This window comes from Labeo rohita, unplaced genomic scaffold, assembly GCF_022985175.1.
Source record: "Labeo rohita strain BAU-BD-2019 unplaced genomic scaffold, IGBB_LRoh.1.0 scaffold_418, whole genome shotgun sequence".
Classification (NCBI taxonomy): domain Eukaryota; kingdom Metazoa; phylum Chordata; class Actinopteri; order Cypriniformes; family Cyprinidae; genus Labeo; species Labeo rohita.
The window spans coordinates 1-65,995 of NW_026129336.1; the positions used below are offsets into that span (position 1 = coordinate 1).

At 39.3% G+C, this 65,995-nt stretch overlaps 1 protein-coding gene and 1 long non-coding RNA gene across 6 annotated transcripts; both read left to right on the plus strand.

The window, feature by feature from the left end:
• The first annotated feature begins 20,273 nt into the window (after window positions 1-20,273).
• Window positions 20,274-22,647, plus strand: LOC127160662 (uncharacterized). Its single transcript, XR_007826812.1, has 3 exons — window positions 20,274-20,417; window positions 21,264-21,365; window positions 22,513-22,647. It is a non-coding gene; the product is annotated as an uncharacterized LOC127160662 (long non-coding RNA).
• Window positions 22,648-39,671: 17,024 nt separating this feature from the next.
• LOC127160661 (uncharacterized) lies at window positions 39,672-44,215 on the plus strand. 5 transcript variants are annotated; one of them, XM_051103318.1, is made up of 5 exons: window positions 39,672-39,804; window positions 40,593-40,668; window positions 40,861-40,949; window positions 41,026-41,088; window positions 41,194-44,215. In XM_051103318.1, the coding sequence occupies exon 5, from the start codon at window positions 41,287-41,289 to the stop codon at window positions 42,634-42,636; it is 1,350 nt and encodes a 449-aa protein (XP_050959275.1). In that variant the 5' UTR covers window positions 39,672-39,804; window positions 40,593-40,668; window positions 40,861-40,949; window positions 41,026-41,088; window positions 41,194-41,286; the 3' UTR covers window positions 42,637-44,215. The 5 variants fall into 5 exon arrangements, with proteins under 5 accessions (XP_050959275.1, XP_050959278.1, XP_050959273.1 ...); XM_051103321.1 differs by having other exon boundaries at window positions 41,198-44,215; XM_051103316.1 differs by lacking the exon at window positions 40,861-40,949.
• Window positions 44,216-65,995: the final 21,780 nt, after the last annotated feature.

Genomic DNA, 65,995 nt, shown 5'->3' on the forward strand with positions numbered 1-65,995 from the left:
ACAACACAAACATCAAAGTCTCTTGATTGATTGTCCATACGTTATGTGTGGAATAGCATTAAATTTAGGGTTTTAATCACTGAAAATGATCACAGTCATTATTAATGCAGGACACAATCAATCAAGAGACTTTGATGTTTGTGTTGTTTGTTGTTGTTTTTTTGTTTGTTTGTTTTTGACGACTTTTGTATCTTGTGTTTGAATCTTGATGAGTGTCTAAATAGAGGTTTACTGCCTATAAAACAAGTGTATGCAGTCTGCTAAAATCATTTGATATCTCTCTGTGAAGAATAGACATTTTTTTTATGTATTTGATTTTTCTTTTAAAGATTTTAATCATGCACAAACATTCCTTACTCATTTTTAAAGCACATTAAAAAAAATCAAGTGTATTAATTAATCCTTCCTATCTTTGCAGTATTGAATCATGTATATCATCAATGTGACGTGTGCAGAGATTCAGACTGTTGGTGGGTTTGAGTTCAAACTTCCCTCTGGTTTACTGAATCAAACACTCAAAGGAGACTGTGATCAGAGCTGGTACTCAAAGGTGAGTGTGTTTCTGTCCTCAAACTACAACATTATTCACTCACACTTACCCAATCTGATGGTTTTTTTATTTATTCAGGACGGGCCTATAGCAGATCCACGCAATCCACGCAGACTGATTGATCCTGCTATTTCTCTCTCATCTGATCGTCTTGTCACGTCTCGCTGTGTGAATCTGAATCATGAGATCATCTGTGATACTTCAATAATGTAATGATTTCTCTCTCAACACATTATTCATAATTAATTAATAATGGGGCAGTCATGGCCTAATGCTTAGAGAGTCTGGCTCGTAAAACAAAGGTCGCTGGTTTGATTCCCACACCAGCAGGAATTGAAGGTGGGGATTGTGAATAAACAAATGTGCTCTCTCCACCTTCAATACCATGACTGAAGTGCCCTTGAGCAAGGCACTGAACCCCCAATTGCTCCCCGGGTGCTGGAGCAATGGCTGCCCACTGCTCCGGGTGTGTGTTCACAGTAGGGCTGCACGATTAAACGAAAAAAAAAATGCGATCTCGATTCATACATAAATGCGATCTAATTTCTAAATGACAGCGATTCACTTCCGTGTATTTCCCTGCATTCAGACCTTGCTGCATTCGCGCGTTATTGGTCACACTCACACAATAACAAAACACTATTAATATACCAATCAATCATACATCTCAATCACGTCTCTCCTTCTCCCTCATTGGCCACGTTCCGCTGTCACTCACATGACTAACAAGGCGGCAGACCTAAACTGAGTCAGTTTGCTTCCTGGAATTGTAGCAGTAAGAGGGGGAAAAAAATTAACCCCAGTGTGGAAAATCCTGGTGACGACGGTGAGAGTGAGCATGTACCCATAGAGAAGATGTATTTATTATCTCGATGTGGCGCGGACACGCCTGGAAAACCGAGAGCATCACACCACATCACTTCTGTTATTATGAGCGCAGCTGCCGCGCACCTACATTTGAAATAACCAACTTGAGGATGCAAAAGACGCGATATGTGAACGGCTCCATCATGCGATTCAGTGTCAAACACTCGTGGTATATAATTATAGTATTTATTCATGATTAAGCTGTAGCAAATCCATAAATTTATACCTAATGTTTTTAGACTACCGTTTTTCATACAAATAGGCTACCTCAGGGGTGCTCAACCCTGTTCCTGGAGATCTACCTTCCTGCAGAGTTCAGCTCCAACCCTGATCAAACACACCTGAACCAGCTCATTAGGATCTGAAGGAGCACTTGATAATTACAGACAGGTGTGTTTGATCAGGGTTGAAACTAAACTCTGCAGGAAAGTCGATCTCCAGGAACAGGGTTGAGCACCGCTGCTCTACCTATAAAACCATGTAGTTATATCTTTACCATGTTATTGAGGTACCATTATGTGTGGTTTTAACTGTTTATCATAATTTAAAATGTATGCTTGCTACTACTATAATAATAATAATAATAATAAATTTAACCATATAAAACAGAGGTTGCTACAATTTTTACAGATGTTACTGATTGATAATGAACAAAAATTTACCTCTGCATCCTCAAACTTCTATGAAATGTGTATTTCTAAGAGACAAAAAAGTGACTTATTTATTATTATTATTATTATTATTATTATTATTATTATTATTAATAATAATAATAATAATAATAATATTAATATTAATATTATCATCATTATACAAACCTATGGTCTGCTTTATTTTATTATTGGTTGATTTATTGTTAATGTTCGTGTATGTTCCAAAAAAATTTAATTGCTTTTATTCACTTTAAGGGGTCTAATATAAAAAAGAGACTATTTTTTGTTACTCTAGCACTTTATAGTACTAAATGTCCTGTTTTTTTTGTTTGTTTGTTTTTGTTTTTTTGTACTTGAGTGCAGTAAATTTTGGTTGAAAAATGAGAATCGTGTAAGAGAATCAATTCCCATGGGGAAAAATCACGATCCACATTTTAGCAAGAATCGTGCAGCCCTAGTTCACAGTGTGTTTGTGTGTTCACTTCTCACTGCTGTGTGTGTGTGCACTCGTGATGGGTTAAATGCAGAGGACCAATTTCGACTATGGGTCACCATAGTTGACAATACATTGTCACTTAAATCCTTCATGAACACTATAAATGCTGAACTAATGCTTTTTTCCTTCATTTCAGTTCATCTGTGACTGCATTCAGAGGTGAGAGAAACACTTCAGTAAAACACATCAGTGTGTCCTGATTGAGATCAAACTCTGTGTTGAACTGAATCTTCTGTGAATCTTCAAGTGAATCATGATGATTGTGTTTGTGTTTTTCAGTGAGGAATCAAACTGCAGTGACTCCAAACTCAGGTGAGTTTCAGCTGATAAACGTCTGATTATTCACTAATAAAACACTGCACATCTGATTCACACTCAACACACTTTCAATCTTTTCTCTCATATTGACTCATCATTGTGTTTGTAAAGATGATCTGAATGAAGTGACTCCAGATCTCCAGCACTCAGGTAAACACCTGTGCTTCTGCATTTCAATATGTATTATTTTTATTGATCATTTGCTTTCATCAGTTTATGTATTCAGTCATCCAGTTTAATGTATTGTCTCTTGTATAGATCAGCTGTGGTGGATTTTGTCTCTTCTCATTGTCATTGTTCTTCTGGGTTTGATCTGTGTCTTGCTGTGTAAAAGGATCCTCAGGTGATTTGAGGTTGATCTCTCCTAACACGATTCTTCAGTTTTTACATATTATATTGTAGTTCACAAGAGCTCATCACAAATCACATTTTCATTCATTTTTTGATATTTAACCAATTATTATGTTAATTTGATCTCAACTTTAAAATCTCTCTGAATAAACAGGTAATATACAATAACAAGTGTCGGTCTGTTTTCAGGTGTTTTCAGAGGAAATCACAGACCATCTGTCAGCAACAGGATGATGATGAACAGGTGAGTTAATTAAATGACAAGTGAACTGATTTATAGAATCACATGAACATTTAAGAGCTGAATCAGACAGATGATGTTGTAAACGATTGAATCTGCATCTGCTGTCGTGTGACTGAACCTGTTTTCTACAGGGATCTGGTGTCGCTCTGATCTGATGCTCCAGGAATCGGTTCAGTGAATCATTTCAGTGTTCAGATGATGGTCACCATCTGATGGTTTGAATCAACATCACGACTCATTTTATGTCATATTTACCTCAGGAAAGACATTCAATGACCATAAACTGGAAAAATCATTTTTATTAATGCACTCCATCACGTTTTCTGGGAGCTTTGTGTCCCCATGTAAAACCCTCTGAGGAAAACCTGGGTGTTATTTTTGATTCTGCCCTCAAATGTGATAGACACTGTATACTAATACTGTAGTTAAAGTTTTGTCCAATTAAGATTGTTGTCTAAAGCTAAGAGTTTTTTTAACATTTGCAGAGTTTGAGAGCGATTTGGCATCCATTTCATCTAGACTTGACTATTGTAAAGCTCTTTATACCAGAATGAGTCAGTCCAATATTATTCATCTACAGATTATTGAAAATGCAGCCGCCAGACGTTTGACTGGCACTCTGAGATAATATATTACAGTGTTTGCACTGGCTGCTGATTTCAAAAATTCTGCTTTTTCTTTTTAAAGTTCTGAATGGATTCGCTCCAAAATAAATCACAAGTACTATTATTAATAAACAATTATTAAGGGTAATAACAAAGATTTCTGATGAGATCTAAACTTAAGTCGAGGGGTGACCGAGTCTGAATTGAAATCCAAGTTAAAAACTTACCTTTTCTCTCTGGCTTATTTGATTTTTAAAGTTGAATTTCTAGGCATTTGAACTCCTTATATTATGGCTTTTGCTGTCTTTTTATTCTGTCTGTCTATTTTTTTAATTACTTTTTTTGTCCAGCACAATGGTCAAATATTGTTGTTTTTATTTGTGCTATAGAAATAAAATTGGATTTGATTTAACAGAAAGAACAAAGCAAAAAGCCGTTTTATGTTTTGTTGTTGTTGTTGTTGTTGTTGTTGTTGTTGTTGTTGTTTTTTAAAAACAGTATGTCATTTTTTCTTTATCTAGGTCCATGTATATGAATATTGTTGGCTCTGTGATGAACTGCTTGATATTTCCTTCTGAAACTGATTAAACGTCTTCTGGAAAAGTAAATGAGGCCACTGTTCATGTTTCAGTGTTGTATATTCACTAGTTTCCTGTGACTTGTATTACTCTGAAACACTGGAAAATCTTTTGAAAAGCGTCTCAGTGCAGTGAAAGTCAGTGGGTTGCGCTTAAGAAATCACACAGGTGTGAAGAACGTGAATCTGAACTATTCTGTGAATTTGAGTTCTTGGAGGTCAAAGGGGAAAATCTGTTCAGTTTGGCAGAACAGCTCACTGCAGTTTCTTATTCTCATATTATGACTTAAAACCTGCACATAGCACATGTGTGCGTGCTTAAATAGTCTATATCTTATTTTTAATCACAGAAATGTGATAATTAGAGGAGTTATTTGTTACATTCACAGTCATTTGAATAAAAAGACACATGAAAAGGAAAAACATAAAAACTCTTACGAATGTCCAACACAACTGAACGTCAAACACTAACAGCTGTTTCCCTTTTCTCATAAAGACATGATGTGATACAGAAAGTCGACATTTACTCTCGTGATCCAGCGCTGTAAGTGATGTCACTTAAAGGGGTGATGAACTAAGAAACCAATGATCCCTTGATCTGTTGACATGACAAAAACATGCTGTACATTTCAGAACTCTAAACTTTCCACCAAATGTGTGCCATTTGCTTCCAAAACTCCTCCAAAAAATACATTTTCTATCTTTTTTAAGAGTGAATGTAGTAATTCACATATTTGACTATTCAAAATCTGTACTGGTGAATCTCAGGAAACTTTATTTATTTTTTTTTTTTGCATCATGCATTTTTCTGTCCTGTTACCAAAAAGCATGTTTAAAAATACGTCAACAAATTCCTTCATTTTCCCCTCAGGCAGGTGTTTATTTAAAGAAATTATTGGTTTCATGGTAAAAGAATCTGAAAAATCAGTGTTTATCTACAGAAGGTGTATTTTTCTAAAGTACACAAACTATTCTTTTTTTTTATTTATTTATTTATTTATTTATTTTCATTTTAAACCTCAAACTTATTCATTTTCTATGATGCAATTTATTAAACAATGGGATAAACGAACCAAACTTAATTAAACAAAATGGTGGTTTAACTTAATAAAAATAAATAAAGTGGTCCGTGTGTTTCTGTCCGCTCTCCAGCAGATGTCTTTCTCTCACTACACTGACTCACACACTACACAGATTCCACAGGTCACCACACACCACACTTCTCATGCTGCATTTCACTGACTGTGTTCACACCTGCAGACAATTACACTCACTATAAAGATCAGCCTCAAACAGCCATTCAGTGCTGAGTGTTTGTTTATCTCTTGTGTCTGGTGTAGCAGCAGTACAGAGTCACTCTGAGTTTCTAGTCTTGTTTAATCTAGACCTACTCATAATACTCAGTACTTTATTTAGAGACGTTTTTAAATCTCCCTGTCAAACTGGCTGAGGAGGAGGACTTGAGATGATTTTTAGAAATGCACTGCAATGCAAACTGTTATCCACCTCAAACTTGATTTGTTTTAAGGCACAGTTAATCCAACTGGACTCTGTGAGACATGTTTTGATCATTTTAATGTATCGACCACCAGCAACCAATAACAAATCTGAATTTCTGACTAAATATGATTATATTTTAATGCTGGGTGATTTTAACATTCATGTTTGTTGAGGTGCTAAAGCCTTTTTATGTCCTCTCTGAACTTTGTGCAAAGGCTCCACTCACTGCCTCAGTCACACTTTAGATCTAGTGTTGACCTATAGTTTGTCTATGGCTGATATTGAGACATGTAACGCTCCTCTTTCTGATCATATGGCTGTACTGTTCTCATCTCTGTTGTCTTCTCCACCATGTACCACATCAACTCAAGAGTCCAGTAATGACTTCTCTGAAATGTACTTGGAGACTCACCAACCTCTTACTTTAGATCCTGTCAGTTCTGACATACATGTCGAGGATCAGGTGCATTTCTTTAATAATAGGTGCTCTAATATTTTAGACCTTATTGTGCCACGTAAGCTTATTATTTTAAAGCAAAAATCACAGCCATGGATGAACAGTGATATTTGGGCGCTCAGACAGCAGTGTCATCAGTGTGAATGAAGGTGGAAGAAAAATGGGCTTCAAGTGTCCTGTGAAATCCTGAGGGACTCGTCACACACATTTCAAAAGGCTGCTAAGGCGAAACACTTATCAGACATCATTGCTAAAACTCCTCATTGCTCCAGAACACTATTCTCAGCTGCTGATTTAGTGTTAAATCCCCCAGTGCAGATATTGTATAGTGTTAAGGCTCAGTTACAGTAAGCCCTGTTTAAGGTCCGGTTTTATCCAATATTCAGTGGAGTGAATTTAAAATGAGTCTCTGTACAGACATGCAGAGAAATCATCTTAAAATTAAAATCCCCTTTTTTTCCCCTCACAATGTCACGGTTTGTTAAACAAACATTTGAGGTTATTGGTTCAGATTTAGTGACCATTGTCGTGTATCACGTTCAATACGGGTGATGTCATCACGTACAAGATGGCAGAGAGAACAGTAAAGTGAAGTACACAAATGGTCTGTCTCGTGTCTGATTAAATTCAGCGTCTTTAGCTCGAGTAAGCAAAGACACAACAATGGCGACGAGGACAGTTAGTAGATGTTAGAAACTTAAATTTGAGAGAGAGAAAGTTTAACCTCGAAGGATGGACCCCACCGCAACAGTGCCGAAATTCGACTGTTACAATGATCTGGCAACTTTGGGACCACGCTGGACAAGATGGCTGTCGGCGTTTGAATTGTTCACGGACGGAAAAGAATTACTGTTGGGACAAAATGCAAATGATGCCACTAAACAACGGAGAAGAGCACTACTGCTTCATCACGCTGGCACGGACGTGCAGGATATATTTTCGACGCTGGAAAACACCGGGACTGTAACAGAATACGACGCGGCGGTGGCTGCTCTGAACGCTTACTTCGTTCCCCGAGTTACCGCATTGGCAAGACAATCCTTTTATCAAATCACACAAAATATAGGTGAGATTGTAGAACGATTTGTCACACGACTCAGACAAGCTGCTAAAGACTGTGGTTTCGGTGTGGACAGAGATAACCAGCTGCGTGATGCTGTTTTAAGCAAATGTGCTTCGGATTACGTAAAGAGAAAATTACATTTACATTTATTCATTTAGCAGACAGTGTGAACGTGTGGAGTTACAAATGTCTGCAATGCATATCAGTCAGCCTGGAAATGGGAAAGAAGCAGTACATCGAGTTGTAAAGAAAAGAGGAAACTACAATTTAAAAAAAAAGTCACAAGACATTCAGGAGAAAAAAATGAGAAACTGTGTTACAGATGCGGACGACAGGATCATTTTGCCAAAGACCCAACATGTCCAGCAAGAGGCCAACAATGCCGAAAATGCAAAGGTATTAACCATTTTGCCAAAATGTGTAAAACCAAAAATGTGACAAGGCAGACAACTAAATATGTTGGTGGAGAAACAAGCAAAGCTTATGAAGATCAATATGCATTTGTGGTGAAAGACTGTAACTCAAACAGATACACATTTACTGTTGGTGGAGTTAACTTAGCCATGTTGATTGATTCTGGGGCCACAAGCAATATTTTAGATGAAGAGATATGGGAGACACTAAAAAGCAAAAGAATTGCATGCCATTCATAAAATCCATAAAAGGAGCCTTCACATTTAAAGTAAAATGCGGGAAACGTAGCACAGAGGCTAAATTTGTGGTAATTAAAGGAAAAGGAGAGTCCCTATTGGGTAAAGAGACAGCCACTAAACTTGGAGCACTGAGAATTGGGCTTAACATAGCCACAATCAGTGATATGGCAAACCAAATTCAGGAACAGTACCCAGTTCTGTTTAGAGGAGTTGGAAAACTCAACACCAAACAGATTGGTTTATACATTGATGAGACTGTGACTCCAATAGCTCAACCAATACTCTGAATTCCATTCCATCTGAGAGAAGCAGTAGAACGAAAAATTCAGCAGCTTCTACAATTGGACATCATTGAACCAGTGACTACTGCCACCCTATGGGTGAACCTGGTAGTGATTGTTCCAAAGACTGACAAAGATATTAGACTATGTTTGGATACGAGGCAAGCAAATAAAGCAATAATCCGGGGCCGATATCCAATTCCGACTGTAGACGAGCTCCTGCAGAACATGAATGGCTCCTCAGTCTTCAGCAAACTTGATCTTAAGTGGGGATACCACCAACTAGAGCTTACCCCACAGTCCAGAGGTATCACCACATTTGCTGTGCACAACGGTACATACCGATACAAGAGACTGGTTTTCGGAGTATCATCGGCCAGTGAACAGTATCAGCATGAAGTTGGTTCAGCCCTCGCAGGAATTGAGGGAGTGGAGAATATATCAGACCATATTATCATACATGCTCCTACGAAAGAGATACATGACCAGAGACTACATGCAGTCCTACAGAGGCTTGCGAATTGCGGTTTGACTCTAAATGGAGAAAAGTGTCAATACAACATGAATAAGCTGGTGTTCATGGGAATGCTGCTCTCAGAAAAAGGGATCGGTCCCACGACTGAAAGGGTTCAGGCTGTGGTCAATGCGAGAGAACGAGAGACTGCGTCAGAAGTACGAAGTTTCCTGGGATTAGTGGGATATAGCAGCCGTTCGTTTTATCCCACAATTTGCGTCCGTTACTGAACCACTAAGGAGACTGACAAAGAAAGACACTCCATTCAAGTTTGGTCCTGAGCAGAGACTAGCATCCCAAACGTTAAAGCAAAAGCTGGCTGAAGCAGGAACTCTCGCTTGCTTTGACAAAAAGGCACTGACTAAGATTATTGCAGATGCCAGCAACCAGATACCAGAACCACTGAGAATGACACAGTTACCTGAAATGCCTTGGCAGGATCTAGCCACTGATTTACTAGGCCCACTGCCAACTGGAGAATCCATAATGGTGGTAGTTGACTACTACAGTCGCTATTATGAATATGGAATACTCAAGTCCACCACAGCCGATAAAGTCATTGATTGTCTGGAAGAGATTTTTAGTCATCATGGACTACCGTGCACCATCAGATCAGACTGTGGTCCACAGTTTATGTCTACCCAGTTCCAGCAATTTTGTGAGACCAACGGTATCCAGCATGTGAAGACCACACCCAGGTGGGCACAGGCTAACGGTGAGGTAGAAAGGCAGAACGCATCAATACTGAAGCGCATACGGATCGCTCAGGCAGAAGGTTTAGACTGGAGAAAGGAACTCCATAAATATGTGGCAATGTACAGAGCTATTGACCACAACACTACAGGGAAGAGTCCTGCAGAGCTACTTTTCAATCGGAAAATCAGAGGAAAGCTGCATGACTTTACCATGCCACGCAACGATCAAGAGATAAGGGATCGTGATGCTGAGCAAAAAGGGAAAAACAAGTTGTATGCTGATCACCACCGTGGTGCAAAATACTCACAGCTAGAAGTGGGAGATCAAGTCTTGGTGAGACAGGAAAAGACAGACAAACTGACAACCGCATTCAACCCTGTCCCATTCACTGTTGTGTCCAGAAAAGGAAATTCCGTGACAATTGAAGACCCAAGTGGAACCCAATATAAAAGGAATACCACATTCATGAAGAAATTCTTTAGTGAGAACACTAGGGACATTCCAGTGGAAAACAAAACCGAAATGGAGACGGAACAAACCGAACTTGTGCTGGACAAAAATGAGAAACTGATGTCTGACAAAAAGCCAAATCAGAGGGCACCACTAGATGGTGATATAACACCACAAACAAGACCAAAGAGACAAATTAAATTACCTGAGAAGCTCAAAGACTTAATTGTTGAGTGACGTTGCTAAAGAAATGCCATGTGTTGGAATGGTGTAATACAAACATTCTTATGTTCATAAAGCATGTTTAATGGGTTATCGGATATATATATATATATATACATAGACATGTATATGTTCAGGGGTTAAGAAGGCCTTTTCTCATTTTTAGGTTTGTTTAACGACACTTTGAAATGTCATGTTGAGTAAGAGGATAGAACATGTTCACAATGCATCCTTGATAGTTCTAGAATACGTTTAATTCTAAGTAGGGGGGAGATGTCATGTATCACGTTCAATACGGGGGATGGCATCAGTAAGCAAAGACACAACAACCATTATAAACCGTTGTCTTCTAACATCGATTGTACCGGACTGTTGTAAATTAGCGTCTGTATTACCTATCTGTAAGAAGCCTTCACTTGATCCTGCAATTCACTCAAATTTTAGACCAATTTCCAATCTCCTATTTCTACTGAAAATTTTAAGAAACAATAGTACTTTTGCAACTGCAGAACTATTTGAGTATTAGTGGTATTTCTGACATTTTTCAGTCTGGTTTTAAAAGTTTGCACAGCACAGAGTCTGTCCTTCTGAAGGCTTTTAATGATATTTTAATTCCTACTGATGAGGGCAATATTATGGCTATAGACCTTTGTTAGACCTTAACTCAGCATTTGATTTTGTTGACCAGTGTTTCCTGTTGCCTGGTTTGGAGCACTGCATTGGCTTTAGTGGCACTGTTTCCATCTTTTCTGAATAACAGAAGATTTTCAGTCAGTATTGGTAAGTATATTCCTCTTCTGTAGTGAATTCTACATGTGGTGTTCCCCAGGGATCAACCTTGGCACAGATACTGTTTTCACTGTATATGTTACCATAGGATCTAGATTTATGTGATTTGGTGTATCGTATCATTGCTACGCTCTACATCACTTAAATGTGATAATTCTGCTGTAAATCAGTTAACAGTCTCCTTGAACTGAAAACGTGGCTTACAAATGATTTTCTACATCTACTATATATGAGTATAGGACTGAGATTCAGGATAAAATGATCAAATACATATAATATAGGCACATGGAGTACATGCTAATTTAATGAGGATACTCAGCAAATTATAGTGATTCACCAACGATTTGTATCTTTAAAATAAACAAGTAACATCTAAGAAATAATTGAGGGTAATAGGACAGTATATTTATATTGACGCTCACAGTCACCATTACAATATCATCAAATATACACAAAAGAAAATGAGATCACGTGTTTTCAGTCATTTCATTGCCTTCAGAAGATCCAGATGTTGTAGATTGGTTTTCCAGAGGGGGAACTTTGTTAGAATAACGGGACTGAGTGAAAACCAGGGACGCGGGGTCTATAATGTGCATTGTATCTGATATATTATAGATTTATTTTGAAAAAAAAAAAGGTATTTAAAGCACAGATGGGATATGGAGATCAGGGTTAAGTTGGGTTAGGGTTAAGTTGTACAGTCCCAGACCCTAAGTCTGGGACTGTACAACATTACTGAAATAAAACACACTATTAAAATGTGTCTGTAATTGTGTTTATGGCACAGTGAATGAAGTTTGTCAGTGCTGATGTGTGTTGATGTTCGCTGAGTGTCCGACAGGAGGCGCCAGATGTGCAGTGTCAAACTCCCACTGATCACCTTTAATCTCCGCTTCATCGAGCCAAACTACAAACTATAATACACTTGTATCTACGGTACAGTTTATGTAATTTGTACATTTAACATCATTAGCCTATGTGGGATGATAATAGTGCATGTTGAACGCAGGGGCGTCGCTAGGGCTAGTTTTTACTCCAGCCCCTAATGTTTTTTGTATGGCCCTATGGTTTCCACGGAATTTGTCAAAGTTTGAATGATTTAATCAAAAGTTGGTCATTACACCTAAATCAAGTCGCGATATGGACTAATATCTGTAAATATTATGCGGCAAAACACTATTTAAATATGAATCCTGCATGTTCTGCGTGTGTTTTGATGAATGAACGGGGACGCGCGGATTCTTTACATGTGAAACTGATGCGCGTGCGATTTCAGCGTCTGCCGTTTCACTAAATGAGGACATAAATACATTATACATACATAATACATTAACAACAACATCTCCATAACTCAAATATACACACAGAAATTTACAGGTATTCACGGCAACCCGTCAAAGTAAAAGTTCAGTTTAACTTTATTAACCATTCAGTATAATGTACGTGCCTACTATGACTACTATTAATTAATAAAAATTTCTACATTTTTTTTTTTACACAATATTTCTTCCATGTTTTAAATTTCAATAGTAAATACCCTTTATTTGTCAAAAATAAAATATCATTTTCATTAGAAGATCAATGTATTTAATATTTTATACCTTCATTTGATAACCAGAAAAATACACAAAACAGAATTTCACTTAAAATAAATAAATACATGTAAAAATAAAAAAAGTTGTTTTTATGCATTCAAATAAACAGACATGTTAAAACATATTTGGTAACAATAAAACGTAAAGTGAGAAAAAAATAAAACATTTCATGGGGTCCTAAACATGTAATTTTTCTTAACTTTTGATAAATTCAAATTCAAATTTAAAATTGACGGTAAATTGTATAATATTCACGGTTTTAATAAATTACACATGATTAATTACATTTTGATTAATAAATTTAACCATTAAAAAGAAGTCCAGAAAAATGAAAACGAAAAACAGAATTTAAAAAAAAAAAAAAAACGAAATTTGGGGGAAAAATAGGGCCCTGTTTTTGCATGCAACTATATATTTGCTACAGTTATAAATACATCTTCATATTTATTATTTTATTTGTCTAACATATTTTTGTAAAGTTATAATTTTGTTATAATACTTTGATATGTTTGCTATTTGCAGTGATTACTATTTACTATTGTTCATGTGTGACAAGGTCTTTGACCCCCAGTTTAATGCCCTGAACCCCATCCATGTTCAACCACCTGTGTCTAACAAAATCTTATGTGAACATGATGTGAGCTCCCACCCAACACCACCAGCCCCGATGTTTTATAATCCTAGAAATGCCCCTGGTTGAACGCATACCCAATAATTTGTGAAATTGGGGTAGGTCCAGTTCAACTGGAGGAGGCAGGCTTTCCTAGATGGAAGCTAAATGATGCAAACTGGATAGCATATAGTATGTTCAGTAGTGATAAACTAGAAGGAATAAATCCAGATAATTGTGAAAGTGTGGATGAGTTTAATGCAGAAATAACAGAAATCATGCATTCTACTGCAATTGAGATAATAGGAAAAGGGAGTGGTCAAGGACAGCGTAAGATGGTTCCCTGGTGGTCAGATGAATGCAAAAAGGCTGTTCAGGCAAGGAATAAAGCCTTTAGGAAGGTTAAAACTACATTTTGCTTTACTGATTTGGTAGCATATAAGAAGGCTCAAGCAGTTGTCAGAAGAGTAATTAAGAACAAGAGTAATTAGAACAGAGTAATTAAACAAGCAAAGCAGCAACAGTGGCAACAATTCTATAGTAAAATAGGGAGGGAAACTCAAATTAATGATGTGTGGGGTATGATCAGTTCATGGAATGGGTTCTCATGCAAAGAAGGTCAAAGTCTTGAATCATTTAAATAAACTTTATGCTGACATATGCCTTTTGCAAGAAACACATCTATTAGACTCAGATCAAGAAAAAATTAAATCATCAGAGTACAGTCATTTATTCTCAGCTCAACACAATACAAAACAAAGTGGAGTATGCATTTTAATAAATAAAAAAATCCCATTTGTTCATAATTCTACTGTTATAGACCCAGAGGGATGTTTTATTATCATAAACATTTCAATCAAACACAGCCCAGTTACAATTGGTAATCTATAGGGCCCAAACACAGACGACCCTTCCTTTTTTCAAAAATTATTTTCCTCCATTTCAAATCTTTCTAACTGTCCGTTCATAATAACAGGTGATTTCAATACAGTTCTTATCCCAGCAATAGACAGATCTAACAGTTCAAGTAATAGATGCATTTGGCAATCTGCAGAAACCATAAAAGTTCATGAGTGATTTTGGCCTTGGCGATGCTAAAGAATACTCGTTTTTCTCACCAGTCCATCACTCATATTCCCGCATTGATTTCTTTCTCACTAGTAATTCTATCATATCAAATATTTCTGAATCAAAGATCCATCCTATTGCCATTAGCGACCACGCTCCAGTAACATTAAAATGGAATATAAGTGAACCTCATAGACCTACTACCAGATGACATTTTAACATTACTCTTTCAAAAGATCCAGATTTTGTCAGCTGTTTTAACAGAGAGTGGGCATTCTTTCTAGAAATGAATGACACCGCAGAATCATCCCCCTCTCATCTGTGGGAAACAGGAAAAGCAGAAGGAAAATATTCTCATATTCAGTTTACAAAAAAAAGAAAGAAAAAGAACAAGAAGCAGAACTGGAACACAAAATCAAACTTCAAGACATCAATATAAATAATCCAACAGAAGAAACATAAAACAAATTAAGAGAATACAAATTAAAACTAAATACAATAATTAACAAACATACTCAATTCCTGATTCACAGGCTCAGACAAGAAGAATTTCATCATAGTAACAAATCAAATTAAACAAAACAAGGAAAAAGCAACAATTTCAGTTATAACAGATTCAGCAGAGAAATCCACCAACTCACCAGAAGAAATTAACCAAATCTTTCAAAATTTCTACAGAAAATGATATACAGCAGAAAAAGACCCAAATCAGAATGACATCTACTCTTTTCTCAATAATATCAATCTGCCACAACTGAATGAACACCAAAGAAACAGCCTAGAATCACCCATAACACAACATGAACTTCATACAGCACTACAACTCATGCCAAATAATAAAGCACCAGGTCCTGATTGTTACAGTTCTGTCTGTTTGTTTTATTGGTTTCTCCCATTGTCTCCCCCCGTTGATCTGTCTGATTTGGTTTTGTCCTTGTTAGCATTATTTGATTCACCTGTCTTTGTAATCAGCACACCCTTTATAAGTCAGTCTCTGTTCTTAGTGTCTTGTCGGTCTTTATTGTTGAATAACGTTTGTTTGTTCTACGTGTGTGGATTATCGCTCTGTGTTCCTGCCTGTTCCATCTTATGCTACCAGAAGTTATATTAAATATATTGTTGCTTGTTATCTCGTCTCTCGTCTCGTTCCATCCAGCACGCAGCCACCTATAACAGAAAGACCGACCAAAACAGTTTACCCGGCGTGATTCCCCTACGTTTATTTTTTCGTCCTTTTTCTCAGTGTTTTGTTTTTGATTTTTCTTCATGGATCCTGCCGTTCAGATCATCATCCTGGAGCAGGGGAATCGCTCTCTCGAGGACCACACCAGAGACTTTATGCACCTCGTGCCACACACACACTACCCGGACAGCTGCTTGTGCACGTTCTATCGGGTGGGATTGAACCCCACCATCAAGGCGCAGCTGTCCGGGGAGGGTCCTCGAGAGAGCATCGCCGATTACATCGAGTGGGTGCTGGCGTCCTGTAGATCGTCATGGACTGTCGGCATCGTCGAGAAGGACGTCAGCCCCACTCAAGACCCAGAGCCCAGCCAACCATCACCCCGACACGCGGAGTATGAGCCCGAGCCCACCGCGGATGACGAGCCAGAGCCACGAGCGACAGAGCAAAGGATCGCCACAGAGCCAGAGCCCAACACGTCCGACCAGGTGCGAGAGCCGGCTAAAACTACCGTAAAGGTGGAGTGCTGCGTGGAGCAAGAGAGGGCTATGGAGAGCCCTGCCCACTGCACCACCGCTGGGGGTGAGCTTGAACTGAACTCTGGGGACTTGATTGACTTCTTTACTGAAGTTCTGGAAACTAACTCTGGAGATTTAATAGACTTTTCTACGGATATACCTACCTGTCATGATCTACCTGTCGGTATGGAATTCCCACCCACCCCCCCTCTTCTGTCTGTCTGGTCACCGCTGTCCCCTGACAGCCCCTCTGCTCACCCTCAGCCCACTACCTGTGCAGTGGGCTCGCCGCGGTCTGCCAGCTTCCATCGGCGTCAGGGCTGGAGGATCCCTCATCTCCGCCTCCAGCCTCAGAGTCCAGAACTCCGCCTCGGCCCTCCGACCCTGCGGCTCCACCACGGCTCTCAGCGCCCTCGTCTCCATCGTCGCCCATCGGTCCACCAGCTCCACCGGGCTCCCTCGTCTTTCCGGCTCCGCCCTGGTCGGTCGTCGGCCCTTCATCACCTCAGGACTCTGTTCCTACGGCTGCGCCTCGTCACTCCGTCCCACCGGCTCTGTGGACCTCCTCCCTCCCTCTGGCACAGCCTTCATCCTCTGTCGCTCCGGCTCCGCCGCGGACCTCTGGATCTCCGCCTACGCCTCGGTTGCCAGAGCCTCTGGTTCCGCCTTGGCCCTCCGGAACCTCGGTGTCGCCCTGGATCTTCGGCTCTCCGTCTCCGCCTCGGGCTCCTCCGCCAGCTGCTCCGCCTCTGTCGGTCGGCCCCCTGGAGTCGTCAGCCCTTCCTCCACCATGGCTCCTCCCTCCATCGGCTCCACCGTGGGTCATCATGGCTGCGGTCTGGGTCTCCCTCTGCTTCTCCTGCTCCGGGTCCCTCCTGTTTCCTCCCTGGCTCCTCCCACCTTCGTCGCCCCCTTGGACTCTGTTGACTCTGGTTTTTGTCTCCCTTCCGGGGTTCCGTCCTCCGCCGAAGCCTCCTCCCCCATGGACTCTGGTTTTTCTGTTTTTTCGCCTCCTAGTCTGTTTGGTTTTGTTTTGTTTTGTTTTCTACGGCGCGAGGACGCGCCTATTCGGAGGGGGGGCGTAATGTTACAGTTCTGTCTGTTTGTTTTATTGGTTTCTCCCATTGTCTCCCCCCGTTGATCTGTCTGATTTGGTTTTGTCCTTGTTAGTATTATTTGGTTCACCTGTCTGTCATTATTAGTTACCCTTTATAAGTCTGTCTTTGTCTTTTGCCCCTTGTCGGTCTTTAACGTTTGTTTGTTCTACGTGTGTGGATTATCGCTCTGTGTTCCTGCCTGTTCCAGCTTATGCTACCAGAAGTTTATATTAAATATATTGTTGCTTGTTATCTCGTCTCTCGTCTCGTTCCATCCAGCACGCAGCAACCCCGTAACAGCATCGTGTTACATCGAAATTCAGCTATATTTTTTTTTTCCCTTTCGTTTTGTTAAGCTGTTAATGATTTAAGTGAAATATATTTATATGTTTTTGTGCCCTGGTCCGCTGCTGCGCTTTTCTGACAACCTGTTTCAATGGAAGCGGAAATCGTCACCAGATTTTGCCACACAATTTATCATTCGTTCTCGAAACTGAAAGTGATCAAGACATTTTTCCGGAGCACAATGTTACCTGATAGTTATGTAATATCAGTTATGTAAATGGGAGAGACAAACTCAGGTGCACAATATGTGTTGCCCAGTGATGAATTTGGTGCAAATAGTCCGTTGTTCCATTCAGCGTGACCAGCGCCTCAATGTGCTGTTGTAGTCTTTGCGAAGGCTCATGTTGTGGATAATTTGGTGCAAAGAGAAGGGAATAAAATAAAAGCCTAGTTGTTATAATGTTTGTAAACATTTTGAGTTAGGCTACCGGTATTTTAGCCTACATCATTTCTGGATGTGATAATTAAATGAGACGTATGTTTTTAAAAAGAGTTTTTTACAAGTAGGGTGGTTTAACTTCACAGCAAACATTTGAAATATCTTGAAAAAAAATCGCTGCCGGTGGGAGGGGCCCAATCTCCTTCTTTGTGGGGGTCCAGGCCTGGCCCTCTCTCATCTTCCACTGTCGTCGCTCCTCCTTTTATCCTTCCGGAGCTCCTCCGTGGGACTCGAGACCGGTGTTACAATATATTCGGTTCCTGAAATATTTGGTTCCAATGGGTGGCGTATTTTGTGGGTGTATCTTTGAGACAACGCGAAAATGAATGGAACTGAAAAAATTAATGCACGTTCCTCTAATCGCTGCTTGTTTAATGGATTATTTGGAAAAGCTAACAATGTTTCAGTGTTGTTAAGTAGCTTTCTTGGACTGGTTTAATTTAGTGGAGATCGTCACGGGGCATCGGTAAGAATGCACAAAAGTCCATGAATCCAATCACTGGTTTTTAATAAAGTTTCAAGCCAGCTGCATACACATTGCTGTTTGTATGTGTATGGGTTTACAAAGGTGTGTGTGTGGTTTTCTATAATAAAACAGAAATACAATAATCAATTCACGGCAATAAACGACAAAGAAACACCCAGATCAAATGTACAAACACGTGTGGACACGTTACTATATATATATAATTGACCAGTACGGCATGCGATCATCGTCTTTGCTGCCTCTCAATCATACATAATCTTATCAATCCACACAAATACGGCTTGCTGACATTTGTACATTATATATGTAACCCTTTCTTTGTTGGTGTGCTCCCCCAAATGGCTCTGCGTTGTGTTAATGTAAGGAGTGAATGAGGAGGACACCAATATTGTCGTTGCATCAAAGCGGAGTAGCTTTCTTTGTTTATTGGGATCTTTCTCCACATCAGTCACTTTGCAGCAAAAACAGCATCTTCCTTCACATCCGCCCCAGAACTGTAACATTCTTCTCATAAGAAAACAGAGCTGTGTCAGTTAACAAGCAGCATCAAAATAATTCCAATATACATCCAATTGTTAAAAGGAAATGATATAGTAGTGGCTGCACTTAAATGGACACTTTTCACACTGTTACAAACTTACTCAAACACAGGATAATAAACTTCAACATATTACAAATAAAGATAAATGTTAGAAGCATACAGATTACAAAGAATAAAACCCCAAAAATACTCAGATAAAGCTCAACACAATACAATTGCCCACATGGAATTGATAAAACACAAATAATAAACCATTCACCAAAAATAAACACACATGTGTTAGTGAATACTTTAACAACAATATATTTCTTAAACTGGGATGGATGGCTAATATAAGTAAACAAATATAGCCGATTTTACAGAGAACAGGGCAACCCTTCCTACCTTCTCATAAGAAAACAGAGCTGTGGCTAAACAACAGCTCCACCCCTGTAATGAAGGCTCACACAACAATGAACCACAGCTCCCCCCTAAGGCTGGGTGGACATATTACATCTTGCCTACATATACATAAAGTAAATACAAAGTATTATTCGTTACCACACTTATGCTGTGCACGTTAGATCGCACGTGCAGAGACAGCGTACATTTAGAGTGCTAGCATCAGCTTCACGGCGATATCGATGCATTAAACATCAGAATGTTTGAATATAAACAAGCTTAAAAAACATGTGCACATATATATATATATATATATATATATATATATATATATATATATATATATATATATATATATATATATATCGGAAATAAACTTACTTTGAAGTTACGCACACTCATCTATGGCTTGAACACACGCGAGCCCTTCATCACATTTTAGCGGAACATGAGCAGCTGCGTCAAACTTTGGGGGCGGGTCTAAACTACGCTGTCAATATGACTCCCAATCTACCAATAAGAACAGAAATAATAAACTCCGGTAAACCTACTAAGCCTTTTCAACAAGTGTTAAGCATTAAAGCATTAACTGCAACAGTGTCAAAACAATCAATCTATTCTCACTCCAGAGGCGTCAAAAACTGCAGGACGGTCAAGCGCCTCTAGCGTCACTATGAAGACGTCAACGGCGCCCCTCGGCGTCACTATATCGACGAACTGGGACCTTCATTGATTTCAATGGGAAACTTTTGGCGTCAGAACACAGACGCGAAGGACGTGAGATGATCGCTATGAAATCACGTTCAGGAAGTCTCATTCAGCACACATCGCGATATTTGCCATCAGTTTACGTGTGCTGCAGGTTGGGTGAGTAGTCGTAAATACACTGTCTTAATGTTTGTTTTAAAATGTATCCTGTCTTCTTTATTAATCAGATTAGCGCCGTATGTTTATTCGCGTAATTATATCCGTCTTTGCGTTTCATTGCGTTTAACTAATCGAGCACACCTGTTAACTGAGGCGATTAAACTCTGTCACGTCATAGACCTTTGATCAGTTTTATATTTATATCAGGTTCAAAGATGTAAGTTGTATTTGTAGTAAAATCATGGTAACCACAACACGTACAACAGTTGTTGTAAGTTGTACTGTGATATTTTAAGTTAAAACATAGTAAACATGACACTTACCATGTTTTTACTCCAGTAACTGCAGTTGAACTGTGATATACGAAGATAAAACAAAACATGACACTTACCATGTTTTACCACATTAACTACAGTTTCACTGTGAAATTTAAAGTGAAAACAGTAAACATGATATTTACCATGTTTTTACCACGGTAACTGTAGTTGTACTTTGATATTTGAAGTTAAAACACAGTAAACAGGACACTTACCATGTTTTTGCCACACTAACTGTAGTTTTGCTGTGGCAGTTTCAGTAAAAAAGCACAATAACTACACCACTTATTATGCTTTTACTGCAATATCTTTAGTTTGACTATGAAATGTATAGTAATAGCACAGTAATCACCAAACTTACTATAGTTTTACCACTGTAATGCTAGTTTTGATGTGCTTTTACAACAGATACCACAGTAATCACTACAATTACTATTCCATGCTTGTCCCTTTAATGTAAAAAAAAAAAAGTAAACATTTTGCTCACAGATCATTATTAACATTCTCTATATAATTGTATTTTCTTTAGATGAAAAGACCTAAAGGAAGCCGTCAGTCCAGTCTTGTTTGTGGAGAGTCTTCATTTAGAAACAGAGAAGACAGAAAGCTGCAGAGGGAGACATTTGCAGTGGTAGGTCTGTGTTCGTTTTACCCTTTTATCAAACATTCCTGCTGTTATAATTTGTACAGCATATATAACATATATAACATGTTGTTTCTTAAACTTTTGCCCTGTCCAAATACTCACACTTGCAGTTTTGCACCTTGACTAATTGTATGACGGATTTCCTGTTTTTGGCCCAAGAGTTGAAGTGAACATGAAAACCACAAGTGTGTGTTGAACTTTTCATTACCTGATTGGACACATTATAGTGTGGTAAAAATGCGAGTGTTTACAGAGATTTATTTTTAGTTTCAACTTTTCATTTTAAAATACACTTCTAAATGTCTGTTCAGTATCTCCCTATAACAGATGTCAATTTAATTTGTGGTGCTTCTAATTAAGTGATAAACAAGCAGTTGCAAATGATGTACAAAATAAATATTCTTCTCTTTGCATAAAACATGCAACACTTTATTGCACCAAATTATTTGTAATATCTAATTATTATAATTATTATTTCTTTTTAACTTACATTGGAAAGGTTTCCGTGACATCTCACAAGATTTCACAATTTATTCCAAAACATGATGCGCGATGGGATACACTGAACCTCCTGAGCAGTGTTCAAAATGGTGTGGATTTAGTGTGCTTTAAGGGCACTGCAGTTTGGCATCATTAAGACCTGGGACAGTCTTGTGCACACACTTCCTGTCGCATGCATGTGCTATAAAGTGGCCAAGACTGTAAGTGTGGGTAATTGGACTGGGTAAAAGTTTTAAAAATGCCCCATTAGTACATCAAAGTCTTAATAATTCAATAATTCAGCTGAACACTTCTATGATATTGTACAAGTGTACTTGTAGACAGTCCTGCAGCGTTTACTGTACTGCTCATTGCCTCAGTCCCTGTACAGTCTCATTTGACACTATCACAATATTTGTAAATCAGTTGTGCCCCTTTTTGGAAAGCAGTCAGACGCCCCACACAGTCAGAAACTTGATATTGTCCATTGACTTCTTAATAAATTACTTCAAATGGGCCCCGTCAGCTCATTGTCCAACATTACATGATGTCTCTCTGCACCTCCTAATTTATCTGTTTCCATGAGTTCAAATGCTAGTTTGATGTTACATGTAATGTAATAGTAATGTAATATAATGTAAATGTCATACAGGATTACTCACAGATTGTGCTGTCCTTCTTTTTCAGGTCTCTACAATATCTAAACAACAGCTCCTTTATGAACCCTCACAAACCTTCCTAAAAACTGAAAGAGCTGTTACTGAGTCTCAGTGAGTCTTGCCATGATCAGCCCTTCCCAGGTACATTTTTTAATTGACATTTACTCATCAAATGCTCTGGTCTGAGTCTTATTTTGAATTAACTGAATTTTTTTTTTTAAGAGTAAGTAGAGAATTTCTTGTTTTACAGAAGAGAAGAAAGATCAAGGAAGTCCTTTGTTCAGGGTGAGGAATGAATATGGCCATCTTGTGCCCAAACAAAGAAGACAGAAGAGTGCACATGTCCACTGGTGTGTCTGTACTGAAGCAGTGCTGGATTATGTAGTACAGCATTTTATGATGATCTCTCACAGGACTGTTCATGCAGCAGTGATTATTCTTTTTTTGTAATAATTTGTAATTTTATTTATTTATTTACTTATTTACTGGGTACAACTTAAAATTGTAGCATGTTAGCAAAGTGTGACTGGAACATTTTTTAAGTTTTAAAAACCACACCAGCTGTTTTTCAGCAGTGTTATAAAAGTGGTTTAGTTGATGTAAACAGTTTACATTATTAATTTGTTTTGTAAATGTTGTGTGTAATAAATTGTTGATTAATAGTTGATTGGTTTGAAGCAAGGCCTTACACTACACAGACTAAAACACATTGTGTTTTAAGATGGAAGCAAGAGAAATCATGAACTTTGGAGAAAGATTCTAGAAGAAAAAGACGCATTTACTGCAGCAATAGATGAATTCTAGGTTTCAACGATGTGACTGACATCTGCTCCCTTATGTGGCCACATAGACTCTGCACATGTGAAATTTCATGTGTGAAAACATGAAAATCACATGTTAAACGTGTGTCATGCACATGGGAAACGTGTGGTTTTGGAACATTGTTCATGTGAATACCATGTGAAACATGTATACCATATACAACTCAATAAATATTTAATCCTGTTTAAGACCTTAGTTGTATAGTAAAATTACATTCCAAGTTTTATTGAGCAATCCTTACACTATTCATGTTATGAAGAACTTAAAATGATACAGTCTAATTGGCCATTTTTATCAATCGTAAAGAGATAGTTCACCCAAAACTGAAAATTCTGTCATTAATTATTCACCCTCATGTTGTTCCAAACCCAGAAATTCGAGAGCTTTCTGACCTGCTTAGACAGCAGAGCAACTGAAACTGATCTGAGCTGGATCATGACATCACTGAATCAACGATGAACTGACTTTAAAAACTGAGTGTTTACTGTTGTCCTTCTGCATTATTACACACTATTTTTCCTATTTAATACTGTAGAGCTGCTTTGACACAATCGGAATGGTTAAAAGTGCTAATAAATAGCACTTTAAAATAGCTAATAAATAAAGGTGACTTGACTTGAAACTTCCCAGGCCCAGAAACAGCAAGGACATCCGTAAAACAGTGCATGTGACATCAGTGTTTCAACTGTAATTTTATGAAGATATGAAAATACTTTATGTGCAAAAATAAAAAGTAATAAAAATGTTTAAAAAAAAATGCAGCATTTCAGGTATATAAAAAAAAAAAATGTGACTCATTGTTCCCATGGCATGAAGTTGATATGGCATCTCCCCCATTCCAACCCTGATGTCAACGGACAACGAGTTCCTGAGCACAGGAAACCTGGGAAATGGAGTCCGGGCTGATTAGCAATTGCAAGGGATAGAGTGCCCTCTAATAGAGTTCATGGGCACTCCAGCTGGTGATCGTAACACTTCTATTTTCTTTTTCTTGAGTCTTTGATACCAAAAACTTAAATTCCCCAGTCTACTGACCACCATTCAGCTTCATTTATTGATTCTTGCAGAATCAGAATCAGAAAGAGCTTGAATGCCAAGTATGTTTGCACATACAAGGGATTTGCTTTAGTGTCATAAGCTTCCAGTACACAGAGACAACAACAGACAATAAAAATAAGGTGAGAATTTAAAAAATACACACATGTAAATATAAATAGACAAAAATTTGAAAAATAAATTGAAAGGAAAAGACATGACATGTGGCCAAGTAGGTGACCCATACTTGGAATTTGTGCTCTGCATTTCACCCATCCAAGTGGGTTTGGAGGGGTTTGGGGGGGGGTGCACAAAACATCATGCTTGACATCAATTTCCCCAGTCTCACCAGCTGTTGCCTATCTGTCAGAAAGCTGACGATCCATTGACAGATAGAGCTAGGAACAGAGAGCTGGTTTAGTTTGGTCTGAAGGAGTGTTGGAATGATGGTGTTGAAGGCTGAGCTGAAGTCCACAAACAGGATCCTCACATAAGTCCCTGGTTTGTCCAGATGTTGCAGGATGTACGGACACGGTCATTGTACTCACTGTTGTCAGAAACTTAAAAACCAGGCACACAGAACTCCTGACAAGCTCATACAACTACAGCAATTAATTTATCATTGTTAGTGATACATTAAAATCATGTTTGCCTTGTTACTTTGTCATGTATTATGTTTTGTTATGCACTTGTCATACAACTGTACTTGAGTTCTACATCTGTCTCACCTCAGTTCAGTTTGTGACGGTAGTGATGGACCGTGCGCTCAGAGCATCATGTGATTCACATCAACCTGTTTTATTAAACCTCTTCACATAACAAAGAGGCTTTATCATTGTTAAACACAGCCATAATAAATCTGAGCAGGGACGCACTGAGAAGGAAGAGAACAAATAATATTAACAAATAGTAAATAGAAAATATATAATAACAAATTAATTTATACTTTGACCTTCCATTTAATTAATTTAATGCTCATCTGTAATAATAATAATACCCACCACCAAAACACGAAAGAACATGTTTGTCAACAGTCTTCAGTCAATGGTTTTTTTCTCACTTCATCTTCATAAAGTTGAACCACTATGCTTTTCTGCGAAATAATGGTGACGTCTGGTGGTTAAACCAGACACCATATACTGGTTTCCCTTTTGGTAAACCTCATTAGAAAATGTGAGTTGAGAGGATTAGTTTCACAAATTAAGTGAATAAGAATCATTATTGTCATTGTATGCACACAGTAGTGCACAACAACCAAATGGGGTTAGATGCTCTAAAAAACACCTAAAAACAGTGAGTAATAAACTAGTTGGGAAAACGACAATAAATAATATGATCAGTAGTGCAGCAACAGTTATTTGTCTTTTTGACGCGATCAAGCCGAGGTCGAATCCGCCTATTGCTGAACTTTTTTTTCTCCTTTTTCAAATCTCATATCACATTAGAAAGGCATTTATTTTTCAATAAAAATACAGGAAATGATTGAAAAGTTCAAAATAATGTAAATAAAGGGAGGACTTTATTGTCCCAATAAGGTGGCATCCATTTAATAATTTGAATTAAAAGTATAGTTTAGACTCAATACATCATTATTGAATGCTTTTTTATAAGTGTACTGCAGTGCTGGGGTGCAGATAATTAGCACTATTTGCAATATGTAGTATAAATAGCAGAAAATGCAGAGTCTATAGCTGTTTGCACTTATTGTAAATAGCCGCTGCATAATTGTATAGTTATGATTAATATAGACAGTATATTATGATGGGAGCAGTATAGACCTTTAATGCAACAACAGTATTCTGTTTGAAGTGATATAGTGCAAGAAACAGTACCTTGACAGTACAGCATTGCACATAATGTTCACAAATTGTAAATAATCTTCACTGTTATGCATCATAATCTATTAGTTTAACAATACACAATACACTGTGCTACTATTGTTTATTAATAATTGTAATATATTGATTCATACCTGCTTTAAAATGATGAACATATATTTAATCATCAATATAAACATATTGGTCTTCAATGAGCTCATTTAGTGGAAAACAGGTCTGCTGGCTGTTCTCCAGTTATTTCAGATCACATGGGTTACATAATTATCCTTTGCTTGAACAGCAGCTACACTAATTATTCTCCATTTGCTTTTCACCCATCCTGAGGAAACTAGAGATTACAGAAGCTCCAGTCTGGATCTGACTTCTAAAGACAGATGACCCAATCACCATGAAGAGAAGACACAAACCCTGAACCAACATACAAAACATCATTATAATCACAAGACGTAATCCTTGATTTAATTAGTTGTTGTTTCTGCTTAAATGAACACATGCTGTCTGCTAACTAGAATCTCTGTCGAATCTCATAACGGTATATTTATGCCATATGGACGTTACTTAGTCGCCTCCAGTGCTGGGGAAAGTTACTTTTAAAAGTAATGCATTACAATATTGCGTTACTCCCTAAAAAAGTAACTAATGCTACATTTGAGTTGCTTTTTAAATCTGGGCTGGGCCTGCTTGTTTGTCTTAATATAAAAAAGTTATTCTTTTACAAATGTAAAAGCCCTTTTCACAACAAAAGTGAAATGAATACGCCTCAGGCTGAAGGGAATGTAAATTCATGTCTGTACAGTAGAGGGCGCCACTCAAACAAATTGGTTGAGGAATATGATGCAGGATAAAGTTCAACACTATTCAGCAATAACAAAATAAAACACAAAGTGTCATTTTAGCTTAGTATGCTTTAATTGGATCATCAAAGGTCAGTAGGAAAGACATTGCCTAATAAAAAGGGATTAAATAAATAAATGACGAGAAACACAAGAGCTGTCAGTCAAGACATGGGGAACAACTGACATTACTTATTTGAAAAAGTTTCTCAGATTTTTCCTTCTAAATTAGAAAGTAATGCCTTACTTTAATACTAGTTATAAAAAAAAAAAATCTGATTACGTAACTCGCATTACCCCGAAGGCTGTTCATCTATGATAACAGATCACTCTTAACTGTAATGGTTTAGCTCCTCAGTACCTGAGCGAGCTCTTATCGCATTATAGTCCCTCACGTCCGCTGCGTTCTCAAGACTCTGGTAATTTGATAATACCGAGAATATCAAAATCAACTGCGGGCGGCAGATCATTTTCTTATCTAGCACCCAAACTCTGGAACAATCTACCCTACAATGTTCGGGACACAGACACACTCTGTCAGTTTAAATCTAGATTAAAGACACATCTCTTTAACCTTGCTTACACTAATAACTAATTAACATATTCTTATAATTCAAATCCGTTAAAGGATTGTTAGGCTGCACTAATTAGGTCTTTCCGGAACCGGGAACACTTCCCATAACACCTGATGTACTCAGTGCATCGTCAGAAGAATGGCATCTACGCTAATATTAGTCTGTTTCTCTCTTATTCCGAGGTCACATCAACCACCAGATCCAGTCCGTATCCAGATCAGATGGTCACTGCAGTCCCCCGGATCCAGTCCGAACCCAGCCCACATGGTGGATCGGCACCTAGAGACGACCTCTACCGCCCTGAATGTCAGCGGAGTCTACATCAACTAGATGAGCCCCAGAGACGGATCCACAGTGAAGACCACATCACCTAGACGGCTGTCGGCACAGGACCACGGGAACTTTTGGCCAGAGGAGAACTGGCCCCCCCGACTGAGCCTGGTTTCTCCCAAGGTTTTTTTCTCCATTTGTCACCGATGGAGTTTTGGTTCCTTGCCGCTGTCGCCTCTGGCTTGCTTAGTTGGGGACACTTTCTCTTAACACAATATTGCATTTTATTTTATTGTTTTTGATTAACTACCTTTACCTATAATGTGAGTGTTTAATGTTGCCTTTGGCATTGTTGATGTACTGTTTCCTATTTAATACTGTACAGCCGCCTTGTCACAATTCTGTATTGTTAAAGGCGGTATATAAATAAAGGTGACTTGACTTGACTTGACTTATCTAGGGCCCAAACTCTGGAACAATCTACCCTACAATGTTCGGGACGCAGACACACTCTGTCAGTTTAAATCTAGATTAAAGACCCATCTCTTTAACCTCTCTTACACATAACACATTAACATATTCCTATAAGTCAAATCCATTAAAGGATTGTTAGGCTGCATTAATTAGGTCAACCGGAACCGGAAACACTTCCCATAACACCTGATGTACTCAGATCAGACAGTGGATCTGCACCTAGAGACGACCTCTACAAAGCAGACTGACAGTCAATACATGTTTCTACATTAAGTCAAGTCAAGTCACCTTTATTTATATACCGCCTTTAACAATACAGAATTGTGGCAAGGCGGCTGTACAGTATTAAATAGGAAACAGTACATCAACAATGCCAAAGGCAACATTAAACACTCACATTATAGGTAAAGGTAGTTAATCAAAAACAATAAAATAAAATGCAATATTGTGTTAAGAGAAAGTGTCCCCAACTAAGCAAGCCAGAGGCGACAGCGGCAAGGAACCAAAACTCCATCGGTGACAAATGGAGAAAAAAACCTTGGGAGAAACCAGGCTCAGTCGGGGACCAGTTCTCCTCTGGCCAAAGTTCCCGTGGTCTTGTGCCGACAGCCGTCTAGGTGATGTGGTCTTTAATGTGGATCCGTCTCTGGGGCTCATCTAGTCGATGTGGTCTCCGCTGACATTCAGGGCTGTAGAGGTCGTCTCTAGATGCTGATCCACCGTCTGGGCTGGGTTCGGACTGGATCCGGGGGACTGCAGTGACCATCTGATCTGGATACGGACTGGATCTGGTGGTTAATGTGACCTCTGAAATAGGAGAGAAACAGACTAATATTAGCGTAGATGCCATTCTTCTGACGATGCACCGAGTACATCGGGTGTTATGGGAAGTGTTCCCGGTTCCGGTTGACCTAATTAGTGCAGCCTAACAATCCTTTAACGGATTTGAATTATAAGAATGTGGATTTGTTATGTGTAAGCAAGGTTAAAGAGATGGGTCTTTAATCTAGATTTAAACTGACAGAGTGTGTCTGCGTCCCGAACACTGTGGGGTAGATTGTTCCAGAGTTTGGGCGCTAGATAAGAAAAAGATCTGCCGCCCGCGGTTGATTTTGATATTCTCGGTATTATCAAATTGCCAGAGTTTTGAGAACGCAGCAGACGTGAGGGACTATAATGCGATAAGAGCTCACTCAGGTACTGGGGAGCTAAACCATTCAGGGCTTTATAAGTAATTAGCAAGATTTTAAAATCTATACGATGTTTAATAGGGAGCCAGTGCAGTGTAGACAGAACCGGGCTAATATGATCATACTTTTTGGTTCTAGTAAGAACTCTAGCTGCTGCATTTTGGACCAGCTGGAGTTTGTTTATTAAGCGAGCAGAACAACCACCCAATAAAGCATTACAATAATCTAACCGTGAGGTCATAAACGCATGAATTAATGTTTCAGCATTTGACATTGATAGCATAGGTCGTAGTTTAGATATATTTTTGAGATGGAAAAATGCAGTTTTGCAAATACTAGAGATGTGGTTTTCAAAGGAAAGATTACCATCAAACAGCACACCTAGGTTCCTAACTGATGACGAAGAATTGACAGAACAGCCATCAAGTATTAGACAGTGTTGTAGGTTATTACACGCTGAGGTTTTAGGCCCAATAACTAACACCTCTGTTTTTTCAGAATTTAGCAGTAAGAAATTACTTGTCATCCATTTTTTAACTCAACTACACAATCCATTAGTTTTTCAAATTGGTACGTTTCGCCAGGCCGCGAAGAAATATAGAGCTGAGTATCATCAGCATAGCAGTGAAAGCTAACACCATATTTCCTGATGATATCACCCAAGGGTAACATGTAAAGCGTAAAGAGTAACGGCCCTAGTACTGAGCCTTGTGGTACTCCATACTGCACTTGAGATCGATATGATACCTCTTCATTTACTGCCACGAATTGATGGCGGTCAGATAGATACGATTTGAACCATGCCAATGCACTACCACTAATGCCAACATAACTCTCAAGTCTATTCAAGAGAATGTTGTGGTCAACAGTATCAAACGCAGCACTAAGATCCAGTAGCACTAACAGAGAGATACAACCACGATCGGATGACAAGAGTAGATCATTTGTAACTCTAATAAGAGCAGTCTCAGTACTATGGTACGGTCTAAAACCTGACTGAAAATCCTCACAGATATCATATTTCTGTAGGAAGGAAGATAACTGTGAGGATACAACCTTTTCTAATATCTTTGACAGAAATGGGAGATTCGAGATAGGTCTGTAATTAGTTAATTCGTTGGGGTCTGATGCGACACTGTAATTGACGGCTGCATAGTGACAATTTTGTCTCTAATTGTATCGATCTTAGAAGTAAAGTAGTTCATAAAGTCATTACTGCTATGCTGATGGGCATAGTCAGTGCCTGTTGGTTCTTTATTTTTTGTTAACTTAGCCACTGTATTGAATAAATACCTAGGGTTATGTTTGTTTTCTTCTAAAAGAGTCGAAAAGTAATCAGATCTGGCCGATTTTAACGCTTTTCTGTACGATAGGGTACATTCCCGCCAAGCAGTACGAAAAACCTCTAATTTTGTTTTCCTCCAGCTGCGCTCCATTTTCCGGGCTGCTCTCTTTAGGGCGCGAGTGTGCTCGTTATACCACGGGGTCGGACTATTTTCCTTAATCTTCCTTAGGTGCAGAGGAGCGACCGTATCTAGAGTCCTGGAAAAGAGAGAGTCAATAGTTTCTGTTACATCATCAAGTTTTTCTGAGCTATTGGACATGCTGAGGAATTCAGATAAGTCAGGAAGATTACTTAGAAAGCAATCTTTTGTAGTAGAAGTGATGGTTCTACCATACTTGTAATAAGGAGTTGAATTTACAGTTTTAGTCATCTGGAGAATACACGAGACTAGATAATGATCAGAGATATCATCACTTTGCTGCAGAATCTCAACGGCATTGACATCAATTCCATGTGACAGTATTAAGTCTAGAGTATGATTTCGACAATGAGTGGGACCTGACACGTGTTGTCTAACTCCAATAGAATTTAGAATGTCTGTAAATGCAGCTGCCAGCGCATCATTTTCAATATCAACATGGATGTTAAAGTCACCTACTATTAAGACCTTATCTGTAGCCAACACCAGCTCAGATATAAAATCAGCAAATTCTTGAAGAAAATCTGTATGGTGCCCTGGTGGCCTGTATACAGTAGCAAGTACAAACGTCATAGGGGATTTATCATTAACACTTGTTTCTCTGGATAATGTTATATGAAGCACCATTACTTCAAATGAGTTATACTTGAAATCCGCTCTCTGTGAAACACAAAAAAATATTGCTATAAATTGTAGAAACACCTCCCCCTTTACCTTTTAGACGTGGCTCATGTTTATAACAGTAATCATGAGGAGTAGACTCGTTTAAGATAATGTAATCATCTGATTTTAGCCAGGTTTCTGTCAAACATAGCACATCTAGGTTATGATCAATGATCATATCATTTACAAAAAGCGCTTTTATAGAGAGGGACCTGATATTCAAAAGGCCAAGTTTTATCATTTGTTTCTCTGTATTATGCAAGTTTTTTATTTGTTGAACGTTGATTAGATTGTTACTCTTAAATTGGTTTGGACGTCTTTTGTATTGTCTAGCTCGGGGGAACAGACACAGTCTCTATAGCATGATATCTAGGTGTAAGGGTCTCTATGTGCTGAGAATTAACTGGTTTTGGTGACGTGAGGCGGCTAGCAGACGGTCGGATTAGCCAGTCTGTCTGCTTCCTGACCTGGGCCCCAGTTAGTCAAGTGCAAACTCTAAGACTATATGCCATATTACTAGAGAGAAGAGCAGCACCACCCCTGGAGGGATGAAGACCATCTCTTTTCAACAGGTCAGGTCTGCCCCAAAAACTTGTCCAATTGTCTATGAAACCTATGTTTCTCTGCGGGCACCACTTAGACATCCAGCCATTTAGTGAGGACAGTCTGCTATGTATCTCGTCACCACGATACGCAGGGAGGGGGCCAGAGCAAATTACAGTGTCTGACAGCGTACTCGCAAGTTCACACACCTCTTTAACATTATTTTTAGTGATCTCCGACTGGCGAAGTCGAACATCATTTGTGCCGACGTGAATAACGATCTTACTGAATTTACGTTTAGCATTAGCCAGCACTTTTAAATTTGCCAAGATGTCAGGCGCTCTGGCTCCCGGTAAACATTGGACTATGGTGGCTGGTGTCTCTATTTTCACGTTCCGTACAATAGAATCGCCAATAACTAGAGCACTTTGATCAGGTTTCTCAGTGGGTGCGTCACTGAGTGGGGAGAACCTGTTTGATGTTCTGATCGGAACGGAAGAGCGGTGTTTTGACCCGTGACTATGCCGCCTCACAGTCACCCAGTTGCCCTGCTGCAAAGGCGAAGTTACCGGAACCGAACAATGTACGGGACTTCCTGATCTAGTCGCATCCAAAGCCGTATCTAATGCCCTCACATTCTTACTATCCTCGATTAAAGTTTGGATGCGTGTCTCTAGTTCTGAAATCTTCTCTGTCAGCCTAACTATTTCCCTGCATTTATCACATGTGAATCCCTCGCTGCCGACAGAGATTGATAAACTATACATATGACAGGTGATGCAGGTTACCAGGAAAGGAGAAGAAGCCATTACTCACCGTAGTTGTAGAACGATTTCAACTCACCACTGTTGTCTGATGAACTTGTGTAGAAAAAGGCGTAGAGAAAAAGTAAAAGTGAATGGCAAGCTAACCGGCTAACACACTACAAACACGCTGCACTCGCGGTTGTAGAATAAAAACGAGCGATCAACGAGAGCGAGGGAAAAAAGGAAAGCGGTAGTAGACGTGAATAGAGATGTGAGTGGGAACGCAAATGGCAGGCAAACCGGCAAACGGAATGCTAACGCACAGCGCGGCGTTGCACTCGCGGTTATAGATTAAAAGCAAGCGATCGGATTGGTTTGATGGATAATAACAGAAATCTGGTGGGGAAAAAGCTATATTTTATCACTTTAAACAACAGAAAGTAATCAAACTTCGTGCAAGTGGCTACGCGAGCATGCCAGTCCATCACAAGAAATAAGCACTGAATGCGACGATCGCATTCAACTCCCTCAAGAGCTGAAAGCGCAGCTGGCTACTGCACACACAGCCCGCGAGCCCTGTGTAAACGGGTATGAGAGCGTGTCTGCCTCTGGCAACAAGCAATAAATGCGATGATTTCATTCAACTCCCTCGAGAGCTGATATTCGCTTAGTCCTCACCATATAAAGACCGTATGAAAGGTGCGGGTAAAGAACGCAATAAACTCCACGGGAGCAAAGAGAGCTTGCTCCTTACCACGCATCGTCACACGCGAGCCGTAATAAAACATTTGGTGAGAAACATGCACTCAATTTAAGCTTTTGGTTACAGACAAAAGGTCAGTGAAGACGAAGAAGAGACCGTCCTGTTCTACCCTGTTCTGTCCTTTTATACTATGGTCGCACTGGTAGTGACGCGCCGGCAGCGACGAGTCGCGCCCGAAGTGGCGTCATAGGCTGTCGCCGGCCAACTCTGTTGATGTTTTTGTATGTAGACTTCAGACACGGGTCACGCAGACGGCATTCCCCATAGCGCCCCCTAGAGGACGCAGTTTGAGTTCCTCGAAAGGGAACATGTTTTGTGAATACGGGCCCGGATCTACAAGTGAGCTGAACAGGACAGAAGAGACTAGATATCACCGTCAGATTCATGGAGTAAAATCAGACAATCAGTATGAAATGAGCAGAAGCTTTAGCTCCAGATATGTTTGCTGAGGTTTGCTGGTAAAGCCCCAGAAATAAAATATGCATTAATATTTCCTGTTGAGTCATTAATATTTTCATTTATTGATAATTTATTGATTGCATATTCACAGAAGATGATTTTGAGTTATTAGTTGGTTAATTACATGGCTTTAAACATATTTAAAGGTCATTTCTAAATTTACACATGCAATATTTCATCAACAGGCTTTATCATTAATATCCTTATCTTTTTTTGGTTCATAATAGAGATTAAGTCGTTTGATCAGTAATAAACTGTCATATACATCAAACATTTTAAGATTTACCCATCATGCATGTCTTAAGGATATGAATCTTGTCTTAAATCCTCATTTTATATTTGATGAAGCTCTGATTTTCTGAAGTGTAGATGAGCTCAGAGTCTCAATGAAACTCATTTCTGACTGTGATCTGAACCTGAGAGGAGACACAAGAGTCTCCTCCTTCATCTTCTACATTAGATGTATTGATCCAAACTCTCAATTGCATCCTGTTTTGTGTGTGTTCTCCATTCATATGGAATCTCACCGCTCCCCTCAAATGTTTTCCTGTAGTATTTTTCCAGATCTTGCTGGAATTTGCACACAAACCACTTCCAATAGGTTAGATTAGAGAGGCCAGGCGTGATGCTCCAGATGGCATTTTGAAGCCCTTCTATTTTGATTTTCTTCCAAACACATCTTCCATCTTGTGTATTAACATTAAGATTATTTGCCACTAAATCTGTGCAAATATCAGTACAGAGTTTATATGTTGAATTGTAAGATATGTCATTAATTCCAGCCACTCTGTGGAAAGGAACACTGTGATCTCCATGATGGTTTTCTGTGGTGTTGGTGCAGATTGATTTACAGAACGGACACTGAACCCAACAGCACTGACACAAGTGATCAATCAGAAGCTCATCTGGTCTAAACTTATAGTCCAGCTTTGTATGTGTGTTGAATCTGCTGCTGATGTCACACATTATAGCAGTAAGTTCTTTCTTTATCACTTCTTCTAGGAGGTTGAAATCATCAACATCACCATGTTTGACTCCATTGAGGTCTTGTAGACTCTCTGCTCAATGGGCCCTTTCAGTTTCTGCCAAAAACAGCAGCTGGTGTTGCTCCATGACAGTATTTCTGGAAAATACTATAGTACTCTTCTGTCTTTTTCTCAACATGTATTACAGGATCATTGTCTTCTCTGAACAGTCTGTGTTGTTCAGTGATCATCCTGTTTGCTCTTTTACAGATGGAAAGAACCAAATCCATGAAGAATTCAATCTTGAACACATATTTCACTAGTGATCCGTCCTGATGATCTATTACTCTTGCTCTGATGTAACGTATGGGTTGTTGAATGCAGCTGATGTTGTAGCCAATCAATGAAATGTTGAATGACTGAATCTCTTTGTCTGTCTGCAGAACAACATCTGCTTCATCCTCATTAGACAGAAAATAACTTAACGTTTCTTTAGCTCTTGCAATGGCATTTTTAATATATGCATTAATTCCTGTGCTTCTCTTTGCCTTCACATAATGTGAAAAACTCTGTACAGTGAAAATATTATTGTATTCAATGCTCTCCTTCCAGTGATCTACAGGAGCACTATAATAGACGTCTCTGAGGATCTCTCTCACATCTCTCATTATGTCAATGTCTCTGATTACAGGAGTGTCTCTGATAATCATCTTCACACTCTGTTCCCAAAACAAATCAAACTCTTTCTTCAGTGTTTCTTCATCATTTGCTTTGTCTTTGAGTTGTAAGGCGAGTTCTTTGCTCTTTTCATAGAGAGTGTCTTCATGATATTTCCTCAGATCATCAGTCTTATTCTTCAGGTGTCGCTGCTGAAGAATCTCATTTAATTTCCTCTTTGTTTTTTCTCACAATGTTTTCCTGAAGCTCTTTGATTTTGATGTCAAATGATGTTTTCCATTGAGTCAGTATATCTGCATCTCTGTCTTTTTCAAAGAAATTTGCCATAGATTTTTTCACTTCTTCACTTGTCTTCTTCAGTTCTCTGTGAAGATCAGTTTCCTCAACCTCATGAATTGCTCCATTTTCTATTTTGTTGTGTAGTTTGTTCTCAGTTTTCATCATGGCTCTGTGAAGACTCCAGGACCATCCAAGCTGAAGATAAATTGTCTATTCAGTAAAGCCTCCCAGAGATCTTTAAAAAGATCTTTGAAGTCTTTCAGCATCATTCCATGTGATTTTGAAGCATGAGACAGAATAGTTTCCTTCAGTTCTTGAATGTTCTCACAGTAGTTTGGGTTTGGTGGTGCCATTGGTGGGTTTCCCTCCCAGAACTGAGGAATAAACTTCACATCATTCTGAGCATCAAATCTAATGACATCACTGAAACATTCTGCATCACAGTCTTCCTCTTCAGCAGCGAGTTTTGTCGTCTCATCCAGTGTCTCCTGCAGTCGTCTCCTTCTCTCCATGTTTTTCTCTCCAGCTGTGACGTCTGAAATGTTCTGATGAACAAACACACAGCTGGGATTCAGTCTGACCTTCTTCATCCTCATGAAGGCCTGAACAACAAACTGAAGAATGTCCTGCATCTCAGATGGGTTTTCTCCAAAGATGCTGATCAAGGTCAGATTTCCCAGACCAACAACAAATGTGGCCAATTCATTGTCATGATGTCTTGTTGATCTTCCAGCCAGTTTTGGAGCATAAAGACCCTCAGTATCAACAACCAGAATATAGTCAAAGTTCATCTGTGTTTTTATCTCGTCTGAGACTCTGATCAGCTGCATGAAAGCTCCTCTGGTTGTTCTGCCATCACTGACGGCAAACTGGAGTCCAAACATGGCATTCAGCATGGTGGATTTCCCAGAGCCTCGAATCCCTAAAACTGACAGCACAAAGACTCTCTGGTCTCCCAGTTTGTGGATGAGTTGATCTAGAACAGCAGAGATCCAGATCACAGGAACATGAGCAGCGTCTCCATCCATCAGCTTCAGTGGAAATCCACAGATCATCATCTCTGCTGCGAGACTCGGGAGAGAAGAGAAGTCAATCTGCAGGTCTTCCTTGTTCTTCCTCACAGATGAACATGATTCATAGATCTGACCGATCTCCCTCATGATGTGCTCCACACCAAAAGATGTAGCTTGAAGATCCTCAGATATTTTCTCAAGTTCTGCTTGTTCAGCTGTTCAGATTTGTAATGATACTCTTTCAGTTTCAAGACTGACCACTTTACATCATATGTGTGATGTAGAACAGACATATAAGCTGATGTATATTCATCCAGAAAAAGTTGAGGAAAAAAAACTTCTCATGTTCACCATGTGAGTTCATTTCATTAATAAAAAGCTTCATAAACACACTGATGTCAGATTCATGCTGTTGTTGAGGGATTTTGTTCATTTCCATTTGTTTTCTACTTATTTCCATTTCTGTCTCATCTGCTCGAGGTCGATGTAGTTCTTTGTTCTTCTGACTCCACTGATGCCACAGTTTCCCCTGATGAGGCAGAAATGATTCCTTGATTTCTGTCAGATCTTTGTTCTCCAGTAAACTCATCATCTGCTGTGCTGCTGCTCTTCCTCTACTGCAGTCATCATCATCTTCCTCATCTACTCTGATGTCTGAGCGTTTGGACACATCTTCAACTCTGAAAGTGGAGGATGATTCTGAGAGACAATCATTTATGGCTCTTCTGAGTTCTTCAGATACATCTGACTGATTCCTGTCTTTCAGACCCATCTTGAATTTCCCTTTCCTTATCTTCATTACAGTAGATTCATCCTCACTAAAAAGACAAATGAGTGGCTTTCTGTTCCTGTACAGGTTTTGGATTATTGCTGCATGTCTGTCATTCCTGTCCAGTCGTGGTAGAAGAACAACATTGACTGAGCTCATTTCAGTGAAGATCTGCAGCTGTTTCTCATGGTCTGCTGCATCACCGTGTAGATTACAGAACACAACACACTCAGTGAATTTATCATTATGTGATCCAGATGGACAGAACCAGGCGATCTCCACCACTCCATCCATCAGGACTCTGGTTCTGCTGCTGCCTGGGCAGTTCCTGTGGAAGAACGTGTCGTGTTTCTCATTGATCAGATTGTTCATCAGCTGAGACTTGGATGAAGACACAGAGCCAAACCTGAAGAAAAACACCATTGGAGTTTGTGTGTTGTAGATCGGCTGGATTCGACTGATGATTTTATTGTAGGTGTTTCTGATCTTCCAGCTCTTGTTGATTTGTCTGAATGTCAATTCATCAGTTGTAAATGTTTTACTCATCATTCGTAGATCTTTCCCCACCAGTGTGTATACCCACACAACCTGTAACCGGCAGGTTTGTAAAACATTTACAACTGATGAATAGTTTACACTTTAGGTTAGGGGATGCAGAAAGATTTGTAAATGATTTATTCATGCGTTCACACTACAGGTTTTGAATATTTGTTGTGTGTACTGCAATGTAAGGGCTGACTGGTGAGTGTAAAGATGGTAAACACATGGAGTATTTCAGCGCTGTGCACCCGATGTGATCCTCATTGGAGGGTAAAACTGGTTCACAATCATCACTAGATCCCACACACTCCACACAGAACACAAGTCTGTGCTGATGAGAGAAAGGGTTTACACGTTTATTCACTTGACAGCAAATCATTTATTATCATTCAAATCACATATTATTAAAAAAAAAAAGATTTAGAATAATTGCATTTTTGTGCTTTTCAACTTAACACTTATTAATAATTTATAAACACATAGTCATGTTTCAACTGAACATTATTATAAAGTGTTACCCTTGTATGTTATATGTACAGCAGCTGTATTTCTTACATGCTCACAGCAGCATGTTGTTAATGTATTGGCAGTAGCAAGTCTCGGTACTTGCTCTGCTGCAGCAGAAACGTAGCAGATCTATTCCACCAAGACCAAACACATTAACATGTACATGGCATTGTCATGTACATTACCATGCCAATCTCTCTGAGAGTTGTCATGACAGAACTGATGTTAATTAGTAAAATCACTATATGAAAGAGGAAGCAACATTTGAAGTCACCATTGGGGAGACTGGTGTTTTGTGTAGTTTTGAGCATTTAATAGTATTTCAATTGGCTGTCTTAGAAAACTTACTGCATCAGAGGACGACACGGGTGACAGCTGTATTTACATGATCACAGATGGTGACTAATGGCTGACATTAGAATATTATGATCAGCTGAAGGAATGCATCCTTCCTCTGACAGCAAAACATGCCCAAATGACAATAATAAATAGCCCTCTCACATTAAAAGAGGGCAAGTTATGCATGCAGTGAACATTCATTAATCATACACAGATTATATGTAGGAAGCCATTTGTCCCCCCACCCATCCCTTGTGGCCTTTTTTCTGAAAGTCATGTGATTTTCTGGAAAGAGAGCAGACCTTGGAGATATTTCTGTAACACACACATCCGTTCTGTTTTGCTGACATGCATCTTGCGTAACATGAGTACATATATATATATATAAGCCCATGCTGTGGCAAAACACAGCAAGAGAACTGAAGACCACAAGACACATTTCTCACATAATATCCAGCAGAAAACTCTGATAAAACTGTTTGGAACACAGACTTCCTCAGGTTTGACTGTTTTACTTTACATTTATTTGTTATGTCACTTTTAAAACAAATTATTTCTGATTTGTGGGATGTTCATGGGAATGTTCGTTCTTATGGAATTTTTCTATAACAGACCATAGAGAGTCATGGTTAGTCAGAAAGTATGTATGTTTTATGTTATGTTTGGTGTTGCACACAGGTTATAGGTGAATTAGGGACTTTCTAAAATGAACAAGGTGAACTTTTACTACGATTTAGGCTTTTTCTTCAGACCTGCAATTGCAAACTCTATCAAAAGGTCATGACTTGATAGAAATATTGGGTTTACAAACAAAATGTTGATTAATTGATTTCTTTTAAATCAGTGAAACCAGTCCACAACGAAGTATAAACAATTCTTCTCACGAATCAGTGCATCTGATTGTAAATCTCAAGAGAAGCAAACAAGCAAACTGTACAACCTGCAATAGATTTTCATTGGTATATGAAAAGATCAAAGTGCACAAAATAGTTATTGGCTTTCTAAAAGAAACAATCAATTCTGAACTGCCAAAACCAGTGTATGTAACAAATCTGCAAAATGATTTGACTCAAATATTGTAGTTGTTGTCACGAATTCAGTTTAAACAGCTGTGGAGGAAAGGCTCATTCCAGTGGAAACTTGGCAACAATTAATACATTCCTCAGTGTGCTTCATTTACTGGAAAACTGGCATGAATAAACCACTTTGTAGAATTGTGTCAAAGAATCTATTGTTTGTTTGTTTGTTTGTTTGTTTTACATTAAGACAGTCTATATAAATTCAACAGATTTCTTTGGGACATTTACCGGACCCTGGACACAATTTTGCAAGATTTTCTATGTATTTGAACTAGAACCGCCAAGGTAATGACTTTAATTCACTTCTGTTATATAACAAAGCTACTTTCACTGGTCTTAATTTAAAAAAAAAAAAAAAAAAAAAAGTTATATATTGTGTGTGTGTGTGTGTGTGTGTACTTGTTCTTGCTATATTGTGGGGACCTGAAATTTTTGACATGGTGACAATAACAATGTAAAAAAAATGCTTAAAAATAGTAAATGATGTTTATCTGAAAGTGTAACGATGCAAACATGGTTTCTGTGAGGGCTAGGTTTAGGTGTTAGGGGATGGACAATATCGTTTGGTCAGTATAAAATCTATAGAAGTCTATGGAAAGTCCCCACAATTCACAAAAACAAACGTGTGTGTGTGTGTTGTAGGTCAAAAGCGAGGTGAAATCAGAGCTGCAGAAGTTCCTATCTGACAAATCACAACAAATTCATGTGAGTACATTTTTCTGTTTCTGTTGAATAAATTCTAAATTAAGGATAATTTTTCACATAAAGTTTTTTTTTTTTTTTTTTTTTTTTTTTTTTACATTAATTTAGCCAGGAAGAAGAGAAGATCCTTAGTTGAAGCTCTTAAACCAGATTGGGTCAAGGGTGATTTGTTCCTTAACTTTGTTCATCTGTTGCAACAAGATGCCTAAACAAGATCATAAAACCACTCTTGACAAAAGGGGAAGAGACCCACCCAATGAAAGTTTAGAACATATAGTTAAAAATTTGTTATCATATTTTTATAAAATTAACAAATATAATGATGCTAAAATAAGGGCTGAAAAGAAATACGGCATTAAAAAGGAGGACGATGATTGCTGGCCAGTTGATGACATCAAACGAGCTTGGGGCAAAACACAGAGAATGAAAGATGAATCAAAAAGACGACACTGGTCTCTTGTGATAATGATGCAGGTGATAGAAAGACAAACAAAAAGAAAAGTAGACATAGTAGACACATCCTCTCAAAGCACTGCTGAACAAGGTATAATGCGAGCTGCTGGGGGCATTAAGCAGCATTCTGGAAGAAACCAACAAACAACTAGCTTTGGGCAAACAGGTGGTGTCAGTCAGGGCTGCACTGGGACACCAAATACAGGCTGGAATCAGAGCACTGGGAATAATCCTGCTGATTCTAACAGACATGGTGGGCCTCTTGGAGCATTAATACATACACAAAATAATAATAATAATAATAATCGTAGGAAAACCATCTACATACGTATCCCATGCTTGATGATAATTCCCAATGAAAGAATAGGACAAATTACAAATATTCACAATATTGACTCTGACTATAAATTAATAAATAGACTTCCTGAAACTAATTTAAATTCTGAAATAAGGCAAAGAAAATCTTATGTCATGTCATTCAACCATCAAACCAGGAATGCTAACTGGGTCTATGAAATACTGAACAGGGAAACTATAGCTGACAATCTTGAAGAGGTAGCACGATTTGGAGATGACTATCAAAGAGGTCATCTTGCTGCGGCTGCCAATCACAGGTGGTGTCGGGAAGCCTTTGATGATACTAATATGAACGACAACATAGTGCCACAGAGACAAAATTTAAACACAGGCCCGTGGAAAACATTGGAGACTGAATGTCGAAGAACAGCTGCAGCTCCAAACATCTGCAATGTCCATGTGTACTCTGGACCACTTTACTTAAGGCAAATGGTTCATCAAGGGCCGCAAGGGAAATTAGTGCCAAGCCACTTCTTTAAGGTGATAATTGAGGAGAATGAGAATAGGACAGTAAATCAGCCAAAATGTTATGTGTTTCCCAATGGGAATCTACAAGGGGAAAGTCTAGGAGATGTGCATCATCATGAAACGACCATTGAATACATTCAGAATGTCTCTAGGATGACTTTCATACAGTTCAGACCCAATCAGGAACCAATGGAAATTACAGCGTTATTACGAGGAGAGAATAGAAACGCAGTGATTTGTGATGCTAATATACAAGTCACAATAAGCAATTAGTTTTGTAGACAAACATACTCATTGATAATGTTTACACATTTCTTTATTTACAAAACAACATTTTGTATTATTATTATTATTATTATTATTATTATTATTTACATATGATTTGAGCCGAATAGCACAGATAACCAAGTGTCCAGCAGACACAAAAACTTTAATATTGTTTAAAAGTCATCTCATGTGGAAACATGACATTTTTGATGAATTTTCTGTTATTCTAAAATTCTACTTTTAATGTGATTTAATATGTATCTAATTACTTTTGAGTGTTTTGAAGCACAGGACATTATCAGATGTCATTTGTAATTAAGTACTTTGAGCGACTGTATTTTGTATTTTAAAAAAGAAACAAAAAAAAGGCTTAAAAGATATATCATTTATTTCTCACATAATTCTCAACTTTGGATTCATAGGCTGATTAGTCTTAATACACTCATGTTTGGAACTATCTTGAAAAAAAAAAAAACTACATAAGAAGCTGTTTTTGTGCTCAGTGCAAGCAAATATTTAGCAATATACTATCAGATATTGCTCACTGAATGTCATTACTGGACAGAAGAACAGAGCAATTAGCAAATCACTGTGCTGCTTCTGAACTTCTGAATTTGCTGTGAGCTGACGAGTGACATTATCTTTTTATGGGTAAAATATATTTTTTTAAAGAGCCATATGTAAGCATTTTCATAAATTAATCACTTTTCATTATCAATGAGTGAATAGCTTGTAAGGAAACGTGGTGTGTGAGATTATACACATTTTCTCTTATGAGTGTGTTTTATTATCTTTGCATATATTCTTTCCATATTTGATCAGTTTATTTAGTTATGTCTTTTTTCAAGTATATTCATCATATGATTCTCTTGTCATTTTGGCTATGATTTACAATCTCTGAATATTATATAGCATTTTTATAGGAGTTTTCATTTATACTCATTTATATCTTCTAGAATACTCCTTGTAGTTTATTTCAGGTCATCTTGTTATGTTATTAATGTCTGAACAGGATGATGGAAACTCGTTTTTGCAAGGTATTTTTATATTTGCAAGGATGTTGCTTGGTTTGTCTTTAATTTTCTTGGTATTAAGCACTTCCTTCTAAGAGTTGATATGATATTTAGCTTATTGAAGATTTGCAGAGCTTGCTGTTTCTGCTCAAAGAGTGTAAAAACGTCCTCCTTTGACATGTCAAGTTGACCTTGCTTTGACATTATCTAGATGGGGAGAGGGAAATAGTAAGTAGACATATGGATTAAATCATTTGACATTTATCGATCAGACATAAACATCCCATGATGTAGTAAAAGGATGCCTCAAGTATATATATATATATATATATATATATATATATATATATATCTTGCTGTTATTGCATGCTCTGAAGATCTTCATCTCTATGTCCTTGAATATTACTATACTCTGATAGCTCAGATTGTTAGACTATTATCTTAGTTTTAGCAGAATATATTTATTTTGGATATTGTATTCATTTTTATTTTAATTTCCATATTTTATATTTAATCATCTGTAATCTTTATCACTTATATGACAATTTATTTATAATAAACTACACTTTAATGGAAAGACTTCGTCTGCCTGGATCTCTTCTCAGTGCATCAATGCGCAAACATGCAAGGAATTTGTTGTAGCTTTTTAAGAGCTCCTTGACAACCACAACAAACAAATTCCTTGTGTGAATAAAGCTTTGTTTATTTGTTTGTTTGTTTTATTCAAAGTTTGACATGACAGGATATTGCGTACACAAAACCCTGAAATGTGTCAAACATACACATACTCCAAAAACAATCATTACTTAGAAAAATAGCTAAAATACAAACAGATAAAATGGCATATACATCTATATAAATAACACAAAATCACACAAAAGGTAACCTAATCAAAAACCTGTAAGTAATCTATACAGTAATTTTAGAGCACGGGGAATAAAAGAAAGTTCATGACGTTTAGTGTTACTCCTAGGTACAACATATGTCTTGCGCCGCCGGAGGGAATAAGTATGTGTTGGAGCCATAGGTAGGAAGCAATGCAGTGGTGATGAACTGTCCTTGAGTATTTTAGTAAAAGTGCGTATGGTGGCTTCCTCACGCCTCTCACTCAGTGCTGGAAGAGTTGATGTGGGGAGGCCTATTATCCGACAGCATTGCTTTTGGATCCTCTCTAACTCCTCAGAGAGACCTTTAGGTAGACCACCCCATACTGGGCTGGCATACTCAAGAATTGGCCGCATAAAAGTCAAGTATACTTGCAATAAGACATCACAAGGGAGACCCTCTCTTTTTGCAGTGCAAAGGTAATATATTCTGGGACGCACCTTCGAAATCATGTACTTAACGTGGGCATCCCATGACAAGTCAGAGGATATTTGGACTCCAAGCTATTTAAATGTGGAAACTCTACTAATTGCATGTCCTGAGATAGTAGGAGAGGGAGGGGACGGAATGTTGTCCTCTCTCCTGGCACTAATTACCATATCCACAGTCATGGGCGACATTGATGGTTAGTCATCCCCGTTGTCAGCCACACTGCAATTAGCCTTTTTCACAAAAATCGGAAGTGACGTCAGCGCAGGGTAAAGTCAGTTCCGCTACAGGTCTGTGCCTATTATATTAATATGCTCTTGTCTCAAATAATGCCTTTTACCTTTTCTTTTTTGTCTGCTTTCCAGGTTGTTATATAATCAACAAAGAAACAACATTTTACTTGTTTGTAATTTATATGGGCACTCAGACCGGTACTCATTAATATAATATATGCGCAACATAGTGCCAGCTATAGTTTCTGTTCTCCATCTCTGGTATATTTAAGCGTATTTTCTCAATTTACTCAGTCATTTCCCTCGAATCACTACATCATGGTAAATTATGACAGCGTTTATATCCAAATGCACATTTCCCCAAGAATAAATAAAACAATTCTGAGTCCGGATGATGCATAAACTCAATACAACAACGTAATCCAGATCCAAAAGGAATAAAGCCATTAATCGGAGTCATGTCTTATTTAGTATTATATTATTTTATTATGTATATCCCTGGGCACATTATGCAACGTACATTTACACCCTAAAGTTAATAATGCAAAGGAGAGCAAGTAGAAAATACAATATTACTTTCATAATAATAATAACAACAATATTAATCGCGAAAAAAAATGATGTGAAGAGTCATAATGCACAGCCAGCACCAAATAGACAGAACGGCAAAACTCAAAACTGTACTGTATTATAAGTGCTAACATTCATAATTAAATAAACATAGTATTTGTGATGACCAGACGCTGACACAAAGTTTTTGAATAAATGTTTGCTATTTTTAGAGTAAAACACCGGTATATATCATAGTATCATAGTATCTATTTTGTAAAAATAGACTTTGATTCCCGAACTTACTCTTGTTCAGTACGGCCCTGCTGTCACCGGAAAAACGTTTACCCTGCAAGCGCCAATCCGGAAGCCAGAAACACGGAAGTGTGAAAAAGGCTAATTGGAGCGGTTTGCCATGCCCAGGCCCGGTTGTACGGAGGTACTAGACGGTGCTAAATACCCTCTAACGAAAGCAAAAGCAACTGAAGATCTGGCAAAATAGCCAGACTCATTGTGTAGTTTAGAGAGCTTCATTGATTATAATAGAACTTGTGAGATCGCGATGAATTGAGATGAGTGACGCTTTTATACGGGATAATAAAGTGAGCGAGCTATGCGCACTTTCTAGGCTATAATCAGTTCAGAATTTGTATGAATCGTTCGTTTTATACGGTGCAGTGTTTCGGGATCTGCATATTTATGCTGGATTCGTTCTTCGCTCGGCCCTTGTCCGACAGCTCAGAATTCTTGTCCCGAGTCCGACCCGAAACAGCTTATACTACTGTTTCAGCTATATAGAATAGTCCAGTTTTGTATGCAAGTGCAAAGTGATTATAAGTTAATTTAAGCGTTTTGAATTTTTTTGTTCGTTAAATCTAAGTTTTTGTGGTAACACTTTCTATGAAGCCCCTATTTATAATACATTATATTGGTATTTCTAAGGCATTATAATGAATGCATAATGCATTATAAAAAACCTTATGATATGTTATATCATCTCATGAATAATCATAACAACAATTATAATACATTATAATACTTGAGTATTTGAGGTTATAACTTTTACGATTCTGATTATTTATAACAAACAAAGGACAGCGTATAAAATCTACTTAATTTATAATGGACTATATCATATTAAATTATTTTTTTTACATTATACTATGTTTTATTTTGATGATCCCCCAAAGACACAACATGCTTTAATTGCAGAACATCAAAGACATTTTAACTTAAAAAGGACATAACCTTTCCACACTTAGGAATGTTGGAACTGAACATGTTAAATTACCCAGGAGAGGTGCTTACTCTATTTATACACTAAATACTCTTCCTCCTAAAGGAATAAATTTAGAACTTGATCTTAACTCTTGTTTCTAATTGAGATTTTTTTTTTTTTTTTTTTTTTTTTTTTTTTTGGATAAGGGGCTGTTTGGGTGTTGTTTGGGGATATTATTATTATTATTATTATTATTATTATATTATAATATTTATTTATTTATTTATTATTTTATTTATTATTTTTGAGAAGGATTTTTGATTTTGTTTGTTCAAATTTTGTCTCGGTGTGGTAGTCTTGCCTTAATTGTGATCTACTACAGCTGTTCACATGGTTGATTGCTGACAGGTGTAATCAATTATTACTCTGTTTAAATCTGAGCACTTACTGAGCTGTTGTTTTTAGTGTGTGTGCGCATGTGTGCGAATGCTTTACAAAGGTCTTTTAGCCAATGTGTTACCAATTTTTATTTTATTTTATTATTATTATTATTTTTTTTTTAAAGGGATAACAATAAAGGGAAACAACATGCAGAATCAACACTGTTCATGTATTACAGGGTACAATTAAATTAATTTACATTTAACCATTTTAATATGGAGAGGTACTGAAAAAAAGAGTTATGCTGGGTTCACGCTAAATAAAAAAAAAAAAATTGTATAAGATCTTCAAACATGAGGACAAAAAAAATCCTAGATTCAAGTGTTTTGCTCCTTTAGTGTGTGGTGTGCCATGATGTGACAGAGACGGCACAACACACACCAACAGATTTTCAACCAGAGTCCCGACTGTGAACATGAGAAATCTCACAAAATCTGTGCGTTCGAGGGGAGGGGCTTAGTGTTAGGTCAGTTTCAGACAGAGTGAGAATGGAAAGTATTATTATTGTTGTAATATTATACTCTTTGAACTGTAATGTTTTTTTTTTCACCAGTGAGTTATACCCTTCATCAACACCATCTTTTATAGTTTCATTAGTAAACACCAACCTGTTTGTTGTTCAGTATCTTCAGTGTCTCTCATCTTCTCTCTGTCCTCTTTAATAAACTCAGTCTGTGCAGATTTCAGCTCTTCCTGATGATCTGATGCTCATTTGCACTGATAAACTGATGGGGATATTCCAGTTTTTATTGTTGAATTGCTGAATGTGTGATTTGTTGTTGGAGGAGCTTCACCGATCATCAGTTTCTGTGTGGAAAAACCGATTTGCCAAAACAATACATCAGTTGTTGGTGTTGTTGGTAATGATGCAAACAGGTTTTCTGTAAGGGGTAGGTTTAGGGTTGGGGGATAAACAATATTGTTTGGTCATAGTCTATTGACAATAAGCAACTTTCCTTCGAGCAGTGGTTCCCAACCACGTTCCCGGAGGCCCCCCAACACTGCATTTTTTCCATAATTGGCTCATTAGTAGAGACTCCAAGACTTGAAATGGGTGTGTCAGACAAAGGAGAGATGCAAAATGTGCAGTGTTGGGGGGGCCTCCAGGAACGTGGTTGGGAACAACTAGTTGTAGACTTACGTTAAGGTTAGGCTAGGTAGTTGGTTCACGTACTTTCAAAGTTATTTACAATCAGTTTGTCTTTTGGGGAACCATCAAAATAGCATAGTGTTAGCATATATTTAGCATATTACTAATAATAATTACTGCTGACATACAGTACCATCAAAATAATCAAACTGATTATTGATTATAATGCAAATGTGTCATATTACACATTCATCTGATCTGATACCTGATCTTATGGCTCTTTGAAACATATTATTATTATTATTATTATTATTATTATTATTATTATCACTTATAAGTAGTCTTTGTATGCTTTAAGTAAAGTGACATGCGTAAGATGGCAAGATACGAGACTTATAATACGTTATAACTATGAAGAGGTAATCATACTCTTAAAAGCTATAAACACAAATAAGTAAAAATTATAATACATTAAAACTGTTCTTATGAATACTCATGAGATGATACAACATACTATAAGGTTTTTTATAATGCATTATGCATTCATTATAATGCCTTAAGAATACCCTTATAATGAATTATAAATACGGGCTTCATAGAAAGTGTTACCGTTTTTGTTTTTTTAAGTAACGACAAAGCGGCCAGCGGAAGACTGATCATAGTTTGTTTGATCAATTTTGCCTTCTCAAATCATCACGACTTGTCTGAGATAATATATATATAGCTATAAAACAGTTCAAGTATAAATCAATGTTAGTTTAAACGTTAAATCTAGATAAATGTGTTCTATTAGGCGCATATCCAAACATCTGTGTGGAAGCTAAAACCGCTTTGCAGAACATGAAGGCGCCAGCGCGATCACTTGCGTTTTTTTTTCAGTGGAAACCATTTTAAATATTCCGTCATTTCTGCTGATAAAAATAAGAATAATACATCATTCCAAACTGTAAAGGGTCTACTTTTATTTGTGTGCACTCACAATATCAACAAAACGTTGCAAATGGTGCTTCTAAGATAACATGATGCGCTGTCTGTGGTCTCAACAGGAGCGCTTCACAAAAATGAACAGAAACTCAGCGAATACATAACTCACAAACATGATACATATATCTATAGAAAGTTTTAAACTATAACTTAACGAAATACAGCAAATCGAAAACAAAAACTATCATTATGTAATCTGTAAAGATGCATTTCTCTCTAAAGGCGCATCCAAAAAGGAGATGAACGCGCTAAACGCCTTCCGAGCCGGTCTCGAAAGTGAAAGCAGTCTTGTGTTGTTTCCAACAGCGCGGATTTTTTCATCGCCATATTTGGTGGATGTCTAAAATATAAAAATAAGAAGAAGCCTAAAACAGGCCCGAAGCCCGTCCCGCGTTTGAACTATGATTTGAAATTTGGCCCGAAGTCCGGCCCTAGGGGCGTAAAAAAAAGTCGGGGCCCGTCGGGCTCGGGCTGCAATGCAGGGCTCTACCGGGATATATCAACCAGTAGCCTAATTTCATTGCCAGTAACGGACCGTAAAGCTCAGGAATGAATAGTATGACAAAATAGTCCCACAACTGATCGTTCATTTTTTTTCTTAATGTGACTTTTTTTCTTAACTTTAGAAACAACGAATCAAAACGGATACATTTCACGTGACACGGGAAAATCAGAAAAGCAGCGTGCACATTTGGTTAAAAATGAAAGGCTGTCAACTGACATTTAAAAGGGGAAGCATCGCCAGATTCAAGAGTCAAAAGCTCGTCCACAGTTTAGTAAACGTTGGCAACCTCTTTAAGTTGTTCTTGACTGCACTGTATTGACTGTTTGGTGCGTTGCAATACGGTAGGGCATTGTTTTGATGTTTATCCGAATTTCTTTTCTTGCCCCCCCCTGACTCAAGAGTCATGTCGCCCATGTGTGTGTGTATATATATATATATATATACACACACATATACACATATACACACATACATACACACACACACACACACACACATAAGGTGTGTTCGACTTAACGCAGCGCTGCGCAGCTCGATCAAATTCTGACTTGAAGCAGTGTATGCCGGTTAGAAATTTTGTCCGACTTGAGGCGGCGCCGACGCCTCGTGACTGTCACGTGTGGCATCAAAGTACCGCGATAGCGATTCGAGAGCAGCGACTAGGTGCGTTCGACTTCATCTACGGCTACAGACGGTGATCAACGAGAGTAGCCGAGAGCAGTCGGGGGGCGGAGTTGAAAACGGAGGCGTCAAGACGGACACTTTTTATAAAATATCAGAATTTGATCGAGCTGCGCAGTGCCGCGTTAAGTCGAACACACCTACTGACTCAGCCGCCGCAGTTTCTTCAGAGCGGCTGCAGGAGCTCTGATGATCACATGACTGTTTCACGATTGGCCAGATTCACCGCATGACAACGATCACGTGTGTTTTGGGTTTATTCTAACATGCTCAAGTCCGATAATGCTGACAAATCTGTGTTTTTAGAACAATAAAAGTGTTTTTACTGTAGTTGCAATGTTATATTGAGTCAGATTTATCATAAAACACTGATGAAAGCATATATAACCCCACGTTATTAGTATTTAAATAGTATATGTTTATGTTGATCATTATTCTTGTTCAGATAGCGCTGTATTAAGCAGTATATGAAACGTGTTTCTGTTGCTCATGAAAACGAAAAAAAAAATTATTGCATTTAATTCACTTCATCTGTGATAGAGTATGCAAACACCGCGAGAGCTTCACTAACGAGAGCAGAAAGTGTCCGACTTGACGTCTCCGTTTTCAACTCCGCCCCTGACTGCTCTCGGCTACTCTCGTTGATCGCCGTCTGTAGCCGTAGATGAAGTCGAACACACCTATACTCTGACCAAAATTATAAACAACACTTTTGTTTTTGCCCCCAATTTTCATAAGCTGAACTCAAAGATCTAAGACTTTTTCTGTTGTTAGAATTTAATATCTAACTTGATTAACTGCCGAGATTCGATTTTAGTTGAGCGATGGAGCACAGAGTCAGGATCCTGGACCATTGAAATGACCACACACAGAAAAGGTGTAATTCACTCAAAGGCACTTTATTAAGGGAAGACTCCAACATATATATGGTAAATATCGAGAAGTGAAATCAAACATCACACCCTTCAGGAAACAACAGTACATCATGTCCTACGAGTCTCTAGGCTAGACTTATGTCATGTCTACTTTTCAGGTTAGTATGAGAAGGGTATCAGTAATATCAGTAATGGTATTAATGTCAAATCAATATAAAACAAAACAATCATATTAGTATTACTGTTAAATCAAGATACACATGAATATGACTAATATCATTTGCAATTGAATACATGTAATCATCTGGAATATCTTTCTGATTATAATGATATAAAATACTGTAATCATTTCTATGATTATATCGAGTAATCAAGCAAAAATCAAACTCTGTTATAATTCATTTAAATTGCATCTTCTGCATTCCGGTTATACTCTTCAGGCTCTAACTGATACACACGCGCATAGCTATTGTAATCATCTTCATCTTGTTCAATATTAGGCCATGGATCTGGAGCTGGTGGACGAGCCCCTTCTCGTTGCGCACTTGGCATAACTTGATAAATCCCTCTCATTGTAAGCGAAGTAATAGTACGCATAATGGAATTGTTGATACACTGGATTATACATGGAGTGAACAACAATACAATTAACAGTAAAACAATAATCGGTATTACAGTGGTGAAAATCCAGGTTCCCCATCCACCCCAGAGGCTGTCCAGCCAGCTAAACCAGGAGTCACCTTTTCTTGGCTCCAGGATGGATTCCCTCATGTGAGTTAGGATGTCTGTGATGTTATCTGAATTGTCTGGAATATAGAAACAACAAGATACCCCCAACATTTTACAAACTCCCCCTTTCTCAGAGGTCAACAGATCAAGGACCAATCTTGTCACGGATTGGTCAGGTTCTGCAGCCACTCACACACAACGTTCACTCTCCCCTGAATTCTGATCACCATCACCTGTACTCAATCAACGCACACACATAAAAGCACGCACCACTCTCCAGTCACTGTCTGAGCTCGTTCACACGAAGCGGACTCCTTGTGAGATACTCTCCAAGATCACGACTACCTAACTTACCTGAATATACTTACCTTTGTCTCTGTTCCATTTCAGTCTGCCAAGTTCAGCCGCAATCATTCAGTGGTGTGTGTGCCGTAAGTCTGTCAGCTGTCAGCTAACCGTTTGTGTGTGCTTCCTTGGATCAGCGAACTACCTCCCGTCATTCCTGAAAAGAAGAAACAGTCATCATTCATCCTGTGGTCATTCACTCAAGAACTCTAAACTTCCGTATATTCAACTTACCTGCTTCACGTCATTGTTCATTCCCTGCTCTGCTGTAAATAAACTTATTGTGTTTCACTTACCTCAGTTGTCCGTCTGCTTCCGTAACAGAAGCTCGGACCTAACAATTTAACAGCATGAGCAATCCCGATCCATTCCAAGAACTGGTGGATTCCCTCCGGAAGGTATTGTTACGTTTACCCGTCACCACTCCATCTGCTCCACCTTCCGAGGAACCACCAGCACAGAGCACTTCTTCGGCCATCATTCCTTCCAGTCCCATGGCCCGGCCGGCGCCCTACGCTGGCGGGGCGGAGGAGTGCAACGGATTTTTATTACAATGTTCACTGGTATTCACGATGCAACCTTCTTTGTATCCCACAGATCAATCCCAAATCGCATTCATCACATCGTTGCTAACCGGACCAGTCCTCCGATGGGCCGAAACTATCTGGCAGCAAGGTGGTCCGGCAGCTCATTCCATCCGAACGTTCACAGCTCACTTCAAGGAAGTATTCGGACGATCGGATGGAGAAGTATCCGCTGGTGAGCAATTATACCATCTTAAACAAGGTGTGATGTCTACACAGGAATATTCTCTTCGTTTTCGTACTCTAGCTGCTGCAAGCGGATGGAATGAGCGGTCCCTCATGACCACCTATTGGTTGGGGTTGGAACCGAAACTCCAGATGCAGTTAGCAGCGCTAGATGACAACATGGGATTAGAAAAATTCATCCAACTCTCTCTTCACTGTTCCGAACGGATGAATTCATACCAGTGCAACCAAGAACCTACCAATCTTACACTCCTCCGTCCCTCTGAGCCAGCAAGCCCTTCAGAACCAGAACCCATGATCCTTGAATCTGGAAGACTTACCTCCGCTGAGCGACAGAGGAGGCTGACCCGGGGTCTGTGCTTGTACTGTGGAGCTAGCGGGCATGTTCATTGAACTGCCCGCTCCGTCCAGTACGCATTGCGGTGAGTGGTATTCTAAATGATCAGGAAAAGATGCATCCTTTGACTACCACTGTTTGTATAACCACTCTGTCTTCTTCTGCTGTAGTCACCGCTCTTATTGACTCCGGGTCAGCAGGAAATTTCATCTCGGGGACCCTCTGTCTCCAGCTTCACCTCCAAACAAAAACCACGTCCAAGATATATCAAATCCAACCAATAACTGGCGAAACAACCTCACCCACACGCATCCAGTGCAAGTGTGAACCCATCAACCTCCAGATAGGAATTCTTCACAAAGAAATGATCCAACTTCTGGTTCTGGAGGGTGCCAACATGGACATCATTTTAGGGCGTCCGTGGCTGGTTAAGCACGATCCCATCCTCTCTTGGGGCACTGGAGAAATAATCAAATGGGGAGAGGGATGCACTACAGATTTCTCCTTTTCCGGAGATTCCTCGGCCGGTTAAAAAGTGTCTACCTGTCTTCACCACATCCGTCGAAAGTATCGAGAAAAGGTCAGTTAAAATACCCAAGATCTACAGTTCCTTCCAGGACATCTTCTGCCCCAAGAGAGCCTCCCAATTACCTCCACACCGGCCATGGGACTGCGCCATTGACCTGATTCCGGATGCGCCAATGCCCAGGGGTAAGATCTATCTGTTGTCACTTCCGGAGACTCAGGCCATGGAGGAGTATATCCAAGAGGCTCTGAGTCAGGGGTACATCCGTCCTTCCACGTCACCTGCAGCATCCAGTTTCTTCTTTGTGGTGAAGAAGGATGGAGGGCTGTGGCCGTGTATTGATTTCCGGACCATCAATCAAGGTACAATCAAGTTCCGTTATCCCCTTCCTCTCGTCCCTGCGGCCCTCGAACAACTCAGATCAGCAAAGATCTTCACTAAGTTGGACCTCCGCAGTGCTTACAATCTGGTGAGAATACGTGAGGGGGATGAATGGAAGACCGCCTTCGTGACCCCTACTGGCCATTATGAGTACCTTGTCATGCCCTATGGTTTGGTCAACGCCCCCTCCATATTTCAAAACTTCATCCATGAAGTACTCCGGGAGTTTCTCCATAAATTCATAGTTGTTTACATAGATGACATCTTGATTTACTCCCGGAGTGAGACTGAACATCATCACCACGTTGCGGAGGTCCTTCAAAGACTCCGGGAACACCAGCTTTACCTTAAAGCAGAGAAGTGTTCATTTCATCTTCCTTCTGTGCAATTCCTAGGATACATCATCGACCAGCAGGGGGTACGCATGGATGAGAGGAAGGTTTCTGCAGTTGTCTCCTGGCCAGAACCCACAACGATCAAAGAACTCCAAAAATTCCTAGGATTCTCCAATTTCTACCGAAGATTCATCCATAGCTACAGCAACCTCACTGCTCCTCTCACCACTCTTCTCAGGGGAAAACCCAAACATCTCAATTGGACTCCCGAAGCAGCCGCAGCCTTCCAAGCCTTGAAGTCCGCCTTCACACAAGCTCCACTCCTGACTCATCCTAATCCTGATTTACCTTTCGTGGTGGAGGTAGATGCATCCACCACCGGGGTAGGAGCTATCCTCTCCCAACACCATGGGAATCCTCCGCTACTCCATCCATGTGCCTACTTCTCTCGGAAGCTCAATTCAGCGGAGAGGAACTATGACATCGGCAACAGGGAGTTGTTGGCCATTTACATTGGCTGGAGGGAGCAAATTTTCCATTTCAAGTCATAACAGACCATAAAAACCTGCAGTATCTCCGAAACGCCAAGAGACTTTGTCCCCGTCAAGCACGCTGGTCATTATTCTTCTCCAGATTCCAGTTCTCCATTACATATCGTCCAGGATCCAAGAATATTCGAGCTGATGCATTATCAAGAATGCATAACCACCTTGAACCCGTTGAGAATCTGGTCAACATCATTCCAGAACACATCAGCATCAACCCAATAGAATGGTCTGCCCCTCCTGTCGTCGCCACTCCTGACCCTAGACCTCCGCCGGGTTGCCCACCAGATCATCAATTTGTACCCAGGATCCAACGGATAGATCTCATCCATTCCACGCACACCTCCCTGGGCACTGGGCATCCAGGGGTCAACAACACCCTCACGCTGCTATCCGAACGCTTCTGGTGGCCTACCATGGCAAGGGATGTGAAGCAGTACATCCAAGGGTGTAAGGAGTGTGCCATGTCCAAGAGTCCCCGACACTTACCTGCAGGAAAGCTCCATGCCTTGCCTGTCCCGAACCGCCCCTGGTCACATCTAGGAGTAGATTTCATGACTGATCTCCCCTCATCCGATGGAAATACCTGCATCCTGGTTATCATTGATCGATTCTCAAAATTCTGCCGTCTCATTCCTTTGAAAGGACTTCCAACCGCCCTAGAAACTGCTGAAATGCTCTTCAATCATGTTTTCCGCTATTATGGTATCACCGAAGACATCGTTTCAGTCAGAGGAGCCCAATTTATCTCAAGAGTTTGGAGATCGTTTTTCAGACTCCTAGGTGTGACCATCATCCTCTCCTCTGGATACCATCCTCAAACCAACGGCCAGATGGAGAGGAAAATTCAAGAGGTGGGGCGGTTCCTCAGAACCTTCTGTCATGGTCACCAGAACTCCTGGAACCAGTTTCTGGGCTGGGCAGAGTATGCCCAAAATTCACTGCGGCAGCCGACCACAGGACTCACACCATTCCAGTGCATCCTTGGATTTCAACCACCTCTCTTTCCCTGGAATGGTGAACCATCAGAGGTACCCGCAGTGGATCACTGGTTCCGGGAGAGCGAGAGGGTCTGGGACGCTGCTCACCACCATCTCCAGAGGGCAGTGCACAGATCCAAATCGATAGCGGATCAGAGAAGGATTCAAGGTCTAACCTATGCTCCAGGTCAAAAGGTTTGGCTCTCCACTCGGGACATTCGTCTGCGCCTGCCTTCTCAGAAACTGAGTCCCAGATTTGTTGGCCCCTTTACCATACTGGAACAGGTCAACCCCGTCACCTTCAGACTTCAGTTACCACCACAGTACAGAATTCACCCTACGTTCCACATTTCACTGCTTAAACATTTTCACCCACCTCTGATTCCCTCCACAGAACCTGGCCACGAAGAGGAACCCCCTCCCCCTCTGTTACTGGAAGACGGATCCATCTACTCGGTCAAGGAGATCCTGCAATCCCGACGTCGTGGTGGTCAACTACAGTATCTGGTAGACTGGGAAGGATACGGGCCAGAAGAAAGGTCATGGGTCCCCAGAGCTGACATCCTAGATCCCACTCTCTTGGAAGATTTCCACAATACTCATCCAGAATTCCCAGCACCTCGGGGACGAGGTAGACCACCGCGACGTCGGAGGTCTCGGCACCTCAGGAGCGGGCCCTGGGGAGGGGGGTAATGTCACGGATTGGTCAGGTTCTGCAGCCACTCACACACAACGTTCACTCTCCCCTGAATTCTAATCACCATCACCTGCATTCAATCACCGCTCACACATAAAAGCACGCACCACTCACCAGTCATTGTCCGGGCTCGTTCATACGAAGCGGACTCTTTGTGAGATTCTCTCCAAGATCACGACTACCTAACTTACCTGAATATACTTACCTTTGTCTCTGTTCCATTTCAGTCTGCCAAGTTCAGCCGCAACCATTCAGTGGTGTGTGTGCCGTAAGTCTGTCAACTGTCAGCTAACTGTGTGTGTGTGCTTCATCGGATCAGCGATCTACCTCCCGTCATTCCTGAAAAGAAGAAACAGTCATCATTCACCCTGTGGACATTCATTCAAGAACTCTAAACTTCCGTATATTCAACTTACCTGCTTCACGTCATTGTTCATTCCCTGCTCTGCTGTAAATAAACTTATTGTGTTTCACTTACCTCAGTTGTCCGTCTGCTTCCGTAACAAATCTATTTTGGATAACTGCTTCTCTCATTTTCTTTAGCTCATCAGTGATTAGCCCTAATGCATGAGCGGTATCATTTTCCAATGACAAAACCTGCCATGCTAACCCATTGATTTTATTTAAGGCTACTGTTGTCCCTACTCCAGTAAAGAATCCCGCAAAGGACCATCCTATATTTTCCCCTGGAGTTGTCCATGGATCCACTGTCTTATACCCGTTATATCGATTAGGCATACTATGTACATCTCGTTTCTCTCCCATGATAGTCTCACTACCTCTTTTTTAACCAATACTGTGGTTCCTGTGGAGAGTAGAGCAGGATAACAACATCCACGCCAATCTCCTTCATAATTTTTTCACTTAGCTGCACAAATACATACATCTGCGAGGTGTGACTGCACCTGAAATGCTGATCCTTTAAAAGGTAGGCCTGGATATGAACAATTATAATCTTTGAGCGCAAACCTCAGTGCCCTATTTGCTCTTATGTTATCTGCCATCTGCATTATCACAGTCATCTGCTTTGGCATATCACACTTTTTTTTTTCTCAGGGTGTAACATTTCTGAGGTTCTGAGGTTTTCCACACTGACTGTAACTGCATACAAATCCAACAATCTCCTCCTACCTCATTCCTCAAAACACTTCTTTGCAGTAGTGCCAATGCACATGCATAATTTCCTTCACACTTAGCTTTCGCTGCCCTAACTTCCTTCATACCAGCATTCATACCTGAATTCATAATAAATTCTATATCGGTTGGTGAAACATCACGGCGTGTCAGCTGGATTCGGAAAAAGTCCCTTCATTACCTCTCATATTGTCAAGTCGGGTTCTGGATGGATTACATTAATCTGTACTTCTTGATAAGCATCCCTATTCTCTCTAGCCCATGCACAATAATATAACCCAGCATCAGTGAGCTTAACATTGTATATAGTAACGTTTAACAAGCACATATGTTGTATCTTCCTGTCGTCCCAAACAATCTTATCTACTATGCTCACTCGAAATCGTGGATCTGTACCCTCTAAGACCTCTTTTGTTAACTGAACAATAAGTTCGTCAAATGCAAAAATAGCTTCTTCAATTGAACACTGCGTGTAACTCTCTAGTGGCGGATAATGCATCAATTTGGCCCTTAATGCGTACAGGGTTATGTAAGGAGTTAGCACTGTTTGGCTAAATGGGCCACCTATCTTCTAGCCTCGGATAACCCCCACCTCACTATAAGAGGTAGTTCCCTCCTCAGCTTAATCAGTGTTTTTCCTCCTACCTGTTAAGCATTAAGGTGAATCCCCTTTTCAGGATTCAATTTTAAATTGGAGCTTTCCTGCTCTCCTGTAGAATACTGCTTTACTCTTGAGGCGTGTATCCACTGTGGCTGGTAGTCCGTCAGAACTCCCGTCCTGGTTACTGCAATCACAGTGGCTGGTCCGAGGTACTTCGGCTCTCCTATCCTCGTCGGCTTCAAACTTTTGATCAGCACACTCTGGCCTGGAACAAAAGGATGAGTAGGCTTTTCTGAGGGGAGAGGAAGAGACAAAGAAACATCAGCACATATAGAGTTAAGTTTTTCTATTAAGGAAGTCACGTAGTCCTCCTGTATCACCTCCAGGTCTCCTAAAGAAGCAATGCCTTTGACCCATGGGGTCGGGAAAAGCCTACCCATTAATATTTCAAACGGTGATAGTTTAGTGGTGGAAGATGGAGTCATTCTTATTTCTGTTAACACTGCTGTTAGCAAATCTACCCATTTTTTCCCCGTTTCCAGGACGGCTTTTGTCAGTCGTCCCTTAATGGTTTTGTTTAAACGTTCCACGTTCGAACATGATTGCGGATGGTACGGTATGGAGAAATGCCAATCGATGGACAACGATTTGGCCAAAAACTGCGTAACCCTGGACGCAAATGGCGTCCCATTGTCACTCTCAATGGTAGTAGGTATACCAAATCTGGTAATTATCTCTTTAGTTAGAATTTTAACCACGGTCTTAGCGTCCTCTTTTGCACATGGGAACGCTTCTGGCCACTTTGAAAATCGGTCTACTATAACCAGAAGGTACATTAGATTACCTATTGGTGGCATATGCGTAAAATCGACCTGCACATGCTGAAAAGGCGCTTCTGGGTGCAGTAATGCTTCATGTTTAATCGGTCGGTGTGGGTTTACCTTAGCACACGTAAGACACGAGTCTAGAATGAGCGTGGCTGTTTTATGTACATCTGCGATGCAGTACAAACGATTTATTACTTGTACTGCTTTTGCACAACTCGTATGCGACAAACCATGGTAATGCCTAATGAGGATTACCAATCCTAACTTTGGGAGTGCTATTCTTCCCTTTTCATCCCTCACAATACCATCTTTATTTGGTGCACACCCGTGTTTACTCCAATGTTCTAAGTCAGTTTGTGTCGATTGACTTTGCAGAATCTTAATGTCAATTTCAGGTACATTAGTTATGTGCACAGACATAGTTACCTGACTTTTGTTACCCATATCAAATGGAGGTTTAATCTGGGCTTTTGCCGCTTGCTTTGCAGCCTCATCTGCTTTTCTATTTCCTACAGCTTGTTCATCATCTCCTGCTGCGTGACCTTTCACTTTTACAATGGCCACTTCGGCAGGTAGCTGTACTGCTTCAGTTAACTGTCCTATTAGGTTTGAGTGCGCTATTGGTTTACCATCTGCTGTCTTAAAATCCCTAGCTTCCCATGTCCTGGCAAAGTGATGCACTACCACCCATGCATACTTTGAATCAGTATAAATTCTTACCCGTTTTCCCTCCATCAGCTTACATGCTCTTATTAACGCTACCAATTCTGCAGCTTGCGCTGAATTATAGTCTAAGGCATAAGCCTCTATTGTTTCCCCAGTTTCTGACACCACAGCATACCCACAAAGGTAGACACCATCAAAAGGTTTTGAGCATGATCCATCAACATATATGTGCTCCCCCCCATCCAGGGGCGAATCCAAGAGATCGGCCCTGGAAGAACATGAGGAAGTTAATTCAATGATACAATCATGACTTTCATTACCATCTATCATGTCAGCCATTCCAAGAACCCCTAATAAAGCAGGATTAATTGATGATGTTGGCTGAATGGTGAGGTTTTTTTGTGGCCAGCAGGATTGCCTCGTAACCTGAGCGTCGTTGCGCTGTCTTGTGTTGCGTCTGCATGTTGTGTAGGATTGTTCCCACCTGATGTGAAGTATATACAATCATTGGATGTGACAGAACAATCTTCTCAGCCATCTGCACCACTATAGCAGCCGCTGACACAGCACGAAGACATGCTGGCATGCCTGCAGCTACATTATCCAATTTTTTAGACAGGTAAGCTACAGGTCTGTAGGTGGAACCATGCTGTTGCAGCAGGACATACATGGCCACCCCCTCCGTCTCCCAGACATGCAAATGGAACTCTCTTTGGAAATTGCGGAGTCCCAGGCAAGGGGCCGTGGTGATGGCCTTCTTTAATGCCGCGAAGTGCATTTCTGCCTCATCAGTCCAGTTCAACAGCGTTTTAGGTGGAGCTTTGTGGTCGATTAGACTTCTCAGATACTTGTCATATATCGCACAGTCAGGTATCCAGGATCTACAATAGTTCACGAGTCCCAAAAAGCTTTGAAGCTGCTGCACAGTTTGTGGGGACTTCCTGATCATCTGGACCCTGTCAGTGGAAATCGCTCGCAAACCTGGCATTATTATGTGTCCCAGGTATGTTACCTTAGGCTGGACCCACTGGAGCTTTTCTTTAAACCCAGCTTGTGCAAGGATGTTGCAGACGATGATGGAGATACTGACAAATCCCTGGCCATACTGAATCCCTTTCACTTCTTGGCCTGTAAACATCGCAGCCTCAGTTTTAGCTACAAACCCTCCAGAGGAATCTAGTTCCCTAACTCGCTTCCCTAAAGCATCTATCTCCATGTCAAACAGATTTGTAGTTGTAATTCTGATTAGTTGAGCTTGCTTGCATTGCATGTTGTTCAAGAATGTATTAATAAACAAAGCCCGCATTTCAGCATTCAGTGGGAGTTTAGACTCCTCTACCCAGGCCTTTTTAAACCGTAGGTAGAAATCAGAAGCTGATTCTTTAGGTTTCTGCTTTGTATTTGCAGCAAATGATAGATCTTGTCTGTTCCCCATTCGTTTATCTAGAATTTTCGTTATTTTAGGCGTGCAGTAGGGTGGGGGTTTATCCCCTATGGGGCAATTTTGTCTTGCCACATAAGCAGCCACTTGTTTTTTCTCTGGGCCCTGGTCCCAAACTTGTTTCATCTCTTTCCATATACCATAACTCTTATTCATATAGTTGTAGTCTCAATTAGGATCGCCCCAGCCCTCTTTGACTAGACTTTTAGCCAACCGCATGCCCTCATCTGTGAATGAACCCTCTCGTGGATACGGTATTTCAATTTGCGGTTTCATTTTTTCTGACCATCCTGCCATATTACTGACATATGGTTCTGCATAAATTCACTGATTATTTCTGTACATAAAAGTACCGCCCGGTAGCGGTCTCGATACCGAACTCCCCATCTTCCACTTTTAGGAGTTAGTATTAACGGTTAGTAAACACAAATTCTCTGCACTCTATTGCTCAACCTCAATTGTAGTACATGTATCGTATTGTGACTTTGGGTGATGGTCCTATATTTCGGCTCACACAAGACTTTACGTCCTGATCGCCGCTAAATCACCTTCTTTTGTTTGGGTGCTTCCCTATTTCTTTTGGGCTTTCGCCAAACCGTTCAGTTTCCGCCGAACCGCATTCGAGTCGCCCCTAAAGCACCTTCTTTTATGTCACAATATATCAACATGCAGTAACAATTAGAAAAAAAAAAAAAATTCACAAATATGTGACTATTAATAATTTCCTTATTTTGTTTTTCCCGCGAAATAATTTACGCAGCCGTGATCCAAAAATACAGTGTAATCAGTACTGTATATCCAAATCACCCACGCTAATAGTTACCACGTAACTACTGTTGCCAGCCGAAGTGTTACAACAATGGAACCGAATTCCACTAACGACTAGTGATTTCCTAATCACTTACCACGTTAATAATTAACTTAAAATTACTGTTGCCAGCCGAAGTGTTACAACAATGGAACCGAAGTTCCACTAACGACTAGTGATTACTCAAAACTAGGAACCTACAAGGGGCAAGTGCTGTATTTCCTTTAAGAAATATCAAAAAAACACTTACCCCCTTTATCGTAGGCTCCTTTCCTGATCCCCGGCACGTCTTTCCCACTCGATCTCGGGACAGTGTTCCCGGTTTGTAGGGAGATTAGGGAAATAATTCCCCCCCTTCGCGGACGAGCCCCCAACTGTTAGAATTTAATATCTAACTTGATTAACTGCCGAGATTCGATTTTAGTTGAGCGATGGAGCACAGAGTCAGGATCCTGGACCATTGAAATGACCACACACAGAAAAGGTGTAATTCACTCAAAGGCACTTTATTAAGGGAAGACTCCAACATTTATATGGTAAATATGAAGAAGTGAAATCAAACATCACACCCTTCAGGAAACAACAGTACATCATGTCCTACGAGTCTCTAGGCTAGACTTATGTCATGTCTACTTTTCAGGTTAGTATGAGAAGGGCACAGGAGGTCAGGATTATTACAATCTCACATCTGTGTACACAAAAGGCCTATTTCTCTCAAATATTGTTCACAAATCTGTCTAAATCTGTGTTAGTGAGCACTTCTCCTTTGCCGAGATCATCCATCCACCTCACAGGTGTGGCATATCAAGATGAAGAAGAAAATGGTCCCTTAAGCATGATGTTGCTATTATTCGCTGTCTTTTTATTTTTTTTTAATGAGTGAATGAAAATGTACTGTTTTTCTTTTGTGTCAGAGTTGACAATGCGGAAAAAGAAGAATTGAGTGAATTTGAGAAGAAAAATCATGTCAGAAGTGTAGAAAAACCCAAACAGAAAGATTTAAAGAAAAGAAGGGCCAAGAAATATTTCACCTGCACTCAGTGTGGAAAGAGTTCGACATGCAAACGTCATCTTGAGCTTCACATGAGAGTTCACACTGGAGAGAAACCGTTCACTTGTGATCAGTGTGGGAAGAGTTTCACTGTTTTATTGTCTACTGATTTGTATATTTGAATCAGGGAAAAGTGATTTTATTTTTTTAATATCTGACAGCTAAAGTATTAGAATTAGCCTCTGCTTCCAGTGGTATGAAGTTTAAGGCTTAAAGTTATCTTATGATGCATGTGTATGTTGATAATAATGGGATTAAAGCAGACTTTCTCTATTTACAGTCACACTGAGTCTGACACTGAGATGTGCTTCGGTCGTCTGAACCAATCCAGTTTAAACCCTTGTGAGACGTCCAGGAGAGCATGTCAAATCATCAAGCATCCTGACTTTACCAGTTCTAATGGTGACAATGACATAGCACTGATCCAGCTCTGCTCTTCTGTGTCTTTCTCTGATTACATTAGACCGGTCTGTCTGGCAGCGGCTGGTAGTGTATTTGATGCAGGTACAGAGAGATGGGTCACTGGATGGGGCTCCCTACAACATCAACAAGGTGAGTGAATGTTTGCTTGACAATTAACTGAATACAAACAATACTGTAAACCTGGACAATTTACCTAGAAACTGTTTCTAAAAGCTATCAAATCTGTCCTGAAATGTGTCATAGACACTGAGATTCCAGATAAACTGCAGGAGGTGATGATACCAGTTGTGAACAACAGCGTCTGTGAGAGCGTTCAAGGAGGAATTACAAGCAAAATGATTTGTGCTGGATTATTAAACCAGGAAAGAAAAGATATATGTCAGGTAAGACATTGGTTATTCATTTTAAACCTTTTTAATCAATATCAGTGTACAGAACATTACTCACTAGTTTTGGTCTGAAGATAATGTTAAGTATAGTTGGCCCATTTTTCCTAAACCATTGATTCATTTCTCAAAACAGAGACACGTTTCTCAAAAAGTTGAACAACGAGTAAGTTAAACATTAGGGTTCATACTTACACATACAGTATAATTACAGTGCAGTATCAGTACATCAGATGATGGAAAATCACTATTATATGTATAGTAAACTGTAGCACATGTTGTACAGCTTCAAACGCGTGACTGTCAAATTTAGATTTGTACCCTTTTTTATGTGTACTGCATTTCTGCAGAACTGATAAATGTCTGCCTAGAGATATAGCTAGTCTTGTGTCAGGAGACCAATAAACTACTATAGTACTGTATACTGTAGTGACATTTGGCTAAATGTGCAGAGACAATGCTGATTTTTATTTGATTTTATTTATTTATTTTACTCTACAGAATTCTTTGTTGTTTGATATTTCTAATGTTTTTCATCTAGTGCAAGATTACTTTACAGTAGTAAAATGAAAGTTTTTTTTTTTCACTAAAGTTCATTGCTGAATTATACATGTGTATCTGTGATTTAATTTATGTTGTATACTGTAACAGACACTGAGCTGCAAAATAATTCCTGAATCCTAATAAGAGTTTTTTGTCACGGTGTCATTCATCTCATGACTGTTCACTGGGCACTTTTCATGGTCTTCTGATTGGTTGTCTTTAGTCACATGTTCTTCTTTGTTCTGTTTTCCCGCCACTCTTTAGTTGTCATGGTTATTCATTGAATCAGCTCAGGTGTTTATCATTATTTCATTTATTTGGCTTGTACTTAAGTTCCTGTCTGCACACTCTTGGGTTGTCTGGTATTGATTGTGTTTGACAACACGATTATGCCATTTTGAGTATTTTGGATTTTTTTTTTTTTTTTTTCTCTTATTGAACCTAATTTAAGCTTTATTCATCATCTTTGTCTTTGACCATCTGTGACAGTGTGTCGTGGGTGATTACAGACATTCCCACCACTGTTAATAACAGAAAATCAAACATTGTTTTCAAAACATCCAGTTTAAGTGTATTGATATTACTGTATTTCTTTCTAATGTTAGAAAATTCAAAAGTATTTGTAATTCCTAAACTTAAACTAAAATGTGATTTATCAAAGTAGCCTATGTCATTTTAATTGACCCATGTATTTTTTTTTTTTTTTAGTGATAAAAGCTCAGAAACATTTATAACCTGTTGAAATGTTTTATATTGTGTATATTGACTTTCTATCATGATGGATATTGAAATGTTATTTATTTTTCACTTTAAACAGTATAGATGATCACCTAATGGTAATGCTTTATTTGTGAACATGTCTGTGTATGTCAGGCCATACATCCCAAAAACTATGCATGGGGGCTTGCTTTGGTGTTGCCACACCTCATAGATTCC

Excerpts from the sequence above, each read along its gene's own strand:
- LOC127160661 (XM_051103318.1), top strand. The coding sequence starts at position 41,287 with ATGCCTAAACAAGATCATAAAACCACTCTTGACAAAAGGGGAAGAGAC.